The sequence below is a fragment of the Arachis hypogaea genome, chromosome 17 (assembly GCF_003086295.3).
Source record: "Arachis hypogaea cultivar Tifrunner chromosome 17, arahy.Tifrunner.gnm2.J5K5, whole genome shotgun sequence".
In the NCBI taxonomy this organism is placed as follows: Eukaryota; Viridiplantae; Streptophyta; class Magnoliopsida; order Fabales; family Fabaceae; genus Arachis; species Arachis hypogaea.
In genome coordinates this window covers 102670112-102742200 of record NC_092052.1, presented here as the reverse complement: position 1 = coordinate 102742200, position 72089 = coordinate 102670112, and the positions used below count along the sequence as shown (strand labels likewise).

Sequence of the window (72089 nt, the reverse complement as noted above, 5' to 3'; positions counted from 1 at the left end):
TTATTATTATTATTATTATTATTAATTACATAATAATATTGTACCATAATTTTTTGTATTTTCTAGATAAAAATAATGATAAATTTATTCATTAGATTCTTATATATGTATTTATATATATATAGTCACTCAATAATAATAATAATAATAATAATAATAATAATAATAATAATAATAATAATAATAATTTTAGACGGATGACTGTTATGTCTAACAGAGAGAAACGTTTGGGATTGATTTGTACATTAATTTTTTTGGAACTAAAATGTCTATTTTTAAAATCTTTGGGACTGATCTGGGTAATTACTTTGCCAGAAAATAAATTGAGGACTAATTTGTCTGTCGGAGTAAAACCTTGGAGATTGATTTGTGTATTAATTTTTCCTGGGGACTAAAATATTCGATTTTAAAATTATTGGGGACTAATTTGGATAATTACTCTATTGAATATATACTTAGGGTTAGGGTGTGTTTGGTTTAATGTTGGGAGGAGAAAAGTGCGTTTAAATTTCTTGACGCTGTTTTATTGTGTTTGGTATTTTTTTCTCTGAATACAAACATGATTTTACATCCTAAACGCAAGTTTACCTGAAGTAAGAAGTTGTAATTTCTGCGCTTACTTAACGTGCATTTATATTTAATTTTCTGGTCCTTATTGTTTCTAATAGTTTTTTCTATACGAATTTTTAGATTTATTTTAATCAATTTTAACGTAAATATTTCAAAAAAATTTTATCGTTTTTAATATTCTCTTTCATATTTTGATTTTTTATTTTTTTATTAAATTTTTTATTGTAATTTTATTATAATATAAATTATTGATCCATTAAAAAAAATAAATAAATAAAAAACTGAATATATATAACAAGAGAACCATAAATTTTTTGTTTAACATTGTAAACTTTATTATTTTAATTTTTGTATACTATTTATTATTTTAATTTTTATAATATATATTATTATTTTTATTAAAAATGATAAATTAAATAAAAAATTAATAATAAATAATAATAAAATTATAATTAGTAAAAAATTAGGAGTTAAAACAATAATAAAAATAAGATTATTAAAAATATTTAAAAAAATACTAAAAAAGTTATTGATCGTTATTTTTATTTTAATATAAAATATTTTTTATTAATTTTTATATATTATTTTTAATTTAATAAATAAATATTAATTTTTATTATAATAATAAAAAATTATAACATGCTAAAATAAAATATTAAAACAAATATTATATAAAAATATACTAAAAAATATAAAAAATTAAATATATTTAAAAAATATTATAATTTAATATCGTATTTTTTTAATAATTATTTATCAAAAAAATAATTTTAATTAATATTATCTAAATAATATTATTTTATTAAAATTAATTTTAATATAAAATTATCAAATATAAATAATATTGATATAACTTACTTCTATCTAAAATTAATTTTATAAAATTACTTTTATTAAAATTTTAATTTGACAAATACCAATATAAATACATACTTAAAAGTTCATTTTATTAAAAAAAATGCTAAGATCTATTTTATCAAAATCAGAATTGTTTCAATGCCAAAATAATTATTTACTTTTTCTTTTAAAATTTCTGCATTCCAAACAAATGTAATTAGGGCTTCCTATGTGTCTTCTCAAACGCTGGACCACCATCGAAGAGACCTTGCTGAAGCCTCTGCCATATCGCCGCCGCCAGGATCACCACCTCTTCTCCGTCGTCGTAGCCGCTGTGACCAAGGTTAGTCGTCGTCGTATCTTCATCTCTGTGGTCACTGTGTTCGTAGCTAGTCTGTTCGTGTTTCTTCGTGTTCTTCTCTTCCATGCTCTCTTTGCATGTCTTCTATTCTCTTCTCTTCTCTTCTCTGTTCTCGTTGCTATTGTCGTCAATGGGTCCTCTTCTCTTCGGGTTTATGAGTGCTCTTTCTTCTCATATTGTTGCAGAATTTGTTTTTGTTTTGTAGAATTTGTTTTACATGAAGCTTGTATTCTCTGGGTTCGATTATTTGTGATTAATTCTATATATCAGTGTGATTAATGATTTGTATGGAGCTTGTCTTCGCTGTATTCAATTTTTTTGTGATTAATTCTATACATCAGTGTGTTATTCATTCTGATTTTGTTATAACTTCAATTTGTTACTAAAGAGGGAGATGTAGTGATGAATTTGTTATTAAAATGAGAGTGCTCATGAAGAACAAGTTATTTTGATGAATTTCTGCCTATTATAGCTTGGTCAGTTTGGTGCATCTATCTTGTTTGCAATAGTTTTAATTGATTCCATTTATGCTTGATTTTAATGGAGGGGATTAATTTTTTGGAATGCTTTTGGTGCTTTCCACATGATCAGTTTGATGGTTTTTCTTTGGCCAATATGATATACAAAGGGATTGTCATACTTTGTTGCATGTTTTTATCCTTCACACTGGAATTACCGTTTGTGAATCATATCATCAAAAACAAAGACATCCTTTGCCCTCATCTGAAGACAGTGGTCCTGGTCCACATTCGACGACGGTTGGCGACATAGCTTCTACCGGAAATCCCCTTAACGCATGGATCAAGGTTGGTTCATGCCTTAAACTCGTTCTCTCTGTTTCTATTTTGTTTTTACCCCCACTTTGGCGTCGATCTATGTCGCTGCCTAAAAGGTATTTTCTGGCATTGAGTTGTTTCAAATGGCAACGTTGTGTATAACAGCTTCATGTTGTTTTATTCTCAAAATTAGACCGTAATGGCAGTATAACATTGGAATAGAGAGTTCAAAGTGGCTGATTTGATTAATTAAACTCTTAATATAGTTAATTTTTCTTGATCAATTCTTTTGAATGCACGTTGTGTTGCTAATGGCTATAATTTATGTTTATCAATGCATCATTGCTCAAGAATTGTGTTGTTGTTGTTTTGCTTCCTAGTCTTTGTTTTTTACGTTGTAGGATGTCATTACTTGTTTCTATAAGCATTGAAGATCCAGTTATTCTTATCTAATAAATTACAATAATCTTTTAAGCAAATTGTTTGTGCAGTAGAATTCTATTCACTTAGATCTTGAATTTGACTTATGCACCTAGTAAGCCCTCGAAGCACTTTGCAATATCATAATTATTATTGGCGTAGGAACTACATTTTGCCCAACTTATGCATGCATGTTCTATTTTGAGGAACTCAAGTACATTAGAAATTACCACGGTTCTGAAAATCGGAACGGATCGGCCGGTTGAACCGGTCCAATTGGGAACCGGCAATGCAAATGGTTCGGTTCTCTACTCAAAACCGCTCATCACAGAATCGGAAGCAAACCGATGAACCAGCCGGTTTTCCGGAAACAATGCCGTTTTGGTTAAATTAAAAAAAAGAATGCGTTGCTCTGTGCTATGCCCTCCCCCCCCCCCCCCCTTTCGTTCCTAACTTCCTTTCCTTCCTTTGTTCTCCTCAACTCAAAGAAAGAAAATCCTAGCTAGCCTCCACCACCGCCGAACAGAGTGAGTGAGCCATTGCCGCCGTCCGTGGTTGTCTGAGGCTTCTCTCTTCGTCCTGTCTTCAACCCCCTGTTCGCTTTCTTCTTCCTTGCTCGGTGTCCATCCTCCATCGTCTTCGGCCTGCGTGCCGTCGTCTTGTCGCCGTTTCGTTTATACACCCCCCCCCCGGCGGAAAAAACACAGCTTCGGTATCACTGAGAGCCCCTTGCCCCCTTCTCTCCTCCTCCACTCTCCAAAACTCAACTCAACCTCAAGTCCTCTCAACCAAAGAAAAAGTTAAAAACCCTAGCCTCGGCCTCCGTTCGTCTATCCATTGAGCCACTGCCACCGTCTGTCGCACGCAGGGCTTCTCTCTTTGTCCTGTTCTAGAGGTCTCCAACCCCTGCTCTCTTCTTCCGCGAGCTTGGCCCATCCATCGTCTTCATCTGCTCGCCGTCCTGCTCGCCGTCATGTGGTTGGCATCGTCCATCGCAGCAACGTACTCTTCCCAGAGCCCCAAACTTCGAAGGTCAGTTCATTGCTCACTTCTTCTGCATTTTTTTATGCCTTGTTCAATGATTATTTGATTACTGATTATTTGAATGTTCTGTTAAATTTTTTTGAATGATTATTTGATTGTTGACGAGCTTTGATTCTGCTGTGTTCCTGTTTTGTGTGTTGTGATTTCACTAATTATTGAAGGTCTTGTGATAATTGATTATTGATTATGATTAGTGATGTTCTGCTGGTTTTGCTGTGTTGTGTTTTACTATTTTGTGATTTAATTGTGCTTTGATTGTGAGGTTTTGTGCCTGTTGATAACTTGTATTGTGTTGTTTGTGCTGAGGTTTTATACTGCTGCCTATTTGTTTATTTCGCCGCTTCATGTTTTAGGAATGGTTTTTATTGGCCTCATTTTTTAAGTATTTGTTTTATTTTAATAATTTGTTCCTATTTCATGATATGTTTTCAGGTCTCTAGAGGTTATGCTAATGTTCCATGGGCAAAGGAAGATAAAGTTAAGGTAATTGGATATTGTTTGTGTCATAATTCCTTAATATATTTCAGACTGATGTAAAAGAAATTGTGCTTAGACTGTGATTGATAGAAGAAAAATATATGAACTTATAACTGATTGAACATGAATCTAAATTAAATTTTCACTTAGGTAGTTGTTATGTTTATCATCTAAATTCAATGAATTGTTGATTTGTATTTCATTTATGTCCAATTGAATTGTTCTAAAAATTTTTGTTTTGTCCTTGAGCCACTGTGCTTGTTATTCATGGGATTAGAATTTTTTAGTCTTATTATTTCTTGATTGCATCTATAGGTCCCACTAGTTATGTTTGGTGGCTCTAGAAAATATGCCTTTGCATGTATGTTGCAGCAGTAAAAGCTAATTCAGTCGAAAATGTTGAGTCTGAGATTCTTCAGTTTGTTGAGGCAATTAAAAATAGTACTATAATTTTCCAGGTTATAAGTGACTTGTCTGTGAAGAAAAATCATAAGATTTGGCTGATGACATTTCATATAATGCTTTAAATTTGAAAGATATTTTAAGGTTTATATTAAATTATAATTATGTTTTAGAGTGTTTATTATAATTTAATTTTATTTTTATTATATAACGGTTTTTCCGATTGAACTAAGGTTAGATCGGTTGGACCAGTGAATCAGTGAACTAGTAATTAGAGCGGTTTGATGATCGGTCCGGTTTTTAGAACCTTGGAAATTACAGATTCAATGGTACGGACTCTAGCTTATATTTTCCCCATTTCTAATATTTGCTTTCAATAGAATAATTTTATATTTGATTGGTTCCATCCTTGCAGATGAGCAAGTTTGATGACCATTGATCTTGGTGCTTCCTAGCATTCTGTGAGGTTAATTGTATAAATTGATGTATGGTTCGGTTGGAAGACCATATTCTAAGAACACGTTTTGCTTCAACTGTGTCCTACGATAAAAATCATTACATATATTTGTATTATGTTTATTTGGATTAATTGTGTTACCAGATAACACTATTTTATTGGTTAGGAGTTGTCCAATGTATTTGTGGATGTGTAAGTGTATAACTATTTTATTTACCAAACTATAGGAAAGGTAATTATCCTTTGCTCTCTATTCCATATCTTGGCATTTATGTTTATTCTGAAGCTAATTTTGTAGCTTCTTGAGGGATGTATATATGCAAGAGTTCAACCTATTAACTGAGTTTAAATTAATTTCACTTTAGTTACCTTGTTTCACAATAACCTATCTTCATCAGGACAAGGCATCAAACAACACCCTAAGTCATGAACATTTACAAACTCACCTGCCATGGTCCAGGTAATGCATTCTTCCAAAGAAGCAAAATTTTGAACTTTTTATTTTAATCAACAATTACTATTACTTGTACATAATAAAATTAATTCAAGCAAAATAAAACAGGTCATTAAATTTACAATATCCATAAAAAATATACAAAATTTACTAAACAAAAAAGCTTTACTAATTCCATTTGTTTGAGTATGATTATATCATAGTAACCTAAAAAGATACATAATTTTTGTACAAGTTGAAGGATATAAGAGCACCTACAATGGTGAGTTCCTCCTTCACTTTTTTCTAACACATAGGAACTTTAACCATTGGAGGAGAGAAGGAATGAGTTCCCGGGTCTCAAGGTGAGGGAGTCCTTCTAAACAGGGACTCAAGTTAACCAATAATAACTTGCCATTTGGTAAGTTATTTTAAAAAAATAATAATATAAAATCTGAAATAATTAAATAATTATATTAAATAATGAAATAATAATTAAATTAGTAATAATTATAATAAAAATTATATTAAATAATTATATTTTTATTTAATTAATAATTTATATTAATTATTTAAAAAATAATTAATTAGATTAAATAATTAAATTTTATTTAATTAATGATTTATATTAATTATTTATATCATAATTAATATTAAATATTATTTATATTATTATATTAAATTATAATTAATTAAATTTACTTATATTAAAAAATAAATTTAATTTTTACACCTTACAAAATAATTTAGTTGAGTTAGTTATTTTTATTTTTAAAATTTAAAATGCTAACGATATTATTAAAATTAGCAATTGTAAACACAAAACTATAAATTAGTGTAGTTCCGAATTATATATTGTGTATTATTATTATATATGAATTTATTTAATATTAATATCTTTTAATAGTGAATTATTTTTAAATTTATAAATTTAAATAATATTATTAAAAAAATCAATTACATTAATTTTAAGTATTTTAATTAATTAATTAATTAAGTGGGACCACAACAGGGACTAAAGTTAGTTCCTCCTAATGGAGAAGAGAGAGATGCTTTGAGTTCCTATTTACCGTTTATGACGCAAAAACTGATGTGGAGTTACTTTTTATGACAGGTGGGCCATAAATAGGGACTGAGATGAGTTCCCTATTGGAGATGGCCATAAGACACTTATTATATCTAGGTATTTGATATCTTTTGGTTTATTGAAAATTTAAAACATGAGAAAATAAAATATGACACACGCAAATCACTTGTTCCTAAAAAAAACAAAATTTTAGTATGCCACAGTACATAATTCTGATCCCTGAAACAAAAGAATTCACTATGGAAAATAAAAAGGACAAATCTATTCGCAAAATTCTACCTCTACTCAATCTCAATATTCAACAAAAGCATCAATAGATTCTCTTCATGATTTTGAAAATCGGATCGGACTGATCGGTCAAACTGGTTCAATCGAAAACCGAAAACAATCAGAGTTCGGTTCAACAAATAAAACCGCAAAAGTAAAAACCGTTTGAAAACTATTGAATCGATCGAGAATCGGCCAATTAAATCGAACCGAAACCCGGCTGGTTGTTCAAAAACGATGTCGTTCAATTGTTTTTTAAAAAAATGGAAACTTTGAAACCTAGTTGATCTTCACCCTTCTCTTTCATCATTCTCAATTTCTCAAAATATAAAGAACATCTCTCTCAAAGGAAACCCTATCCTCCTCCACCGCCACTGCTGCCGTCGTTCTTCTCATTGTCGCCGTCCGTTCCGCTCAAGATCTTCGTCTGTTCATCGTGCTCCAGCCCCTCTCCTCATTCGCCAGTCGCCAACTTCTTCGTCGTGCTCCAACCCCTCATCCTGCTCAGTCGTGCTTTGCCCATCATCCATCGTGATCGTCTGTCGAGTTGTTAGTCGTGCTTGTCTCTCGAAAGCTCAAACCCTCACTGTTCGTCTCATCATTCTCGAAGCCTCGAACCCCTTCCCAGATTCGCCAATTACCAGCGTTCACGTCCACGTGCCCTATTCTGCCACTCTTTACCCTTCGTCCGTTGTTGTGGTCATCGTCAGGTCGCCGTCGTTCGCCACATTCAACTGCTCTTTCTCAAATTCTGCTCACTGCCCTCACTCAGCAAAGGTAATGGTTGCGCTGCTTAGTGCTCAAACTCGTTCTTGGTTGATTAGGTTTGCTCAGTCACTACTTCAAAATTTCATTATGTATCACTCAATTAAATGGTCATTTGTAATTTATTGTATTTCCAGAAATTTACTGTTGCTGTTGTAGAACTCAATGGTGCACTTTATGCTACTGGCGAATATAGTGGAGTTTTTTTATTTGAATTAAGATTTTGGTTCATTTCTGCTTCTTTCTTCATATCAATAATAGATATTATATTTTCCTTCTTTATTACTTGTGAGCTCAACTCTTTTATTACCTTCTATTTTAATTTTTGCTGATCTGTTAAAGACAAGGTTCTGAACATCAGACCGGACCGGCCGGTCTAACTGTGAACTAATACCATTAACGGTCCGGTCAACCATGTAAAATCATTGATAAAAAAATCGGTAGTGAATTGTTGAACCGGCCAAGAACTTGGGGTTTAATAAATTCGAGACATTAAAATCCTAATAGGAGGGTTGGAAGGGGAATATCATAAAAAGAATGACACAAAAGGAAAGGATATTGGCACACCCCAAAGACACAGTAGAAACATAAAGGATAGATAAAAGTTTTCTTACTAGATCTTCAAGATACCTGTTCTTAGCAACCTAGGTCACTGGAAGGGATTTCCTACTAAACCTTCAAAGAATCTGTCCTTAACAACTTAGATTAGAGGGATGAAAACTGAAAGAGACCACTATACAGATTTACCTTAGTGTTGGATCCTTCAATCTTCTTCATACAACAAGCGAAGCAAATCACTCACCTCACTTGATCACATAATAAAAACGTGCATAAAGCAACGAAAAATTTTATTAATCAAAAGTTTTCTAAATGGTCTCTTCAAAGGTGTTTAAATAGGCCCCTAAAAAACTAACTAAAAGATAAGTGAGATTTTAAAATTTAAATCAGATTTAATCTTAATGGATTAGATCAGATTTTATTTAAATTTAAAACTCCTAAAAATACTACTAAGCAAATCAGACCTAAACCAAATCTTCTAACAAACTCTAACCATAAAACAAAATAAAACAAATGCCTAAAATGTCAAAAATTAATGATAAATTATGCCTCTCACTGAATATAGAAAACACTATTGGGCTTCTTGTTGTCCTGACTTAGCCCAATGGGCCTTATCCATTCTTCCTTGGTTAAAACTTGATGTAACTCCTCATGCATAAGTGCTGCCAAGTTCTAAAAGCTCTCCTTGAGCTTCTTTGCATGTGCTCTAGTATGGGCCCCCTGGCAGTGTGAAACTTTCATTCTACTCTTTTGCTTTAGAATGCTCCAGTTGTCTTTCCGAGCATGTATCATTCCCTCCTTGTAGGCATTATCATTGATCTTCTCAAGCACTTGGTACGACCCATCCCCTCTAACATCAAGTTTAGACTTCCTTTGAGTAGGAAATCTCTCATTCCTCAAATGTATCCAAACCCAATCTCCTGGTTTAAAGGCTACATGCTTTCGACTCTTGTTAATCCTTTCAGCCGTGGCTTTGTTCTTCCTCTCAATTAGGTCACAAGCCTTTGCATGTATTGCTTTAACCTTCTCAGCCTTGCTTGATCCATCTAAGCTAACAATATCACTCAAAGGTAATGGCATTAAATCCAAGACAGTTAAAGGATTAAAACCTTAGACAAGTTCAAAGGAAAAAAAACCAGTGGAAGAATGGATTGTCCTATTATAAGCAAACTCAATAAAAGGTAAACAATCTTCCCAAGTTTTCAAATTCTTACCAACAACACGTAATAAGGTGTCCAATGTCCTATTTACTATTTCAGTTTGACCATCAGTCTGAGGGTGACAAGTAGTTGAGTATAACAATTTTGTTCCCAACTTACTCCACAAAACTTTCCAAAAGTGACTTAAGAATTTGACATCACGATCAGAAATAATAGTTTGGGGAATACCATGTAAGCGCACAGCTTCTCTAAATAATAGGTCAGTAATATTTGTTGCATCATCAGCTTTATGACAAGCAATAAAATGAGTCATTTTACAAATCTATCTACCACAACAAAAATGTTATCTCGACCTCTCCTAGTTCTAGGCAAACCAAGAGCAAAGTCCATAGAGATATCAACCCATGGATGCACAGGAACAGGTAAAGGAGTATATAAGCCATGTGGTAATGACTTAGATTTAGCTTGTTTACATGCAATGTATTTAGCACAAAATTTTTCAACATCTTTATGCATGTGGGACCAATAAAACTGCTTAGATAAAATATCCAAAGTCTTATGCACACCAAAATAACTCATCAACCCCCCCCCCCCCACTATGTGATTCTAGAACAAGTAGCTCCCTAAGAGAACAAGTTGGCTCACAAATCCTATTACCTCTAAAAAGAAAACCATCATACTTATAGAATTTGTTATGTGCACTATGTTCACATGCAGCATAGATAGAGGCAAAATCAGAATCAGTTGCATATAATTCTTTCATACACTCAAAACCTAACAGTTTAGAAGTAAGGATAGTGAGTAAGAAATACCTCCTAGATAATGCATCAGCAACAACATTATCTTTACCTTGCTTATAGGCGATTACGTATGGAAAGGATTCAAGAAATTCAATCCATTTTGCATGTTTCTTTTTCAGCTTCCCTTGCCCCTTCAAGTGTTTGAGGGATTCATGGTCAATGTGCACAACAAATTCCTTAGGTAGCAAGTAATGCTGCCACACTTCCAAAGCTCACACCAAGGCATAAAACTCCTTATCATAAGTTGAATAGTTGAGACGAGCTTCATTCAACTTCTCATTGAAATAGGCGATTGCTCGCTTTTCCTGCATCAAAACAGCACCTATACCAATCCCAGAAGCATTACATTCGATTTCAAAAGTTATAGAAAATTTTGGTAAAATAAGAATGGGGGCAGAACACAATAAATCTTTCAAGGTGTTAAAAGCAAGTTCTTGTTCTGGATCCCATTTAAAGCCGTCATGTTTCTTGATGATTTCAGTTAAAGGTGCAGCAATAGTGGAAAAATCTTTAACAAACCTCCTATAAAAACCTGCAAGACCATGAAAACTTCTAACATCAGAGACATTCTGAGGTGTGGGCCATTCTCTAATAGCCTTTACCTTCTCGTCATCTACCTCAATCCCCTCAGAACTTATCACAAAACGTAGGAACACGACTTTACTCAGACAGAACAAGTACTTTTGGAGATTAGCATACAATTTTTTCTTTCTAAGTACCTCTAACACAGACTGAACGTGCAAAATATGATTATCAAGACATTTACTATAGATAAGGATATCATCAAAATAAACAACTACAAATTTTCTTAAAAATTCTCTCAAAACATGATTCATTAAGCTCTGATACCAGATGATAAGAAGTTACTTGGGGTTTAATAAATTCAAAACATTAAAATCCCAACGAGAGGGTTAGAAGGGGGATATCAAAAAAAGAATGACACAAAAGGAAAGAATATTGGCACACCCCAAAGACACAGCGAAAACATAAAGGATAGATAAAGATTTTTCTACTAGACCTCTAAGATACCTGTTCTTAGCAAATTAGGTCACTGGAAGGGATTCCCCACTAGACCATTAAAGAATCTGTCCTTGACAACCTAGATCAGAGGGATGAAAACTGAAAGAGACCACTACGCAGATTTACCTTAGTGTTGGATCCTTCAATCTTTTTCATGCAACAAGCGAAGCAAATCACTCACCTCACTTAATCACACAATAAAAATGTGCATAAAGCAACGAAAAATTTTATTCGCCAAAAGTTCTCTAAATGGTCTCACCAAAGGTGTTTGAATAGACCCCTAACAAACTAACTAAAAGATAAGATAAGATTTTAAAATTTAAATCAGATTTGATCTTAATGGATTATATCAGATTTGATTTAAATTTAAAATTTCTAAAAATACTACTAAGCAAATTAAAACTAAAACAAATCTTCTAACAAACTCTAACCTCAAAACAAACTAAAACAAAGGCCTAAAATTTCGAAAATTAATGATAAATTATACCTTCCACTAAATTTGGAAAGCATTATTGGGCTTCTTGCTATTCTGACTTAACCCAATGGGCTTTGTTCATTCTTCTTTGGTTAGAACTTGATGTAACTCCTCATGCATAAGTGCTACGAAGTTTCCAAAGCTCTCCTTGAGCTTCTTTGCACATGTTATAGTGATGGGGCTCTCTGGCAATGTGAAATTTTCACTCTGCCCTTTTACCTTAGAATGCCCTAGTTGTCTTTCTGAGCATGTATCACAGTCGGTCATACCAGATAAAAAACCGGTCGGTCGGACCAGATCGAGAACTAGCCGGTTTGGATGAAACTATGACTTTTTGAACCTTGCAAAAAAAGGGTTTTTGGTTCACGCATGCGTGACCTCCCTTCCTCTTCCCTTCAGTCTTCATTCCAAACACCTAGCAGCCTCTCCCTAAATCAAAAAAGGTAGTTAAAACAGGAAATCCTAGCTTTTCTACCACTGCCACAAGGACCCCCGCCGTTCGCCGTGCTCTGGCACAAACATTCTGGTTGTCCGTGCTTCTTCCTCCTTCGAGAATCGTAGCTTCTTCCTCGAGCTCGGCGTGTCAGTCCCTAGTCTTCATTTGCTTTGTTGCGCTCCTGCCACTGTCTGTCGTGCTCTTAATGCCGTCTGTCGTGCTCAGGCTACACCGTCTTTGTCTGGTCGTCGTGCTCGAAGTCCCGAATCCATCAATTGCAGCTTATTCCTCGAGCTCGGCGTCTTCTAGTTTGCTCTTCATTTTCTCAGACTCAGCTTCTTCCAACCTACCATCGTCTTCGAGTCGTTCTCATCGCCTGACCTCCGTCTCCGTTGCGTTTCTGCCCCTCTGCTCAGACTACTCAGAAGTCAAAACAAAGGTTTAGGCTTCTGCTAATGCTACTCAAATTGGTTTCTTTGTTTTTTTGTTTATTTTTCATTCTTTGTTCTTTGTTCTTCAGTTTAGAATTCTGCTAGTGCTACTCAAAATTGTTGAATGATTAGCTTTGCTCACTACTCTGTACTGTATTCTGTTTTGTTGGTATTTTTTATGCTGGGTTAAAAGTCTGAAACATTGATAACCTTGTTAATCTTTGTTAAATTGTGCTGTAATCTTGTTGAAATTGTGATATGTTGTTTGCTGAAAATCTTGTTAATTTTTATTAAAATTATGCTGAAACATGAGTTTGTAGTTGTTTATTATGATCGTCTTTCACTCTTTTATCAGGCTAGGAATTAATTGGTTAATTTGATAGCGACTATTTTGAGGAGTTCAATAATGAGTTCAATTGTGATATAATGAAAAATTGAAGGTTAATTTGTTAATAATTTATGAGATCAAAGATTATTAATACATTTTATGATTTGCAATTTGAGTTATAGATAATAATATTAATCATGAAGCATTTGCTGATAAAAATGTATTTTTATGTTGTTATTTTATAATTTGATATTTATTTTTGTTATTTAATTTTTGAGTTTGTATTTTGATAAGATCATATAATTTTGTTTGATGTAGTATTTTAAATTTAAATGATATTTTAAGGTTTACATTAGACTATAATTATGTTTTAGTATGTATATTTATATTTTATTTATTATTTATTATAAAACGATATTTTCGGTTGAACTACGATTAAATCGTCGGACCAATAAACTAGTGAACCAGTAACTAAAATAGTTCAATGTCCGATTTAAAGACTAGTGCTATTTTCTTTTCTGATAACAACTTATGAGAATGATTTTGCACTGTTATGAACTTATCCATTCACCTTGTAAAGGCATGCACTTGGTGACAGATTTCGATGCTCTTGTTGTTAAAAGTCTATACATGTAATTAAAGGAGTTAAAATTGGAGAGAACATTATAGAAATTGTACATTTGTCGTCAACGCTAGGGGTGTTCATGGATCGGATCCGATCCACGTATCCGCGGTGTTTATCCGAATCTGATCCGAAAATTGCGGCTATGGATCCGATCCGCAAGGCTATCGGATCGGATCGGAGATCCGCACACTAATCGAATCGGATTGCGGATTTTGTGTTAGTATCCGCATATCCCCGTATCTGCAAAAATAAAGAAATAAATAAGTAAATATTCTTTTTATATTTTATTTCAACTAATAATTATCATATATGTTGTATTATTTTAATTTATTATTTAATAAAAATATGTTTAATATTATATTAAGAGTAAATATATTTAAAAATAGAAAAAATGAATTTTATTGATATTTTTTAAATAAAAATAAACTTTTAAAAATATTTTTGAATTTTGCGGATATATCCGATATTCGATCCGATCCAAACTTAAAAACTGCGGATATTGAATCTGATCCGATTATTTTACTGCGGATCGGATCGAAATTTTGGCCATATCCGATCCGATCCGATCCGATCCGCGTTCACCCTTAGTCAACGCCCCTTTTTCAATTTTGTGGGTGAAATGAGCTAAATGCTCATCATTTAAGTCTATTTATATGTTGGGTTTGGACCAACTTGGGCCCGGTCCAATCCGTTAGCGTTTTTGGCCTGCTTGGTCCAATTTTGGGCCAAACTTTTAGAATTAGCGTCCGATTTTCAACTTTAATTATTTTCCTAAGTTTTTCAACGGTTTTTATTGCTTTCACGCAGTATCGGACAAACTTAAACCGGTACTGCCGGCTAATTTACCAGTATGCAATTTTACGCAATTTTTCGCAAAAAAAAAAATATATTTTCTCACTCAAAAAAATCTATTGAGTCCAAATATCATATTTAAAATTTCAAATTAACATTTCTAAGTTTCAAACCTATTTTGAGCAAATTAATTATTATTTTATTTTTAATTAACTTGTTAATTAAAATCCAGTTCTTACACGAGCCTGGTCAGAAGCTTTATTATCTGTATCTTAGAATTCTTCTTTTATGTATTTATGTTTTGCTTTACTCTTATCCTATTCAGTTTATGTTTATCGCTTACGTGAGTGATGCGCTTTTCTATTTAACGCTTTTGTTCAACTTTCCTTCAGAAGGCTCTTAGATATAAACCCTTTTCAACTATATCATGTGTATATTATTTTTAGAAGTCGTAGTGTCTCGCCACCTCTATTTTACATCCTATATGTAAAGTTCTGTGTGGTAGGGTGTTACAATATAAATCATATAAAAAAAGGCTCTAATGATGCTCACGCATCACTTATGCATAAAAAGAAATCAACGATTAAGAAGATAACTTTGGTTGCATGTATCAACTAAAGGAGAGATACATCAGAAGTGATAGGAGAAAATATATTTCATTAAAGTTGTTCTATATCCATGATCTTTAACAAAGTGCTGATATAGACATTCAACAAATCCGTTCCAATGACAAATTGGCCGACTTGTTCAGGAAAGCGCTATCTACTTAAACATTTGAAAAGTTAGTACATAAAATTGGATTATCAACTAAAAGATATTAAGTGACGTAATCATCACGAAGAGTATTATTTTCTTAACCATGATTTTTTTTCTTAATCTTGGTTTTTTTTAATAAGGTTTTTAATAAGGGCGTTTATCTATCATATTAGAAGATAGTATATTTTTTTTAATAAGATTTTTTTTTTAAAGATTTTTTGTTAGTAAGATTTTGGTGAGACACTAGTCTACCATTAGAGGACATACAAGTAAGAGTGCTATAAATATATTATTATGGATGTTCTAGATTGTAACCGTATTTTAATATTTGATTGGATAGAATCAATTACAAATGTAACCTAGTTAAATCCGTTAAGAATTATAAATATTTCTCTTTTATCTTTTTTGAATGACATTCATTAATAGAAATGATCTTTTATTCTCTTCATTCTCTTTCTTTTTTTTTTTTCTAAATTCTATTCCTTATTTTTATAACATATAATAAATTATCTTATATTTTATAATAAATCATTTGTATAAATTATACAAATAAAATTCGTGGAAATAAATTTAATTTCCAAGTGTTTTTAAATATACCTGATGAAGTTGCTTGAATGTATATTTAATTGACAGTAGTTAGAATTTGAAAAAGATTTGCATGTGATAAAAGTTATGGGGATTAAAATTAAGAATAGGAACTATGGACAAAACTATAAGAATAAATATAAGTAACTAACTCTATGTGTAGTCAATTTGAACAATTTTTTAAAAATTAAAAAAAAATGTGATTTCGAAATTTTCAAAAATTAAGATTAGGTTCAGAAACATTAGTCATCCAACTTCAATCCCTAGCACGATCTCGTCCTCCAATCCCTCTCTCCTGTGACACTGTGACCTTTCTCTGCAATTCCTTTTAAATGCCCTCAAGGTCCATCGCCTCTCGTGCACTGCCGCATCTTTCCCCAACTCTTGTTTCCGCAGCACCGCATCCCTCCCCCTCTAACTTTAATCGCCACGACGTCGCGTCTCTCCATCAACATCTTGTCTCACAATGGCGCGCCCTCTCCTTCTGAACCTCCTATTCTTCCTTCTTCTTCTCTTTAAGTTTTGGATGATTATTTTTACTAGTTTTGGATTATTTTTTCTCTTAGGTTTCGAATGAGTTTTTATTACATGTTTTGGATATTTTTTTCTTAGTTTTTGGATGTTTCGTTTTGTTAAGTTTTAAATTTTTTAAAATGATATTGGATATTTCTCTTTAGTTAGATTGTGGATGTTTTTATATCTGAAAGTGATACGTTCTTTATATAATTGAAAGAGTTTTGAATAAAATTTTATAATGATTTTAGACATTTTTTGTTGTTATATTTAAATTTTTTTTGTAGTTCCTTTTTTTACTGTAAATAAAATTGAAAGTAAAATTAGGATGATTTTTGAGTTAGGGTACTATTTTTTTCGTTAATAAACTCCTTTTTTCACTGGTTAATTACTTAACAAGGTTGAAAATTGTTAAGATACTTTTACATTAGTGTAAGTTAAGTTCAAAATTTTTACAGTACTTAGACTCAGTTTGGGTAAATAACTTAAATAAGTTCTTTTGGAAAAAGAGCTTAAAGCATAATAACTTTTATTAATAGTAGCTTATAAATAAGTTATTTTGTGTTTGGATTTTTAGTTATAAAAGTACTTATTTTGAAGTTATAGTGTTTGGATAAATAACTCAAAAAATAATTTTTTTTTTTACAAAAGAGGATGAATATTAAAATAACGATGATAACAAATATTTTCTAATATTGAATGTTGATTTTACCTAATCTAATCACTAATATTGTGCATGATATGGTAGGTGAAAATAAAAAATAACTATAAAATGTGTCAATGTATATTTTGTTGCTGTTTTTTATTTTACTCCTATTAGAACTCCCTTCTCCTTTATTGAGGTCAAGAACTTGCTATAATTAACTATGAAAATAATAGCAATCTATAAAATCACATGTGAAAAAAATAAAATTAAAACTAAAATTTCATACCACAGTTAAATACAAATTTAATAATAAAAAATAGAGTGATAAAATAGTAAAAAAAATACTTAGAAGGAATATATGCAGTAGGTTGTTCTTCAGATGCAATATTGTCTGAAAATGAAAATGGTGGTAGAGGATCAATACTTTCATCAGATGAATCATTACGTGAAAATGATGGTGAGGTTTGGAACATTGCATGAGAATGATGGTGGAAGGCCAATGCTTCTAGCAGACCTTGAGTGAAAATGGTGGTGAAGAGTCAATATTTTTCACAGAGTTGATTTTTTTTGTTTTGAAATTAATTTAAAAAAAAAGTGGTAGAATGACTTATCAAAAAGTCGAGAAGTCATATATTTCTACTTTTTCAAAAAGCTATAAATTAATTTTTTGGGAAGTTAAAAGCTTTTTTTAAGATGATGCCAAACACACAGATGATGACTTTTCATAATCCAAAAGTCAAAAAAAGTAACTTCTGCTACTTCCCAAACGGGCTCTTAATAAGTTTTTAATGAGATTTTGACCGACCGATGTATTAAAATTAGAGTAGGAAAAGTTCATGTATGGTATGGAGTAGGGGATTTGGATCCTCTAAAATTTGAGTTTTACTGTAGAGATAAAGTGTGATCTTTTATCCTGAAATAGTTTTTCTTTCATATTTATTATTGGTCCCACCTATGAAATTAATGGTAAGAGATCACACTTTATTCTTTAAAGTGAAATTCAAACTTTAGAAGATCCAATTCCTAGAGTAGGCTTTCTTTTTTTACTTAAATAAATTAAAAAAGAACTAAATTTACGTAAATTTTTTTTAAAAAAATTTAACACATGAATTTCCTCTTCCTACTTTTTCATATATAAATCGTCTTAAAACAGTGTATTTTAATAATAGTTTAGGATAATTTAAACTTTAAATTTTTTTTAAAAGATGAGCATAAGTTTCTATTTATACATATAAATTATAAGAATTTACGCTTGTTTATCTCTAAACACAGTAGAATGAGATTATTTATTCACAGAATAATAAACCTCACAATCCTAATACGATTTATGTATAAAAAGATAACTAGAAATTAAAGAAGGTACAACGATTCAAGTGGAGCGTGAAAACTAAATACTTTTTTGTAATTAATATTTCACCCAAAAATCACCATGTCATGATTTATGTTCTCTGATATATATTATTTTTTGATGAAATTTTTAGTCGTTGTTGTTCATATAAAAATTTTTTAATCATTTTTATTTATACATTTTTTATAGAATTTTTTATATATTTTTTATTTAGCTTTGTATATTTTTTATTGTATATTCTTGAATTAATATATACTTTATTTATTATTATTATTATTTTATAATATAACTTATTGATTCTATTAAAAAAATACTAAGAAATTATAACCAAAGAGTATTAAATTTTAATATACAATTTAATTTTTTTTTAAATTAAGAGCCAAAAGAATGTTAAAAAATGTAGTTTTGCGCAAAAATTATAAGCAGAGAGTACTGAATTTTAATATACAATTAAATTTTTTTTTTAAATTAAGAGCCAAAAGAATGTTAAAAAATGTAGTTTTGCGCTTTGCCTAATATAAATTCATGCCTTGTTGAGTAATATAAATTTAAATAAAAAGCGTATGAATTTAAATTATTAAAAAAGACATAAATTTATATTACTCAAAAGTCAAAATTTAAATTTACGTTAATTTATGTAATTTTTACTTAAATTTATATTACTAAAAAAACATGAATTTATATTAGGCAAAACTGTATTTTTTTAGCATTCTTTTAGCTCTCAGTTTAAAAAAAAAAAATTAAATTATGTGTTAAAATTTAGTAATTTTTTTATAATTTTTTAGTACTCTTCTTTTTTTATTTAATTTGATCTTTTTAATAGAATAAGTAATTTATATTATAAAAAAAATCATAATAAACAAAGTACATACTGATTTAAAAATATACAGTAAAAATTATACAAAGTTAAATAAAAAATAATAATTTTTTTATAAAAAATATATATAAATAAAAATAATTAAAAAATTTATATAAATAATAAATACTAAAAATTCGATAAAACATTAATATACATCCGAGAACATAAATAATGACAATAGTAACTTTTGGCCGAAATGTTAATTATAAGAAGGTTCCACATAAATAGTTCCACCCTTTGTAATTATCTTTTGAGAAAAGGACCTTTTGTCTTGTGGACATTTTCGTTCCTGACTATTAAAAAATATTTTTAAGTTCCTGATCTTCATAAAATTTGGACGGATCAGTCCCTCCGTCTAAATGCCTCCGTCAGGGACTGATCCGTCCAAATGTCTCCGTCAGGGATTGATCTGTCTAAGTTTTGTAAAGGTCAGGGACTTAAAAGTATTTTTCAATGGTCAAGGACAAAAATATTTGCAGGACAAAAGGTCAAGGACCTATTTGTCATTGGGAGTGGATCCTCTCCAGTAAAGAAAAAACTGGATGATGTCAATTGTGATCTCTTACCCTTCATTACACTCTCTCTCATATTTAATTTTGGCCTCACTTATAAAGTTAATGGTAAAAGATCACACTGTATTTCCTCAAGTGTTGAAAAAACTGGAGAGAATCCATTTCCTTTGTCATTTTCTCTTATCTTTTTATACATATATGTCTAAGGTTGGGAGGTTTATTACAGATGAATAAATATAAATTCTTCTGTCTTGGGACGACTTATATATATAATTAAAAATTCACTATCTTAAAACTATTTATGTTTATCTTTTAAAAAACATTCTAAACACAAATCGCACTAAATTACTATAATTAATGAATTAACATAAAAAATAATAGTTTAAGACGTTTATATAAATATAAAAAAGTATTTGTGTGTTAAAAATTTATTTAGGAGATTGACGTAAATTTTGACTTTTTTTATTTATTTAAATAAAAAATCTTACGAATTATATCATAATATTTCGTATTAATCTAATAATTTTATGTGCATTTAAATCAACATAATTCAAATTTCTTAAATATTTGTAAAACTAGAACTATTTGTTAAATTTTTACTGTTGTCATTTTTTTTTACCAAAATCCTTAGAGGTGAATTATCAAAAGATTTTATGCTAAGTAAATTTCTTTTGCCAATGATCAAGAATTTTTAAAAAATAAAAAATTTTAGAGATATTTTTTTTATTTTTATATGTATCTTTAAATAATTATTCAGATATTTTTACAAAATTTTAAATTAACTAAATAAACAATTTGCTAAATACAAACATTATCTATCACATATAAAAAAAATATTTTTATTGTTTTTATTATATTTTAAAATATTTTTAAAATATATTTATCACATTTTATAATATTTTGCCTACATAATATATAGTTATAATATACTGGTTGAATTGATAAAAATATCCGAAGATTGCACAGTTTAATTTCAAGTGTTTAATTTCCAGTTTTTCACTATCATTCATCTCTTCTTCTATATATAACACAAATTTGAATTTTGGTAAGATCAAAATTTATATCAAATGGATTGCACAGTTGCACAACGCACTAATAAAACCGGTTGTTATTGTTGACTATTTTTGTTTTACAAATAAAATTACATCTTTTTCTATCTTTCACCTCTAAATCAGCAATATTAGTTGTTTTGAATTTTAAAAATAGGATTGCTATCAAGATAAGTTTTCATTCATGATTGAAGGAGGAAATAATTTAGATTGATAGATGGATTATTAAAAAAAAAAAGTAGATTAATAAATAGATAGATAGATGGAGCTGAAATAGCATGGTTTCCTTGTGTTGGAAGTGGAAATAAAAAAGAAAGGGACTGACTTGAAGGAATAATAAAACAATAAAAAATTGTTAAGCATAAGCGTTAAGCGGCCGAGCAATGAGGCAATGACACAGAGGCAAGAGTAGTCACGTGAGTGGCACGCATACATCCCCGTATAGTATCCGAATAGAAGTAGACACATACAACATACATACTAATACACTATTTTATTTTTATTTTAAAATATTAAAGGAAGAGAGAGAGAGAGAGAGAGAGAGGGAGTAAAAAAAGAAAATAAAGAGAAATTAGTAGGTGTTTGTTTAGGGAGCGAGAAAAGAGGAGGAAACAATGGGCGAGGTATCTGAAACGATGACGAAGAAGAAGAAGAAGGGACGCCCATCCCTTTTGGATCTTCAAAAGCGATCCCTCAAGAAGCAACAACAGCAACAGCAACAGCAGCAACAACAGAATCAACGACACGCCGTTTCGAGAAACGCCAAAAACGGCACCATCGTCGACGACGACGACGACGAGCGCAAGCAGAAGAAGCACAAACTCCTCGTCGGACTCAATCCCCACCTCCAACACCACAGCCACCACGCCACCGCCGCATTATCCCCTTCCAATTCTCTCCCCAGCGTCGATCCCGATGACGCCGCCACGCGCAAGAGGCGCAGAATTGACGCTTCCTTCCACGGATCAGACGAAGCCGTGAGTGCCTCACATTATTCATCTCTTCAATTATTGATTTTCCCCTCTCATATATACAATTAGATTTTGTTTGTTGTTGTTGTGGGGTCTTACAATTGGGGCAAAAAAAAAAAAAAAACCGAAATTTATTCCCTTTTGGGATTTCGCGCGTATTATTTCCTTTTTTATTTTTTAATTTTTTTATGAGTTGAACTCGTTGAATTGTGAACCAGTAGATGCGTGTGCTTGAGTTTGACCGTTTAGGTTTTGATATTAATTTTATTCCTAATTTTTTTTGGGCGGGGGGAGGGGGGTGGGGTAGTCGCACTGGTGCTGCCGCTTCTTCTTTCTTTTTCCCTCTTAATTTAAATCCCTTCATTATTTATCCGCACAAAGTGCACGGATATGCCTAAAAGCTTCAATTTGTCTTATCTCTCAGTATTCTCTGTTTCTTTTTTTGTTTTTTCAATTTTTTAAATCCTGTCTCTGATCTGTTCAACTTTTTTTTTTTCTTCTCGTTTTTGTATTTTTCTTGCTTCCACCCAACCAACCACTCACTACCTTGGTTACTGCATGTGGGTTTGTGACACTTTCCTTAAATTTGATGTGCTTTCTTAGTTTTCGATCCTGTTAAGGATAAACTAGAGTGTGTTAAAAAAAGGGGGTTAGTATAAAATGAGTAGCACATGGCTTTTTGGGATTTGATGATGGGATGATTTTTGCAGGATGGAAAGCTTCCGAAAGCGACTGACAGTAAACATGGTATGAAGCTATAAGGAAATGATTTTTTTTGCTCTCGAAAAATCTCATTCCCTTGGTGCAAGGTGCGTAGTGGGGGAATATTAATGGCGATTTTTTATAAATATATTATGTGTTTGACAGGTTCGCAGGGTGAATCCGGTCCCACTACACCTTTGCCAGACAAAAAGCTCTTGCTGTTTATCCTTGATAGGCTTCAAAAGTATGACTATTGTTTCTTTCTCCCTTTTCTTTTTTTCCCCTCCTTTTTTCATCCCGGGTTTTGTTCTTTTACTTGAGAATTTGACAGATTGTGTTTTCTACTGTTCATCCATTTTGCAGAAAGGACACTCATGGGGTATTCTCTGAGCCTGTGGATCCAGAAGAGGTGCTTGTTTTTCTGATGCTTGCATATATATGATATTTCGGTTCTGGAAATCTGAATTCCCGTAACTTGAGTTGACATTAAGAAACACTGTTGATGCAGCTTCCTGATTATCATGATATCATTAGACACCCTATGGATTTTGGAACTGTGAGGAAGAAGTTGGATGGTGGACTTTACACCAACTTGGATCAATTTGAGGTTGGTGCTGTAGTTTTTACCCGCTTTTGTAGAAAATATATGGGACTTGCTTCTGAGATCAAAGTCCCGTGAATTTTAGCTCGTTTAAGGAGGTTGTGTGGTCCACTTCATGATGGATGAACCCTCCCCGTCTCTGTTTCCTCCTCCCTCTTTTCACCAAATTTGTATCAGTTTTTCAGTGACCTCCAAGGCTTTGTCCAGCACTACTTTCTCTTTTCTTCTCATCCTTTTATGAATTCCAATCCATTCACTCAGCCAGCTGTTGTTGTTTTCGTTTTGGGTGCTGGTTGTTATGTAGGAAATTGGAAGTTGTTTTAGTCCAAAGACTGAAAAAAATTGGCAAACCAAAAGAACTGTTATTTTTGGTGTTGGATAATATTTCCACTTGGATTTCATGATTTTTTTTTACTAGTTTTGAATACTACTCCCATCATTTATCTAGAAACTTCAGCCTTTTGTATTAAAGGTTTATTGTCAAATAGTGCTGAACTAAGTCCTGATGTGTTATCATTATTGATCTGTAATTCTTTTTCTATTGTTTGGCTTGACATCATTATAAACCCAAGCCTTGACTGTCATTTGCCTTCTTACCTATTTAGACACACTGATTGCTAAATTTTGGTAAATTACCTTGCTCATCATAGCAGATTTTGCATTTTTTTAATACTTATATACCTTTCTGGTAGCTTAGGCCATTCGGATGGTTTGGATTTTTCGTACTACAATTGATCTTTGAGTTAGTATTTCTTAATAGTCTGATAAAATTTTGTGACACTGCTTCATTCTTGCAGAGTGATGTGCTTCTGATATGCTCAAATGCAATGCAATATAATTCACCAGATACTATTTACTATCGACAGGTTTGGTGAAGTCTTGAAACTATATTAATTTTGATTTTTTATTAATTGTTTGTTATATTCTGAAGACCGAAGCTTTTTCTTAGGCTCGCGCCATGCAAGAAATTGCAAGGAAGGACTTTGAGAATCTCAGACAAGATAGTGATGATAGTGAACCACAACCCAAAATTGTGCAGAGAGGAAGGCCACCAGGCAAGCACAATAGGAAGTCACTGGCCATGTCTCCCGCAGAGCGCATTGCTCCTGAATCTTCATCCGATGCAACCCTTGCTTCTGTTGGGGATATTGCCAGTGGCTCCAATGGTTATAATCTAAGAAAAGTGCTTAGTAAATTTCAGCCTGCGGATTCATCAACTAGGGCCTCCCACAACAATTTTAACAGTGGAGGTACAAGCTGGACATCTGAATGGGAGAATGAATTTCCAGGTTAGCATGTGGATCAACATCTTCCTGGTGCTTTTTCAGTTCCAACTTTTTGACCCTGGTTAAACAAATTCCCACTATTATATTTTTCTTGCAGCTTCTGTTCTAAAAGCTGTGTTAAGGTACGGAAAGAAGCAGTTTGCGGTTGATGAGACCAGGCGTGATACTTACAATTGTCCAGTGCCTTCACGCAATGAACCACCAGTATTGACTACAGTTGAAGATGAATTCAAGCAACTACTTGCAGTATGAACTTTTCTTATTGCTTTTTCTCTTTTTCTTGTTTTCCTGAACTAGATAAAACAAAATTGGAAGCATATATCAAGTATAAAGTCATCTTTTGCTTCTTACTTAGTTTTTTTTTCAACATCAGGTTGGTTTACATGCAAAGCATAGCTATGCAAGGAGCCTAGCCCATTTTGCTGCAGATCTTGGTCCTGTTGTTTGGAAGATTGCTTCCCAGAAAATCAGCAGTGTTTTGCCAAAAGGACATGAGTTTGGTCCTGGATGGGTAAGTGAAGATGAAGTGTCAGAGAGGCAAAATCTCCCAGTTTGTGATGAAGAGAGAACTTCAGACCCTTGTTTACCAGAGGATCATAGAAGTAATTTTTCTTCTTCATCTGGATCATTCCTTGTTTCAAATAGATCATGCTTACAAGGTGGTGAAATGGTAATTAACAGAGAATTGAATTACCAAAGTGAGTTGAATCCACTCAGCAGGGCTAGTGGTGGTATGGAATCCATGGTTCCTATGAGGATTCAGCAGGAACTGATGGCGCACTCTGATGATTTTGGTTCAGCTGGCCGGTTAGGTTCAAATGTATCATCTCAAATGAAGATGGTAAGACTTGCTGACTTAACTGGTTCGTCCTCCAGTGTTGGAAATGTTCCCCAGATGTTAGACACGGATCACATAAACAGCCTTCCTAGCCACACGGCACCGACCATTATTAATCAGCCTCTTAAGGCTCAGGTTTTAAACAAGTTTAGTCAATTAGATTCCAGTAATTTGATGGCTCGGGAATCTGGATTCGAGCCACAAAGTTCGTCGCAAGGATATGCTGGAAAAGTTTCATGGCCGGGCATGGAAGTTCCCATTCGACACAATTCTATTTCCCTCGGAACATCAAATTCATCTAGTTCCAATATGGAGACCGGTTCTCAGCTGCATCCAAATTTGGCATTGCAGCTCTGATTATATACTATTTTCTCCCATATGATGGCTCCATTTTTTTTTTCACCCTTAATCATTTTAGTTTTTTGACTTGATATTTCAGCTTTCTATGCAAACAAGCTTAGAGTTATAGTGCGATTAACACCGGCCTAGGTCTTAGTCTCTTAGACTTGGGTGATGTTAAATGATTAATGATTAATTCTTCAACCGAGTTACTGCCGTCCTTTCATATTCAATGTAGCTAAAGGAAATAATGGAGACTTGCTACAGCCAGTGACTCAAAAACTTGCTCTTGTATTTCAATATTAGTCCCCTACACATTTGTACAGTTCTTTTTTCTTTTTTCGACAATCTGCACACTTGACTCTGATTATTTTGTTTCTAACGCAAATTCATTATAATCAAAATGGTAATTGTAATTTGTAAGAGGCTGAGTGATTGAGACAATGACTTATTAGGATAATTTTTTCCTTTCCGTTTTTTAGTGGATGATGGTTTCTTTTCTGTTGAAATTTGTTTGAACCTTTTTCATGTTTTACACGACTCTAGCTATAACATATAAATCTAGTAAACTTTTAATGTCACAATCAAGAAGGCATAAATCCTTGTCTAGCTTATCATAAGAGACCGTATAATATGACTTTAGGTGTGTATCCTTATCATGTTGTCACTTACATGTGCTATGTGTTTTTTCTTTGCGAATTTTTTTTTTTTTGGTCATGATGCGAAATTATTTGAAGGCATGTCATAAGGTTCCTGATTGAAAACGCAGAAGCAAAATATATGTTCTCACTCTCACTAAGCAAAAGAGGGAGCCTAGCTTCATTCTGGTAACGAAAACGAACATGCAACATCGAATGCCTATTTAGCACGATAAAAAGGAGAGGACTTAAAGAGATGCAGAGGATAAAAAGCCGTGTAATATTTGTCACATTTTGAGTGTGGTCACTTGAGGTTATCTCTTAAAATTGTTAAAAGATAAAATTTATTGATTTGATTTGCTTTGCGTTTAAAATAATCTCTGTGGAGGTGTATAAATAATTCACTCAAACAGTATTCATTAGCATTGTAGTTAGTGATAATAGAATTCTATATAGAAACATTTTCACAAGTATAATAACTACCAATTAACTTAAGATGTTTGTTTACCCATCAAAACTAATATGGAAACTTGAAGCTGGTTCTTAAAAGGATTAGGGAAGGACATTTTAATGTAGTGGCCTATATTAGTGTCCTATAAAAAGTGTGTAAATTTGCAAAATTCTACTTTAAAGTTGTACTAATTACAAAAGGGCCTGTCAGATTAAGTAAAAAATTGATGAAGTATCAGTTGAAGACTAATTATATCCTTTTGATTAATTTTTTGAAAATATTAAACAATTTTTTTAATATTATGAAGAAATCATATTTTGGTATCAGTATTAAAAGATAAAAAAACCTCTTTATTTTTAAAGTTTTTTAATTGTATTACAACTTAAAATTTAATTTCTATTTTAAAATATTAAAATATCTATAGAATTCATATTAAAAAAACTAAAATATTTGTTAATTACCATTAAATTTAAAATACCAAAATATTCTTTATGTAATAATTTTAAAATTACTATAACACATTTTATATGAATAATTAATATTATTTGATTTATTAGCAATTATAAATTTTAATTTAATTTTAAAAAGGTTAAAACATTTTATAGTTAATTTTAAAATACCAAAACAACTTTTTTAACCATTAACCTTAAAAAACTAAAATACCATTTTAGAATAAAAATTGTATTAAAAATTGTAAATTTAAATTCGAAACAGTTAAAATATCATATAATTAATTTTTAAAATGACAAAATAATATTTTAAGGTTAATCTAAAAAAATTAAAATACCATCATAGATTAAATTCATATTGTTTAATCGTATTAGAAATGAAAAATCTAAATTTGGTTTTAACAAGACTAAAATATATACTCATTTTAAATTACCAATGTACTGTTTTTAAAATTCAAATAAAAATAAATTTTTAGTATTAACTTTAAAAAATACTAAAATATCCTTTTTGATTTAAAGATATTTGATTGTCTTAAAAATTAATATTTAAATTTTATTATAAAAAGACTAAAATTTATATAAAATTCATTTGAAGAGAACAGAAAATTTTTTTAACATTAATTTTAAAGAGATAAAAAAATTGTTATAATTATAATAAATTTATTATTATTATTGTTGTTGTTATTTTTTATGACCAACACATTTTTAACAAAAATGTTTTAAATCTTTTAATGAAACTGTTTTTAAAAATGAACAAGTGATTTAAATTTGCAGTGTTTCTCTTATTAATGATGTTTCTCTTATTAATGATGTTAACACGTATGGAGGGTGGTATAAAGTTCAAAAATATGAATTTTAAAATCTTTTTAAATACACGTGATGATCATATGAGTGTAGTAATCATGTAGAAGTTAATTATTTTTTTAATCATATTTTAAAATGATCTCATATTTTTCATATATTCTGAATTTATCCTAATTCATTAAGAACCTTAAAAGTTAAAACATTTTCTCCACGCTAAAAACTTCCTCAAAACTTATATCATTAAATAAGATATTCGAAAAGAAAGAAAGAGAGAGATGCTCTGTATGAGTTACTTTGGCAAAGGTCCTGTAAACTCTGCTTCTTGGGGCTTTAAGAGTGTGAAAATTAAAAGGTGTGACAAATATAAGTAGGAGAAGTCAAGAACACAATAAGAATAAGTATGAACGTATATTTTTTTTTTGCTGACTAAGTACGAACGTATTTAAAAGAAAATAGTATTTACGTGTATTTAAAAAAAATTATTTTTTATTAAAATACAGTTGAACACAATAAATTTGTCTCAGACGAAAGTTAATGGATATTGTATCTAAAATTTATCTTAACCACACTAATTCATCAAGTGTATGTGTTTCATAGGATGGAAATAAAAAAAAATCTCATTCAACCCACAAGAATAGATGGAACATCAGCTCTACTTAGCTCGTCAAAAACAAAAAGTAAATCTACAACAAAACACCACGTCACCACCACAATGAACCAATTCCAACCCACATTCTTTCGTAATTTTCCTAACAAATGTTGGAAAAAGAATAAAAGAATCAAGAACTGGTCTGGTCAGCTATGCGTGGGTATGGTTGGGACTAAAGGAGCCGAACCACTTTTGGGTAAATGATTTAAGCCTCTCATCCCTAACCTCACAGAACTTGGTGGCCCAGTCCTCAGGCTCAATGGCCTCATGGCCCAGCCCAGGAGTCCTATCCTTAGAATTTAGATTCACATTTTGCCTCCAATCTACAACATAAGCAGAGACCCTTCTCCGAAACTTGTTCTTAAACTCATCCCACGCTTGGTACTTGTAGTGGTTCACCACCCATTTGTCCAACCCTAATTGAATCGACACGAACCCAGCCTTGTCGTTCACCATAAAGTGATGAATCACGTTCCACAAGCTGGGATTCACTGCATCCACCAACACCATAGACTTGTGCCTCTGCTCCACCTTTCGACGACACGTGTACCCTTGCGTCACACCTTCCAAGGGGTGTACCTTCTGACTCGATGGCCCAAACTCCAAACAATTCACCGAAACCTGCCCTACATGTTTTTCTCGTGGCACCATCGATTTCAACGAAGGAAACTTTTCATGGCCCTTTCCAACATTACCCCAAGAAGGAGAGAAAACAAATTCGTCAACGTCCACGTACATGATCCATTTGCACATTCCCTGGGACTTGGAGTATAGAACACTGTGAGAAAACCCAGCTTCTTGAGTCTTGGGCCAGATCCAAAGCAACACTGAGATGTTGTAACCCTCTCCACGAAGCTCGTTGATCACCTTTTTCAAGTCATCATCGCTTCCGTTGTCGTACAATAAAAAATTGTCAATGCCAACCTTGGAATGGTACATCACCCACTCTCGTAAGAATTTCGCTACGTTGTAAACCATGGTGCATGCGCATATCTGATATTTGGGCCGGGCGTGAAGCGAATTGGGCTTCTTATTGGGCCTACGAGTGTAATAAGCCACAGAAGGGACAAGGAGGTTTCCGGCAATGATCTCGAGTGAAACGGTGATTCTCTCGGGTCCTTGTCCAAGGCCCAATTCCAATGGATCCGGGTGCGGGCAACGGAACACCTCCTGGACGGAGCTAGTGACGGTCGTTTTGACGGTGTTACGAATTCCGTCTCCGAAACTGAAGACGCAACGTAGCTCGTTTGGGGAACGGTCGTTGCCCTGGCGACTGTTGACGCCTTTTGCGAACAAAACGACGTCGTCGTCAGTGGAGAATGACTCGTAAACGAAGAAGTTCCATCTCAGGAGTTCCGGCGCCGGCGAAGACGACAAGTCCGGTGATTCGTTGTATGAGGATGACGCCACCAAGTTCGGCTGAGAGAATATACGACGGCGACGAACTGATTCCGGCATGACGCACCTGAAGGTGGTGCGGTTGGTGAAGGGCAAAACGGCGAAGAACTTGGCCGGAGACCTTTGGTTGTTGCGGAAAAGGCAATGGTAGTTGTCATCGCGATCAAGAGGAAGAGGAGGTAAGGGCGTGTTTGGGGAGACGATGAGAAGGATCTCCCAATCGGGGAGGAGAACGGAGTCGGAGACGGAGACGGAGAAGGAGAGGGAGGAGACGTTGACGGAGGAGACACGATGTGCTATTGGATGAGGGAGGAGGCCATCGTTGTCGAAGTTGTTAAGGAGGGCGCGCTTGTTGGAGTGGTGGAGGAGGTGGTGGCGGTTGTCGAGGTTGAGATTGAGATGGAGGGAGGAGGAAGAGATGGCATTGCGGGAAAGGTGAAGGGAGAATATGGAGAAGAGGAGAATGAAGAGGAGGCAGAGAAGAAATGTGCCGGTGGCGCGTGTTGATCTTCTCCGCATGGTTTGAATGGAGAAGAGACACACGCGCGAGCGGGCGGTTGTTATTGGATTAATGAATGGAAGGTGGTGAAGGCGGAGAAGGAGGATGAAATAAAGGAAAAATGAATGAAGATTATGGAAGAATGATTAATAGGTTGGCGGACATCTTATAATTAGAAAGCTAGCTAGGCATTGAAAGGTGATACATGACTACTATAGCATTAGGTGAGTGTTGTCATTGTTTTATTTTCTGTGAGAGGGGTGAAATGAAAATGTCAAACAGAACACACACGTAAGTAGAGGGATGAGAGAAGACACAAGAAATTTGTATTCAACACAGTTCAAAAGTGATTCGAGGAGTGATGAGTGGGTAAGCTTAAGTTGCGGCCTTGCACCCAAGGCAACATCGTTGTTTCTTCTTCCGTGGGCATGCATATGCTGCCTTCTGGCAAAGTATCTTTCTTTTCAAATGCTTTGTCACGTTGTTTCTAATCACAAATTCAAATTTATTCTAATGCTAAGTGGGATTATTTGGATGTGACAAATAAATCTTTATGAGCATTATATGACATACTAATAAAATATTTAAAATAATATTAAATTATATAATTCGAACATTAATTTTAGATAGATATTTTAACGAGGATGTCTTCATATGAATTTTAATATGGGTGTGAGAAAACAATTTTTTTTTCGAAAATGGCTCAATATCGTAACAAGCTTTTCTGAAATTGTTGGGGGCATTTTGGTCTTTCAATTGTAAATACTAAACGGAGCATAGTTGTTAGAATTGAATCAAACGGATCAGATTACTAGATCATTGGTTCAAGTTCAACCGGTGAATCACTAGTTGAATGGTTGATCCAATCCTATTTAAATAAAAAAAAAAAGTCAAAAATTTAAAATTAAAATTTAAAATACATATTTTCACTAATAGGAAAAGCTACCAAAAGTACCTATGAAGTTTACGAACGCTGACAAAAGTACCCATAAACTAAGAAAATTAACGCTGTACCCATGAAAGATGGATTCCGTATGACAAAAATATCCAAATCTTAATTTTTTGTTGCTTTTTTAATAAAATTCCTAAACTACCCTACACTCAACCTCAACTCACTTTTTCAACCTTTCATAACTCAATTTGCACCAACTTTTGCCATGGAGTGCAAAACTATTCCTACAACAAACCAGACCGAAATCAATGGTAGTGGTGGTGGTGGTAGAGGATCGGACCTCAACCGATTCACTCATAAGTTTATAATCCATACCCAAACCAAATTAATCAAATACCAAAAAATACTCAAAATATAAATTTTCAAATCCATTCATCCAATTTCAATTCACTTTAGCAAAATTAGAAATAGAAAAAGTCATCAACCATAAAAAATCAACAAATCCATTCATCCAATTTGAAATTTATTTCAGCAAAAATCAGAAGTAGAAGTAGTCATCAACTGGATCTTCTGTAAATCAATCTTAGCCTTCATAAAAAATAGAAGCAAATTTAAAAAAAAAAAGAACAGTATCATTTTAGTAGTAACTAAATCAATTTCTGAAAAGAAGAAAAATAAAATAAAAATGTTTTAAAAAAGAAATCTCTTTTTCTTCGCCGGCCGACTGTAACATCGTCAATGGCAGAACTTCCATCCACAGGTGTGTGACAATGGTGTTCTCCTCGGTTGGGTCAGACGCGCCACGACGACATTCTCCTCGGCTGCAACAGGCGCGCCACGGCAGCATTCTCCTCAGGTTGGGTCACAAGTGTGCGATGAAGGTGTTGTAGTCACCTTAATAGTGAGAGGGAGAAGCAGTGAGAGGGGAAGAGATTGGCGGTAATGGAGTAGGTGGGTGGTGGACAGCAATGAGGAGGTAGGAGGAGAGTTTCTGTGACTTTGTGAGGATTTTTGAGGGATAAAGTGAGGAAAGAGGAAGAAGAGAAGAGAAAGAGTGACGGTAGAATAGGGTTAGGGTGGGGTAGTTTAGGAATTTTATTAAAAAATCAACAAAATATTAGGATTTGGATACTTTTGTCATACGGAACCCATCTTTCATGGGTACAGCGTTAATTTTCTTAGTTTATGGGTACTTTTGTCCGCGTTCGTAAACTTCATGGGTACTTTTGGTAGTTTTTCCTCACTAATATTTCAAGAATATCTAGTTATTCTAAAACAATATAGAATAAGAACAATAAGTATTTTGTTAATTTTATTCTATCATAAATATTTTATTTTATTTTTATATTAAAATAACTATTATTTTTAAATTTCAATAATTTATTAATTAATTTATATCTATTATATTATTATATACTACAAATATTTATTAAAAAATAATATTAATAGATATTATATAATTATAAAAAGAAAAAACAAGTGAGTTAATAATTATTGTTAAATAAAAATATAATTAATTTATGAATGAGGGAATTTATAACTAAAATTAAAATAATTAAATAGAAGTAAACTATTTGATAAAAGATATCTATCTATTTTATAATTTGTAAATATATTAATAAGAAGCATGACAGCCTAGCCTGGTGGCTATGAATGACATCTTTTTCATTGAGGAGAGGGATTTAAACCCCACCTTAAGTATTCTGAGAAAATTTTAAATTCTAAACAGTTCAGTCGGACCAATTTTTATCGAGTTTGATTGTTTTTTTTATCGGTTCATTGGTTTTTGGTTATTCAGTTCATCGGTATAGTATTAGGCAAGACTGAAATTATTGATTCTACTATTTTTATTTAGAATTTATGATTTTTTTTAGTGAAAATTAAAGAATTGTGATGGAAAGAGATAGTGATGAAAAAGAAGATAAAAGTAGATATTTTGCAATTTTTTATAGTGTATCTAATATTACAACTAAATGGATACAAAATAATTTATGTCTTTGCCTCAATATTTTTAACTCTTTCTCTCTATTTTTGTATTTATATTCCAAGAGAATATTCAAATTGACTCCAAAAATATCAAAACAAAAACATTAAAAGGAATTCATTGGATTGGCATGTTACTTTATCGATGGGGATGTCACGCTGGCACTATAATACTCTAAGTTAGTACTATTGAATTAGAGTCGAATATGGATTTAGGATTTGTAAATTCAAGGACCAAATTCATCATTTCCAAAAGTCAATAACTATTTTGATGATGGCCGAAAATTTCAAGAACCAAAATGAACATTACTTCAATTATAAGATTTAATTATTGTGTTAGTCCCTAACTCGTTATAGTTCTATCAAAAATTCTATCAAGTCCTTATATTTTTTTATCTTTTCAATTGAGTTTCTATGTCATATCAGATTTTATAATTAAGTCTCTGTTGCGACAAAAACGTTGAAATTAATAAAATATTATGTTTTTAACAGAATATTACAAAATTTGATATAATATAAAAACTCAATTGAAAAAAAAATTATAAAAACTTAATTACAATTGTAATAAAACTATAAAAACTAAAGAAATAATTAAACTCGATTATAATGTGCTGGTATATGCGAAAATTCCATTTTTTTGGGCCATCGAAAATTTCCTTTTCAAGTACTCGTACATCTTGGCCCATTATGGTATGGACTTTTATATGCTCATAATTTTCGAAGGAAAAACCTTATTTGGTTTTGCCTTCAGTTTGAGTAAAAGGTGTGTCTTGGTGGTGAAAAGCAGAAGCCCGACTATTTAAAAGACTTTTTCTTGAATCAATTAAAAGATGAAAAATTCATAAACCAAAAAGTGGCGAGGTGTGGTGATAATCTATAATTCATATTCACTTTATTAAAATAAAACAGTAACCAACTTGGGTCGATTAAACAACTCATTGAGGAAGAGATTAAGAAGATTGATGATATGGTTAGTGCTGGTAGGTATGACGGAACAATAGAGGCTAGACGGAAGGCTCTTGTGACTTGTTGTGCGACGTGGTATGCCAGAAAGGAGATTCATTGGAAGCAGATGTCTCGATCCCAACATGTTAGAGATATGGACAAAAACATAGATACTTCCATAACCTAGCGTCGTCTAGAAGGAGGAACAACAGGATTGATTCTCTGGTAATCAATGGCAGATTAGTGAGGAACCAGTATAGAATAAAGGGTGCAATTACGGGATTTTATAAAGATTTGTATCGACAGAAATTGGCTCCTACGATTGGGATTCGTGATGGGTTGGTTAAGCAAATTGAGGACGTGGAAGCAACAGTGCTAGAGACGATGCCATCGCCTGAGGAAATACGAGAGGCAGTTTGGGATTGCGAGTCCAGTAAAGCGCCAGGTAGTGACGGGTACAATATGAATTTCATAAATAAATATTGGGGTGAGATTGGCCATGAGTTTACTACAGCTGTATTGAATTTCTTTCAAAGTACGAAGCTACCAACGGATGCTAATGTAACATGGGTGACACTAGCTCCAAAATTTGTGGGAGCTAAGGAAATTGATAAACCACTATTTTATGGTTTATCTTGTGCTCAATTGAGTGGTTTTTATCAAGTCTTTGCGCACTTATTCATACTAATCATATGTTTTACATTTTCCTTCCTGATTTTGTGCTATGATTGAAAACATGCTTCGTGCTCTTAAATTTGCTATGTTTAAATCCTCTCTTATTCCCATTCGATGCCTTGATATGTGTGTTAAGTAATTTCAAGGATTACAGGGCAGGAATGGCTTAGAGGATGGAAAGGAAGCATGCAAAATTGGAAGGAATACAAGAAGTTGAAGAAATTGCTAAGCTGTCTAGCCTGACCTCTTCACACTCAAACGGTCATAACTTGAGCTACAGAGATCCAAACGATGTGGTTCTAGTTGCGTTGGAAAGCTAACGTCCGGGGTTTCAAAATGATATATAATTTGCTATAGTGGCCATACAGCTAAGGGACTCGAACGCGTACTTCATGTGGATGCGTCGCAGTAACGAAAATCAGCGTGTTTGAATTCGCAACCAGCGAATTCTGGGCTGTTTCTGGCCCAGTTCTCGGTCCAGAAAACACAAATTAGAGGCTATAAAGTGAGGAAATACATCCATTTATCAGAGAACAATTGATACAACATACATTCATACATAATTTTAGGATTAGATGTAGCTTTTAGAGAGAGAGGCTCTCTCCTCTCTCTTAGGATTAGGATTTAGGATTTCTATTATGTTTAGGCTATTTCTCTTAATTATAGGTTCAATGTTCCTTTTATTTATCTCTCCAAATTGGCTTATGAACTTTTTCATGTTAAGATTTGAATGTTCTATTTAATATATTTTGAGGTATTTCAGAATTATGATTGCTTTCTTTAATTTATGTATCCAAATTATTTTCATTCGAGTAGATTTTCTTCCTTTTTGGCTTTGGTTGAGTAATTGGTGACACTTGAGTTATCAAACTCAGCTGTTGATTGAAAATTGGGATTGTTGATTGATTTGGATCTCTCTAAAGCTAGTCTTTCTACAGGAGTTGACTAGGACTTGAGGACGAAATTAATTAATTCACTTGACTTTTCTTTATTTAGTAAGGGTCACTACAAGATTTAAGTCTATTTGTGGCAGTTTTTTTTTCTGGTTTGTGGGGGTTTGAAATCCCCACCAAAAGGTTAGTGGGAGTTTTCAAAACCTCCAAAATTTGAGGTGCCACGAGCTTATTTGTGGCGGTTTTGCAGAACCCCCATAACATAATTTAGTGGCAGTTCTTTGTCTGCTTTGTGGGGGTTTTAAATTGGATTTTTCGGCAATTTTTGACACTTTTGTGGAGGTTTAAAACCCCCACAAAAACTAAATTTTTTAAAAAAAAATTGCATCGAACTGAACTATTGCAAACCATTTAAAATTGAAACTGAACCTATTTGAAAGCTATAAATCACTATTATTCATTGAACAAATTACATCAATCAAACTAAAAATTATTTAACTTTAAAGAAATTAGTAATTAGTATAGAATGAATACAAATTTAAACAAATTACATCAATCAAATTGGTATGAAATAGAAAAATAGACACAAAAACTTAAAATTTTACTCCACTCGGTTTAGGCACTACTAAACCGTTAATTACCATTGAGAATCATGGTTTAGCATATGCAATAACCTTCCCTTCACTATTCAGAACCTTAACTATCTACCTTGTGCCCCGTGTTTCACCGCTGAGAATCATCTGCAGAAAGTACACCATGCAATGAACTGTTAAGCAATATTAATATTGTGGTACACACATTGAACCTATCAATGATATTTGATAGAAAGTAGTAAACCTAAGTCTGAAACATGTTTTACTTTTCGGGTCACGGGCCCAATTGGATTAGACATAATCATCATCATGTCAACAATAAAACTGAACAACAATTACCAAGCAATACCTGAGATTTTCAAATCTAAGTCATCACACCAAATTGAGTATAAACTACAAAACAATGTCCTTTCTCATTAGAAAAAGTTAGATGGTTAACATTTGGCAAAGAGTTTGTATCATCAAAAAATGGGAAAATTAATCATTATCACTCAAGTCCTAGTATCTGTTAATATTCAAAATTTTTCAGTAATTGATCAAATGAGAATAAGTAATATGACAAAATTCAGGGGAACTAAAATCTGAGATTACTTACTTCAAGATAATTGTCACTATCGATCTTCTGTAATCGCATAATGAGTTCTCGGGCAGTCTTGTTAAAGTTCTTAAGAATTAAAAACTCAGCTAGTACAAATAACTCAGGTATATCTGCTTATTCAGGCATAATTACTGGTATATCCATAGCTTAACAAGCAATTAAAAATGGGAGTTATTACCCTCCAGATATAGTATTCAATTAAAAAAAAGTCTATTATATAAAAATTAACATCATTCTCTTTTAAACGAGTAGGTTACTAGGTTTGAGTCATAACCTTTGAGATGAGCGAAATGCTCCATCAAGAGTTGTCTGTTTCATCATGCTAGAACCTCTGCCTCTGCCTCTGCCCCTCCCTCTCGTTGGATTTTGAGATGCACCAGAGGACCTAGCTTTTCCATCACTATTGCAATAGTACCATATGATATGTTGGGTTTAGCTCCATTGACTGATCAGCATAAGTGAACTGTGTGGGTTCCTTAGATTGTGTGGATCTTTGTTTGACACGTTCCTAGAAGATGAGAACCGACAAAATAATTAATAACACGAGAAAATGTATGTTTAATCAATCAAAGATCACAGTGATCCATACCAACACATACTAAGGTCACAATAATTGCAATACTGCAAAGAAAATTGTGATGGACGGAGCCTGAAAGGACACAAGCAAATACATTCCTACATAATATGCTAGAATTCTATGTCATGAAAGCCTCGATAACATCAAGGCGTTCACCCCAAGGCCATGTTCATTAAACATTAAAACAAATGGATCTTCTAACCTCTAAGCACTTTCCAACTTTAACAATTAAATCTTCGTCATCAAACTTCATGGTATTTGAATCCTTAGCAATTTTGTTCTGTAGAAGCACAATAAATCATCAATGAGAAGAGGAAGGAGTATCACATGAACACAAATTGATGAGAAGAAGAGACAAGGTGGCCTACAATGTGAACCGGATCTACAACATAGCAAATATCAAAGACAAAGCCAAATGGCATTTAAAAGCAAAATAGAATCCTCACTTTTGTTTCGTTAATATTGCTTTGTACACACACGTAAAATGCATTTTTGTCATCCTTGTTCACAAAATTGTGTAAAGCAATATCCAAATCATTGACAGGAAGTATCTCTATTTTCTGCAAAACCATTAAACGTAACATGTATTAAAAAAATAAAAATAATAAAACAAAAAAAAATCGAACTTGCTGCATGCTCATATTTATATTCCTTATCTTCAATTAAAACTCAAGAGAATCCAGATACAACCAAAGTTGGTTGGTACTATACAACTAGCAAATCAAGCTTAAACTAAATAATAAGAACTTAAGTCAGGCTCCCAATCAAATTAATATAATTGTAGGATACAACCAAGCATTGCAATAATATACAACCAATTTCATCAGACTAGAAAAAGACACTTTGCTTGGTACTAAATTCTTTATATCAGAACACCAGTTCACTTTCAATATTTGGATATTATCAAGGATGGGGTGTATCCAAGAGTGATCGAAAGCAATAAATTTGAGTCTATAAAGAGAAGAGATACTTAACCCTTTGAGAGCAAGATGCAATAGGAGTTGAACATAATCAGCCTTAGGTTTTTCCTCAAATAGCACCTCTTCAACCCTTTCCTCTGACTCTTTAAATTTAAGTTTTCGAGACTTTAGTTCCCACGCCTCTCATATCAAGTGATAATTTCTCCAAGCTCTGAAATAGGAGATTAACCTAACAAGCAACACAATCAAAATGGACTCTTTTTAAGAGCAAAATAAATTAGTTTCGAGATCTAATAGTGAATAAATCATGTAATTAATATAGAAAGTTGATTATCAAAACATTATCACTACTTCATCTTTATTCATATATAATTGTTGGCACCTTTCTATCAAATTCTGCATCTGTAAACAAATTTGTTTCAAGATTTTATTTTATTTTTTTAAATTAGCTTCCTGACAAGCTAGTAGAATTTGCTTACAAGCTCAATGTCTTGGCGTGAAACTTTCTTGCTATCATTAATTGTAGCAGATGCTGATCCTAAATCCGCAATGAGAACATCAGTTGTGTGATTGTTCGGTTATTGTTCACTTTAGAAGTCGTGAGAAGCTTGAGTTGAGGCAATTCTTGCTTTCTCTGCAATTCAGTTCACGAAATCCACAGAAAAGGTGCAGAAATAGCAATCTGGAATCATTGAAATGATAGAAGCAAGTGAGAAAGCATCCGTATGAAGCTGAACTAGGCACAAATTAGAGTTAATAGAGATCTCAAATTCAATTCATCTCTCTAAAAAATACGGTAATTTTCTGAACAAATTCTGAACGGAAGTGAGTGAGAAAATTTAAGTCTCGAACTAAACAAGAACAAATTAGGAAGAAATTCTCACCGCAATGACTTGGAATGACATGAAAATCAGTTCCACGAGATCTGATAGCTTCGAAAGCAGCTTCAATCGAAGCTTCCAGAGACTCCCGCTCACTCGCCTTCCAGATCTCCTCAGCCAATGCCACCGCGTCCGCGCCGAAACCACGCTCTGACTACTTCAAGCCACCGGAGCAAAAGCAGAACCAGCGGAAGAACCCTGGAAGACGACGCAGAAGCAGAAGAGAGGCTCCACGATCACCTCGTCCTCCATTTATAACTCCACCGGTGATGTGCTGACGAAGGAGACAAGGACGGCAACAATGGTAGTGGCGGTGGCGGTGGCGGTGGCGATGGCGATGGCGACGACATTGAGATTCTAGGGTTTCAGAGAGAATGAGAGATCTCACTCTCCCTCGTCCTTTCTCTCTTTCTCAAAGCCCTGTTTGATTTTTTTTTATTGGGCTGAGTTAATAATTATTTGAGTTAGATTATTTTAGAATAATTAATTGAATTGGGAGTATTATATCAGTGGAAGTTTTATAATTTGTCACAAATAAAATATATTATGGAGGTTTTAATAACTCCCATTAAAAAACTATCATAAATAAATATAAATTTTGTAGTGGGTTAACTAAGTGGGAGCAGAATCCAATTCTCATCACACCTGATAAGGATAACTAGGATAGGAATTCCAATTCTTATACCTTGCCAAGAATTTTATTATTTATTTAAATTAATTCCTTATAATTTACTTTCTTGCCATTTACTATTCTTGCTTTTTATCTTATACATTAAAAAAAATCCAAAAATATACTTTTTTCATAACCAATAATAAATCACACTTCCCTGCAATTTCTTGAGAAGATGACCCGAGGTTTGAATACTTCGGTTATTTATTTTTATTGGGTTTGCTTAAGTGACAACCAAAACTTTTGTACGAAAGGGTTCTCTATTGGTTTAGAAACTATACTTATAACGCGATTATATTTATAAAAAATTCTTTACTGACAGGAATTCAGTTCGTCAGAAATCAAAGACCTGAGGCCTATTAGCATGGTTGGTTGTGTCTACAAGGTGATATCTAAAATTTTGGTGAGAAGAATAGGATCAGTGATGCCAGGTTTAGTGGAGGAAACTCAATCTACGTTTGTAAAGGGCCGTAAAATACACGATGGGGGCACTCATTGCATGTGAGACGGTCCAATGGCTAAAGGTACGAAAGAAGCAGGCGGCAATTATCAAATTGGACTTTCAGAAAGCGTACGACAGGGTGAGATGGAGTTTTGTGGATATTGTGCTGCAGAAGATGGGCTTTGGTCTTAGATGGAGGACATGGGTGAAGGAATGTGTGACTACAGCGTCTATGTCGATGTTGATCAATGGATCACCATCTAAGCCGTTCAAGATGGAAAGAGGTCTTAGACAAGGAGACCCTCTCTCTCCCTTTCTGTTTGTTCTTGTCGTAGATGTACTGCACAGGATGGTGGGTGAGGCAGTCAGGAATGGACGTATTTCTCTACTGTTGGTAGGAAGAGATAATATAGGGTTGTCGCATCTCCAATTTGCAGATGACACAATCTTATTTTGCCCCCAGAAAACAGAGACAATAGTGAATTATAAGAGACTACTGCATTGTTTTGAGCTGATGTCTGGCTTGAGCATTAACTTTGATAAGTCCAGTTTGATCTCGATTAACTGTGAACAGGAATGGGTGATGAATATATGTGATTTGTTAGGATATGCGGAAGCCACTCTACCTGTCAGGTACTTAGGTATTTCCCTAGGTGCAAACCCTCGGCTGGTGAAGACCTGGAAACCGATCATAGACAAGGTGGAAGACAAGCTTAGCTTATGAAAAGCGAAGTCCCTCAACAAAGCTGGTAAGTTGGTCCTCATAAAATCTGTTATTAATAGCCTGTCGGTGTATTATTTGAGCTTGTACAAGATGCCAAAGGTAGTTGCAAAAAAGATAATTGAGCTACAGAGAAGGTTTTTTTGGAGTAAAGAGGATGGAAACAAATGTATACCACTGGTTAAATGAGAGATGGTGCAGACTCCGAAAAATCTAGGTGGTTTAGGGGTGGGAGATGCTTTAATCAGAAATGCATTGCTTTTGTTCAAGTGGTGGTGGCACTTTTCGAAGAAAGATTGCCCGTTGTGGAAGAAGGTGGTATGTTCATATAATCATTTGAACCTAACTCTAATGCTGTCAAAACAGACATTACCGTCAAGAGGTGGCCCGTGGAAGGACATTTGCCAACTTAATATTAAAGAGCAACAGGTAAGAGATATGATGATCAATGGTTTGTCTATGGAGGTAGGGAATGGCAGACGTATTCATTTTTGGGAGGATGATTGGCTACAAAGTGGCTCCTAAAAAGATAGTTTTCCGAGACTCTTCTCTATTTCAAATCAACCAGGATCTGTCATAGGGGACTGTGATTCTGGGATGGGTTAGAGTGGGTATGGAATTTTCAGTGGAGGAGAGAATTATTCCAATGGGAGCTAGAGTTGCTCAATCAACTTCATGAACGGCAACGGTTAACTAGACTATCATCTGATAGAGAGGATACAGTTGTATGGAAATTTGACAGAACATGTGTTTTTTCTACTAACTCTTTTGTGCAGGTGCTACAGCAAGAGACTATCTCGGAGGACATCACAAGCTATAGTTTCACCAGTACCATATGGAGAGGATTGGTTCCCCCAAGAGTTGAACTATTTGCATGGTTTGTCTTAGTAGGCAGAGTCAACATTAAAGAGAGGCTCAGTAGACTAGGAATTATACATGATGGTGATAATATTTGTGTTCTATGCAAAAAAGAAATAGAATTTGTGAATCATTTGTTTCTTGGCTGTGAGTTTACATGGCAGGTGTGATGCGCTTGGTTGACGACTACCGATAGAGCTTGGGCTATTTCGAAGACTGTCAAAGAGCTCTTTGAGAGCTGGATTGAAGTGACTGGTCATAAATCTGAGCAAAAGAAGTGGCTGATAGGGTTCTTTGCGGTTATCTAGAACATTTGCTTGGAACGGAATAGCAGAGTATTCCGGAGCTGCGAGAGAGGTGTTGATGGAGTCAAGAATAGGTCGTTTGTGAGCTACAAGAAATGGTGTGGTGTTGATCCGTTCAGTTGTTGATGGCAATGTCGGAGATGACAACGGATTATACCGTATTGTATGGTGTTTATTTTCTTGCTTCATTTTTGTGTTTTACATTCTTATATGCTCCACTTCAATGTGTTGAGCTCCATTTGTTCAAAAAAAAAAAAAACTCACTCGTCTACTTAAATAAGTGTCGGGAGTTCGAATCTCGCTTGCTGCATGGCTCTAACTACTGATTCACTGATTTACTGGTTCAATCATAGTTCAAATAGAATAATTGTTTTATAATAGAAAAATAAATAAATATACTAAAATATAATTATAGTCTAATATAACTCTTAAAATATCCAAATTTAAATGATGAATCAAAACAATGTTGAAAACCCAATAATAAGAACAAACAGACATAAAAGGATTAAAAAATGCCTCCAAAACCAAAATGAAGTTAAACAAGTCAATAAAACAGAAGATCAACCTTGTTTTATATGTAATGCTGTAGTATGGAGATGTAGAACCCACATTGGAACGTGTCCAATTCCTTTTTTCTTCCGTTAAACAGACGAAACGATGTCGTTTACTATAAATCCAATGGAGTTCCGGTCTGGTTCGACCAGCCGATTCTCGGTCAATTCAGCGGTTCGCTTCTAGTTTTTGGAACAGCGATTTCTGTTATTGAATCGAACAAAATAATTTGATTAAAATAATGCAAACAAAGCAATCAAATGATGCCACGTAAGCATGAACATAAAAAATCTCGTAGACTTCAAAGTACCTTACGCTTTCATTAAAGCTTTGTTTAATGTCTACCTAAAATAAATAAAGAAAAAAAAAACAAAAACTTTATCACTTACAGCATAGAACACACCACTTGAATCTATAGTGTTCTGGGTGTCAAGCCTTCAAGCTTCTTCCTCAGTTTCAGAGTTACAAGCTCCTATCTTCCTAAAAAAATGGCTTCACTTTCTCTCAACATGGTTTCAGTTTCACCAAGAACAACAACAATCTCATGCACAAGAACAAGGGTGCCTTCACTTCCTTTCTCATTCACTAGTAGGTTGACTCACCACACACTTTCTGGTTTTCTTGGTTGTTGAAAGAGCAAAACATTGGGTTTTCAAATTTCAAAGTACTCTTTTTAGTGTTCTTATGTAAAATGTGGTAATTTGCTTAGGCTTAGTTTTTTATGAATAAAATGATGTTTAATTTTGTTTTTTTTTTTTATGTTTTCATTTTGTGCTTGTAGCTTCATGGTTTCAGGCACCGGATAAGGCTCCATTAAAAGATGGTTCAAGCATCAATCAACTTCTTGGTATTAAAGGAGCTGCTCAAGATTCAGTGAGTTAACCAATTTTGTGTCTTCTTTGTAGAGTTGTGATGGTTGAAAAATTTGGTTAAATTTTTATTATGGATGCACACAATTATCTCAATTTGATTTAAATAATAAAGGATGATTAGCACCACAATTTCATTCACTTACTGAAATTTGAGAACAAGGAGTTCAAGAATGAATGAAAGGCAAGTATAGTTGTTCTAGACAAAATTTCTGATTCTTGATGTTGTTGTTGACAAAATCTTCCAAATCTGACCACAATACCACATGTATTTCACCAAGTATTTAATTTTCATGCACCTACAACTTAAAATAGTTTTATATAATATCGAATTTTGTATTTCTCTACTGCCACACCATCAAAAGTAACTATTTTCAAACACACTACTTAAAAAGTCATCTAAAACACATGAATTGGATGACAGTGAAAAACTCTTTACCCAAAGGTGTATATGATTTTTAACAATCTTAAAAGCTATTTGAAACTTTTTCTACTTTTGTGGCTCGATCCTCATGTGAATGGTGAACTATGATGCAACAATAAGGTTGTTGCCTCCGTGCGGTCTTGTAATCTTGAGGTCACAGTCTGATGGGAGTCTCGTGTATTAGGTTGCCATTCATACATCCTTGAAAATGTAGTTGAACATGTTGAAAACGAATTAAGTTTTGAATGTGGTTATAAAGTTCTAACTTGAAAGTTTTTGGCTGCTGAAAATTTATTGCTTTATTTAGGTGTACTTGGTAGTTAACATTATGAAACTGCTTTTGTACTTATCCTTTCTATTTATGTTGTGTAGAATAAATGGAATATTCAACTTCAATTTACAAAACGTGTCACTTGGCCTCCGTTGATTTGGGGAGTAGTTTGTGGTGTCGCTGCTTCTTGTATTACATTTCAGTTTAATAATATTCTGTTGAAATGTTGCTAGTATTGTTCTCAACATTTTTTTTATTGTTGAGTTTCTTCATTCCTAGGTATGATGGCAATAATGAGTATGTTTACATTGTTATTTCTAAATTAATCTGAACATGTTAAGTGACAACAATAGGGAATGCTTCCATTATTGATCATTTCCGTATACCAATAGAAAAGGAAAAACATCAGTAGAATTATAATTTGTTGGTAGTATTCTAGAGGTGATATATAAACTAAAACAATCAAGAATATCCATGAGTTTGTTTCTCACTTTTTCTTTTCTTTCTCTTTTTCTTTCTTTCTTTGTATATCAATTGTTGAATTGTATGTATTAATAATTAAAATGTGTTCCAACTTAACATTTAACATGTAACAACACATCGCTGATTAACATAATTGCTAAAAGTAGGATATAGCTATTAAAGACAAGGTTCAATGAAATTTAAGTGTGCATGCCAAGCATAATTTAGGTGGTTGGAAGACTGTATCCAACTTAGGTAAAAGTTACTGGCTTAGTAAAACAAGCTAGAACTACACTGTGGCACACGAATGTTCAAACATTAAACATGTTCAAAGGGCACAGATACCATTAATGTTTCTGATCTAATAAGGTTTCTGCATCAATCTTGTGTCTGAGCAGAAAATTTCCATTGGACTATTGAGGATGTTGCTAAATCAATTGTGGGCATGTTGATGTCTGGCCTATTTCTAATAGGATATATTTAGGTAATAACTTTTGTTATATGAGTTTTACACTTTACTAGCCTGCTCGGAGCAAATAACCTTGATTTTGCTGTTGTTTTCCTATTTAGACTATAAGTGATTGGTATGACCGAGAAATCCGAATTCCTTCTGGGGCTATATCTGAGAACGAGGTGAGATTGATGTTTTATATTTTGTGTTTTTCACTTGCCATTTGGTAAGTGAAGAACTGAAGATTGATGATTTAGAGGTTATGGAAACTCTCGTTGTAAGTATAGTTACTAAACCAAGCAATCAACCTTTCTTACAAAAATTGTGGTTGTCACAAGTAACAAACCCCTTTTAAAATTGATAACCGAGTATTTAAACCTCGGGTCGTCTTCTCAAGGAATTGCAGGGAGATGTTCTTATTATTGGTTATGAGTCTTGTAAACTGGGGTTTTGAAAGTAAGGAAGAAGTATGTTAAATGATAAGAAAAATAAAATAGTAATAATAAAATAAACTCTTGGCAAGGTATTAGAACTGGAAATTCTGTCCTTGTTATCCTTATCAGATGTGATGAGAATTGGATTTTAATCCCACTTAGTTAAGTCAAGTGGACTAATTAGCTTGATCCTCAAGTCCTAGTCAATCCCTGTGGGAGGACTAGCTTTAGAGAGATCTAGATCAAGTAGAATCTGCCAATTTCAACCACTCCTGAGTTTGACAACTCAAGTGTTACCAATTACCTAACCAAAGCTAAAAGGAAGAAAATATCTAAATTAAATTAAAAGCATTAATATAAATAAAGCAAAGCAATCTTAAATCTGAAATACCTCAAATAATATTAAATAAAATATGCAGATCTTAACATGAAAAGTTCATAAGCCAATTGGGCAACATATCTAATACAAGCATTGAAGCATCTGAAAGTAAAAAGAGGAATATAAAGTAAAAAGAATATTAAACCTGGGATTGAGAGTCACTCCTAAAATTAAGAGAAATCCTAAATCCTAATCCTAAGAGAGATGAGAGAACCTCTCTCTCTAAAAACTACATCTACTCCTAAAATTATGAATTATGAGAGCCTCCTCATGAATGGATGTATTCCCCCACTTTATAGCCTCTAACCTGTGTTTTCTGGGCCGCAAACTGGGTCAGAAACAGCCCAGAAATCGCTGGAGAAGAATTCAAACACGCTGATTTCCGTCACTGCGACGCGGCCGCATGGATCACGCGGTCGCGTCGCCTAGCATCAGAGAAACTATAGCATATTATATATCAAATCGAAGCCCTGGACGTTAGCTTTCCAACGCAACTGGAACCGCGTCATTTGAACCTCTGTAGCTAAAGTTATAGCCGTTTGAGTGCGAAGAGGTCAGGCTGGACAGCTTAGCAATTTCTCCAACTTCTTGTATTTCTTCCACTTTTGCATGCTTCCTTTCCATCCTCCAAGCCATTCCTGCCTTATAATATCTGAAAACACTTTAACATACATATCAAGGCATCTAATGGTAATAAGAGAGGATTAATAATAAGAAAATATAAGATCAAAGAAGCATGTTTTCAATCAAAACACATAATTAGGAAGGAAATATAAAACCATGCAAATAGTATGAATAAGTGGGTAAAGAGTTAATAAAAACCACTCAATTGAGCACAAGATAAACCATAAAATAGCGGTTTATCAACCTCCCCACACTTAAATACTAGCATGTCCTCATGCTAAGCTCAAGAGAAACTATAAAGGAATGAAGAGGAATGGTAGAATGCATGAAATGCAACCTATGAATGCAACTACATGCTAGATGCTTTTACTTACTTGGTTAAGAGTAAATAAGTTCTCCAAGACAAATACAAACCAATTTTCACTAATTCAAATTAGACAATAAAAAGCAAGTGAACTTCTAAGAAGACAGCTCATGAAAGCAGGGAATATAGAATTTAAGCGTTGAACCCTCACTAGAAGTGTATATCACTCTAATCTCTCAAGTGTATAGGGTTATTCACTCTACTCTTCTCTAGTCATGCTTTCTAAACCTTGTTCTTCATCTAACCAATCAACAAAAATTTAATGTACCAATACAAACATCATGAGGTCTTTTCAAGGTTGTAATGGGGCTGAGGTAAAGGTAAGGATATATGTATGGCCAAGTGAGCTATAATATGAATCTTCAATTAACCTAAGCTCTCACCTAATATACATATACTCTATATACTTTTAAATTCATGCCTAGCTACCCATAATTCCCACTTTTGTATAATTCCCATACTCATGTACCAAATTTTCTTTAATTTTTATCACATGTGCATTGATCTTTTATTAACTTAACATTGGGGTAATTTTGTCTCCTTTTTTATTTATTTATATTATATATTTTTTTTCTCTTTTTTTTTGTAGAGAAATAAACATAACTTATCAATGCACATGGATTTTCTATTATTTTTCTATTTTGGTTTTTTTCATGAGTAGGTTCCAAATTCCTAATATTCAAATAAATTAGAAACATGTTACATTCCCTTATCAACCCATGTTCCCACAATTTCCCCACACTTATTTGATACACAATCTCTATCTTAAGCTAACCAAAGATTCAATTGGGATAATTAATTTGTTTTCTGCTTAAGGCTAGTGATGTGGTAAAATATAGAACAAATGGGGATTAAAAGGCTCAAAGTGGCTGACAAGGGTGATTTAAAGGGTAGGCTTATTTGGGATAAGTGAGCTAAAATCAAACAATGGCCTCAATCCTATGCAAGCATGTAAATATACTAAATAATGGACATATAGAATGGAACAAAGCTAAGATTGCAATCATAGAGAAGTAAACACACAAGAATAAAAATTTATGGTTAAATAATGTAACCATATAAATAAGCTCAAAATCTCACAGGTTGTGTGTTCTTTAGCTCAAAAACCATGTTCCAAATACAACTTCCAAACAAGTTTAACATAAAAAATTTTTTCAATTTAAATTAGTGAAATATTATAAAAATTTCTTGAAAAAGAAAATATTACTTCAACTAAGTAGTAACTAAATGCATAAAATCAAATAAACATGCAATTAAATATGCAAATATAACAATTAACAAAGAAAATAAAATATTGGTGTTTGAGACAGGAAAGTACTAACCCATGGAGATCGGTATCGACCTCCCCACACTTAAAGATTGCACCGTCCTCGGTGCATACTGAGATGTGCAGGTGAACGGGTTGTTTCAACTGTTGCTTTTCTCTAAGGATTGTGCAGATGGACTTGTCTGTCTTCCCATGTAAACGTCTTCCGGTTCTCTTCCTGGTGGCCATCCTGAAAGAAAAAGGGAAGAAAGGTAACCCAATAATAGAGATAAGAAAATAAAAGAAGTATAGGTTAATGCCAAATGATAAGGGTCTCATTTACATGGAAGCTTCAACATGTAAGGGAGAAAACAATAGAAGCCATGGCATACCAGTGGTGCAAGATTTGCAACCATGGGAAAAAGGGTGGGTAATGAAAGACAATGTAAATTCATGTCAATGCAAAAGGAATATCAGTAATATAAAAATTAGCATTGATTTAAATAATATTATCCAATCAGAATAAAACAAGTCATGAAGCACCAAGAAAATACCAGAAAAGATGTAACAGTTGAATAAGAACATTTGAACACCAATAATAAATTTAGAAAAAATAAAAATATGCAATGAATGAGAGTATGCAATTAAATAAAATAAAATGAAAGTGAAAAAGAATGAGAAGTAGAAAAAGAAAGTGATAAAGGAGAGAGAAGGGAGAATTTAGGATTAGAAAAGAAAAGATAAGAAAATTGGCACTAATCTGAATAGGTTGTGCGACGCTGGCGACGCGGTCGCGTGGGTGACGCAGTCGCGTGGTGCGCAATAAGGTCAGGTGACGTGGACGCGTGGGGCACGCAATCACGTGACTTGATTTGTGCTAGTGGCGCGAGTGCAGCCTCGCGGTCGCACAACTCTCTGTTCGAAACTCTTTTTGCCAAAATTCTGGGTGACGCGATCGCGTGGTCGACGCGATCGCGTGAGTGGCCATCATGGGGATATGACGCGGACGCGTGGGGCACGCGTTCGCGTGGTGAGGCTTGGGCTTCCAGCACGAGTCCAGCCCAACTCCAGCTCAACTTTCGGCCATGCACCCGGTTGACGTCGATTTTCAGGTCACGCGACCGCGTGGGTGACGCGGTCGCGTGGGAGGCCATTATTCCCAGGTGACGCGGACGCGTCAGCGATGCGATCGCATGGGGTGATTTGTGCCATTGGCACGCCTCCAGCGCTGCTCCTGCGAAACTCTCTGTTCATATTAATATTGTCTCCCATCTCCTTGCGACGCGGACGCGTCGCTGATGCGGTCGCGTGGTCGCTTTTTTTTTTTAATCTAAAAAGATGCAGAATGTAGTGTTAATATGAATGTGATGCAAAACTCCAGGTTCAATATAATAAAATAAAACTCAAAAATAAATAAAACTTAAATAAAAATGAAAAATAAACGATCATACCATGGTGGGTTGTCTCCCACCTAGCACTTTTAGTTAAAGTCCTTAAGTTAGACGTTTGGTGAGCTCTTCTGTTATGGTGGCTTGTGCTTGAACTCATCCAGAAATCTCCACTAATGTTTGTATCTCCAGTCACCTCCGGGGTCCCAAACTAGGCATGTAAAGCCCTTAAGAAGCTTCAAACGGATTCTTAGGCTCCCGGGGTGACAAATGTCAGAGCAGATTCCAGGATCCCAAATCTTGCTTTTACACCCATCTTTATCGGGATCTGTATTTTTTCAATTGGGTGATAAGTAATTTGAATTCTCACTGCAGCTACCAAACAGCTTCCTGGACCCATTCAGTTGAGCTTTACACCAACCTTTGCGTTTAAACTTAAAGCTTCCAACCATAATGAACCTTGCAGGACAATTCTTACCACTGGCCATCTTCCTTTTACTCTTAATGCCACAAAGAGCTCTAAGTTGACCATCTGTCTCCAGTAGCCCATATTCAAGTGGGATTAGAAAGCTAAGGGATATGAATTTTACCCACTTGAATGTTGTGAAGGATGATGGCAACTTAGGGGGAGGGGTTTCCAACAACTTTGGCAAGGTAATTTCAAGCTCCACTCCCTTGTGCTCTTCTTTGACATCTTCTACCTCTTGATCAACCTCTACAAAATCTTCAACCATGATCTGCCTTGGAGGTTGTACGCTCTTCTCAACATCAACATCAAACACCGTGGAAGGAGGCTCTGTGACTGGACTTTCCAATGGAGGTACAGCATCTCTTAAGTCTGCAACCACTTCTTCCTTTTTAATAATTGCTGCTTTGTCTAGTTGTTTAAGTATAAAATCGTACTCATCCTCGATGTTTTTCTTTCCATGACAACTCCTTTCAACTATTCTTTCATCTTCAAGGGTCTCTCCTATCCTTACCCGTAGGGCCTCCTTTAGCTCTTTATGAAGTATGGATTCGCGAAGATAATTCCTTCTTTCCTGTTCCATATCAACAGCATAATTGGGATCATCTTGCTTTTGGATTGATGGATGTGGGTGTTCTTCCATGGAGGGTGGTGATGGGATGAAAAGATCATTATGTGGTTGAAAAGGAAGTGCACTAGAGCTTGAGGGTTGATTGTTGAAGGTATTTGGTAGTCTGATTTGGGCGACGAGAGCTTGTATAGTATAGTTTAGATTGGCAAGTGCTTTCTCCATGGAGGTTTGGGGTGGATCTATGTATGGTTCATTTGGTTCATAAGGTGGTTGGTATGGTGGATGTGGGTTAGGGTCATATGGAGGTGAATGGTGGAAAGGGACTTGTGAGTATGGTGGTCCAAAGTCATGTTGAGGAAATGGTTCATAGGCATATGGTGGTGGTTGTTGATAGTCCACTGGAGGTGGTTGTTGCCATGAGGGTTGATCAAATCCTTATGGCTCCTCCCATCTTTGATTGTTCCAACCTTGATGCCTGTTCTCATTGTAATTTCTTCTTCCTGCAACATAATTGTAACCAGACTCAAAGCCAAAGGGGTGAGAGTTCATAGTAGCAAAATAAAAATTAAAAATGAAAATAAAAACAAATTTAAATTAAAAGGTTATTTAAAATTTGAATTTGAAAATTAAATTTTGAAATTTGAAATTTGAAATTTGATTTTTGAAATAAGATAAGATAAGATAAAAATTTTAAAAATAAAAATCTGAAATTTTTTTTTCGAAAAAATTAATTAAAAATATTTTTGAATTTAATGAGGAAAGAGAAAAACAAAAAAATGACACCAAATTTCAAATTTTTAGATCAAAACGAAGAAAACAACTAAGAACAGCTTGAAGGTCAAGATGAACGTGAAGAACAACTTGAAGATCAAGATGAACACTAAGAACAAATTTTTGAAAAAAAAAATTTAATAACTAAATAAAAACAAATAACCTCTTAATTTATGGAAAAGCAAAAATAAAAACAAAAATAAAAACAAATAAACAAGCAAAAATAAAAAAATATTTACAATAACCAATAATAAGGCACACGTTTGCAATTCCCTGGCAACGGCGCCATTTTGAAGAACTGAAGATTGATGGTTTAGAGGTTATGGAAACTCTCGTTGTAAGTATAGTTACTAAACCAAGCAATCAACCTTTCTTACAAAAATTGTGGTTGTCACAAGTAACAAACCCCTTTTAAAATTGATAACCGAGTATTTAAACCTCAGGTCGTCTTCTCAAGGAATTGCAGGGAGATGTTCTTATTATTGGTTATGAGTCTTGTAAACTGGGGTTTTGAAAGTAAGGAAGAAGTATGTTAAATGATAAGAAAAATAAAATAATAATAATAAAATAAACTCTTGGCAAGGTATTAGAACTGGAAATCCTGTCCTTGTTATCCTTATCAGATGTGATGAGAATTGGATTTTAATCCCACTTAGTTAAGTCAAGTGGACTAATTAGCTTGATCCTCAAGTCCTAGTCAATCCCTGTGGGAGGACTAGCTTTAGAGAGATCTAGATCAAGTAGAATCTGCCAATTTCAACCACTCCTGAGTTTGACAACTCAAGTGTTACCAATTACCTAACCAAAGCCAAAAGGAAGAAAATATCTAAATTAAATTAAAAGCATTAATATAAATAAAGCAAATCAATCTTAAATCTGAAATACCTCAAATAATATTAAATAAAATATGCAGATCTTAACATGAAAAGTTCATAAGCCAATTGGGCAACATATCTAATACAAGTATTGAAGCATCTGAAAGTAAAAAGAGGAATATAAAGTAAAAGGAATATTAAACATGGGATTGAGAGTCACTCCTAAAACTAAGAGAAATCCTAAATCCTAATCCTAAGAGAGAGGAGAGAATCTCTCTCTCTAAAAACTACATCTACTCCTAAAATTATGAATTATGAGAGCCTCCTCATGAATGGATATATTCCCCCACTTTATAGCCTCTAATATGTGTTTTCTGGGCCGCAAATTGGGTCAGAAACAGCCCAGAAATCGCTGGAGAAGAATTCAAACACGCTGATTTCTGTCACTGCGACACGGCCGCATGGATCACGCGGTCGCATTACCTAGCGTCAGGGAAACTATAGCATATTATATATCAAATCGAAGCCTGGACGTTAGCTTTCCAACACAACTGGAACCGCATCATTTGGACCTCTGTAGCTAAAGTTATAGCCGTTTGAGTGCGAAGAGGTCAGGCTGGACAGCTTAGCAATTTCTCCAACTTCTTGTATTCCTTCCACTTTTGCATGCTTCCTTTCCATCCTCCAAGCCATTCCTGCCTTATAATATCTGAAAACACTTAACATACATATCAAGGCATCTAATGGTAATAAGAGAGGATTAATAATAAGCAAATATAAGATCAAAGAAGCATGTTTTCAATCAAAACACATAATTAGGAAGGAAATATAAAACCATACAAATAGTATGAATAAGTGGGTAAAGAGTTAATAAAAATCACTCAATTGAGCACAAGATAAACCATAAAATAGCGGTTTATCAGTAAGCACATATTTCTTTTCTCACTCGAAATTCCGTAGATTATCACTTAAATATGGATGCTGCTACTAAGAGGTCTTGGCTTGGCAGGTCTATTAGACGTATGGGTAGGTACTGCTTGATCTTTTGAAATGTTTATTGTTCTCAACCCAAATATTTTTTTAATTAAAAAAAGAGTCTTGGATTGAGGTTGGTGTGTTAAGAAATAACAATATAGCCCCTTGGGTTTGTTAACATGAGCTTGAATTTTCTTGTTCTTTTCCTTCTGCAGGTTGTAAAGTGGCGATGTCCAAAGCAAAGCCTATCTCCCAACCCTGATCCCGGATTTGGTTGTCCAAAGAAAAGCCTAGCTCCCAATGCTGATGCCGGTTTTGGATTTCCAAAGAAAACCATACCTCTCAAGAAAAGTCTTCCTCCTAACCCTGATACTAGTTTCAAGAAAATGGTCTTCTATTTAGAATCCATAGGTCTAGACTATTTCTCAGTTATCGAAAATCATCCGAAGTTGATCACTGCCTCCCTCAATAACATTAAATCTACAGTGGAATACATTATGTCCATGGACTTCACCACGATCGAGTTTCGACGCATAGTTGGCATGTGCCCGGATGTTTTGACCACCCACGTCTCGGACATCATACCCGTCTTTACCTTCCTTCTCCGCGAGGCTCATGTAAAAGGCTCGGATATTAAAAGGGTCATACATCACCGCCCGAGGTTGCTCGTTTGCAGTGTCAATAACCAACTCCGTCCTACATTTTACTACCTCCAAAGTATTGGCATAGAAGAGGTAAGTAGGCACACTGATTTGCTATCATGTAGTATCCAAGAAAAGCTTATACCCCGAATAGATTACTTTGAGAATATCGGTTTTTCTCGACGCGATGCAACTACTATGTTCCGAAGATTTCCTTAACTGTTTTGTTACAGTATTAAAAATAATCTGGAGCTAAAATACAATTACTTTGTGGTGGAGATGAGGAGAGATTTGAAGGAGCTGGAGGAGTTTTCACAGTATTTCTCATTTAGCTTAGAGAGCAGAATTAAGCTGAGGCATAAACGCTGCATAGAAATGGGGGTGTGTTTCCCTATCCCTGTGTTGTTAAAGATGACCGAAATGAGCTTTCAAAATAGGTTAGATGTAACGACCCAACTCCCAGTATGCCATGGTCATACAAGAAGCTAAGTGTTACTAACTTATCCCTCTTAATTATTAACTATTATTTACTATATGAGCCTGTTCCTTGTTAGAGCGATACCAATTTTACGGGTAACTTTTTTTTTTATATCGTATCGTTGCGGATAACAAGGTAAAATAAACAAGCATACATTGAGAGTAATAGAAAAGCGGCATAAAGAAACATAGAAACACAACTGATAATATACATCATGTACACTATAACAAAACATGCAGCGTTTACACAAGATCAAGTCAATTTACATCCTCGTCATCCTACGTAGCTAATATTTACACGACACTCCCAGGGCCTGGCCCATACAAAAAGCCACTAAGCTGGCGCCCAGGCTAGCCTAACCACTATATAGCTCCTAGCTCTCGGGTGTACTAACACAAGTGAGAGACTAACTATCTGATAATGTTAGACTAGAGTGTCATTAAAAGAATGCCCCTTTCCGCAGTCAAACTATATTTACACGTGGCCGTTTGGAGAATCATCATGAGGCTCATCCATCTCCTCATCCTGCTCTATCTCTATCTCAGGATCCTCCTTCTCCTCATCGTCCACAGCTACAACTATGTCCTCAGATCCACCAGAAACACTGCTCTCACTATGTACAAAACCATTCGCGAGCACAGGTCCGTTCGCGTATATAGGAGCTACCCCACCGTCTGGTAGTGCCGGCTCATCAGGCTGTGGAAAGTCGGGGATCGGCTCAGGGGGAAACTCCCACTCTGGTGGTATCACAGGTACGTAGTCATCAGCTAACTCAGGCTCATCAGGAATGATAGGCTCAGGTACCGCCTCATTCAAAGGTTGAGCTGGTATAGGGTGCTCAGGATCATCAGGAAAAGGATGTCCAGGTGCGTCAGGGTGTAACCAGGATAAGGGAAAGTCGTAAGGAGCATCAGGGTCAAAATGCGGGCTAGACAGAGGATGTTGAAAAGCTCGATTAGGTAACGCATATCGTCTAATACGAGTCTCCAAACCCATAATGAAGTAACTGTGATGTACCGGATCCTCGTAGACATAAGGGTCCTCGAACTCATAGAAGATCACGCCCGTCTCCATCTGAGGGGGGAGGAAGGGAGAGAAGGGGTAAGAACTGGGGAGTTCTTAGTAGGGTCGGGGTTATTAGTTACGTTCATTTATTTGATTCCGATTAGCAGATAGATATTAGAATACAGTAAAGTAGTAAACAGTAGTTAAAATAGATAGGGAAAACAGAAAACAGAACACAAACAGAAGAGTGCAAGAAAATAAAGCATAGACATAGCACTCAAGCAAACAAACATAAAGAAATTGATCAAACACAAGTAGGAATGCAACAGAGAATAATGCACAGACAAGAATGATGCATGTCTAGTCCTAGTGCAGGTAATGAGCTCATTTGTCGGTTTCTACCCGCTCCCGACGTAACCCAGCATTACTAGCCGGATATGGCTTTCCTGTTGGCTATACCCCTGTGTACAGGAAATAACCCCTCTGCCACCACAGGGTCCACTGCACGCAGGAAATAACACATCTGCCACTGCAGGGTTGTATGCCGACACACCTTCTGTATACAGGAAATAACCCCTCTGCCACTACAGAAATGGAACAGGTGGTCACGGTACTTCTGTAGCAGGAAATAACCCCTCTGCCTTACAGAAATAAAATATGGATCTGTACCGCAGGAAAGCGTTTCTCAGTGGTTGCACCATTATCTATCTGACTGCTACAATGCAGTAGATGAACATATAGATATCTCTGAGGTTGCCTTAATGCAACAGATGACCTCTCAATAGGTCCTCTACTCTTTATCATATTACTCTCTTCGCTTTGTCTCTTTATTCTGCTCTCTCTATTTAACGTATGTATTTAAAGCTTATGTAAATTTCGGTATGATTAGTTAGCCTGCCCCAAGTATAGGTTCATTAAGTCTATACTGAAACAGTTTAACTTTTCATATAATACCTAACCCTATTCGCAAATCAAGAACTAACTATGTTGCCCTAATTCGTTCACTAGTCTCTGTCTGTTTCTCTGTTGTTAAAATTTTACAGACTTTTTCTTCGATTTTTATCTTTTCTTCAACTTTTTATCTTTTCTTTATCTTTGTCTCACTAATATGTTTTTACCACTCCCTAAGTGTTTTATGAAGGTAATTATGAGATTCTGCGCTTAAAGTTGTCTTTCTAAAGTTTTTACAGAAAACTGCCTTTTTCGCATTATTTTATTATTTTTATTAAAATATTATTTTTAATTAAATATTATTATTTAATATTTTATTATTATTTATTATTTTATTAATATATTTTCGAAAATTAACTTTACTTTAACCTTTAACCTTTAAAATTCACTTTTTACCACCCGTAACTTTTAATATTTCTACTTTTACCACCCTAACTTCCAGAAATTACCATATAACCCCTTAAACACCAAAAATTTTACTTCCTTGCCCTTTTATGAATCAAAAAGGTGTTCTTCATTGTTCTTCACCACACTCAAAGTGTTCTTCATGTTCTTCATAAATTTTTCAGATTCTTTCTCTGTTTTTACCCGTTTTTCAGTCTTTTCAGCAACCGATTTTTACCATAATTCATAATAAATTAGCAGCCACTAAAACCCCATCTTTTCTACATGATTTCAACACAAATTGAACCTCAATTTAAGCTTAGGGTTTCGTTTTTCCAGCTGCCCAAGAACATGAACTTTAAAGCTTGAATTTCATCAAATTTCATCAAAATTTCACCAAATTTTCACCAAGAATCAATCATATATGCAACCAATTTTTAGCACAGCCAAATAATACAACATTCACACAACTCAAACACAAATAATCAAGATTAATTTCGTGACACCCTACCTGGTCTTGCTGCTCCTAATTCAATCAAACTTTCAGGTGGTCCTTAAACACTTTTTCCTCCTAAATCACATCAAGAAAACACATATTTAAGCATGTTTCCTTGAAATTGAATCAAAAGAGAGATGGTACAGCCAACTCACCTTGATCCCAGCCTTGAGAAGTCATATGATCATGTAGAGAAAGAAGAGAGGATCATTTTGGTCGGATTGGAATTTTGATTTGAGTTTTAGTTCAGCAGAAATCAAGCTTTGAAGATTTGGAACTAAGAACTTTTCTCTCTTTTTCTCTCTACCTAATTTCGGCCACAAAGTAATGAGCCAGCCTTGGGGGTTTTGGGGGTGTAGGGTGAGTTGTGATTGGTTGGCTTGGAGGTGGATTAAAATAATATTAAAATATCTCAGGTGTATAACTACTAAAACTAGATGTATCGGAACACTTGCAAAAACATCTCTAAAAATTATTTTCTGAGTTACTAGCATAAATGACACTAGTAACATATTTATTATGAGAATAAAACATGTATAATGAGGCCTTAGCATTGCTAAAGTCATCAGAGAGTGCTGGTGCTAAGCTGCACCAGTAAATTGTGAACCCGGTTAAACCGGTTTTCTGTTTTTAACTAAAACTGATCAGGTAACCTTATAATATCATTCAAGAGGCTTCTAATACTCATATAATGATAATATCATCCTATTATCTCTCTCCTCTCATAAATCGAGTCCGGTTTGTCAAACTGAGATTATTTACGAAAAATCGAATTAAAACTCCTAACCGATACGGTTCAAAAACTAGGTTCTTCGTGATTGTGTTATCGAGCTTGTCTCGGAAAAGGTTCTAACTTAAAGATGACATAATGACAATGAGGATTGAGATTCTTGATGATATATCAAAGGTTTTCCCCTTACTGATCTTCCGGAGAAATTCGTACTTTCAAAAAAGATCTCGCATACTCGAAAATCGGGGTTGTTACATTAGATCTATGTGTAAATTCCTCAATATCCTTGAAAAAACATTCTCTCTGGTGTAATGCTTGTGATATTCAAGTATAGAGAAAAAAAATTAACAATAATTGCATTGTGTATTTACATTGCTTTTGATGAATCTCTTAGTTTATATTATAGCCTTTAGGTTCTCTTGCCCTTGTTGGGCATGAAAAAGTTGAAGTTGATCAGTTCAACTTAAAATGTGGTTTAGTTAGAAGTTTGACATATTGCTGCAATTCCTCAAAAACCAGCAATAGCATATGAATTTTTAATATTTGTATAGATTAATTTGTAGGTAGTCTCTTTTTTATTTATCATGATTAATTTGATAAATCTATATACACTTGCTAAAATTTAAAAGAAACACGAGGATCATATTCAACTAAATAAATAAGTAAAGGAAAATAATGTCAGAAGCATTTTGTCAATAGGCTAAAATTAAAATAGACAAATTTAATAAGTATTAAAGTAAAAAACGTGATTAAATAGACTTACATTATACTAAAAGTCTAAAACAGACAACATAATATTCAAAAAAACTAATATAATATCCAAATATCATATTTATAAAGCATTGTCATCTTTATCATTATTTTCATCAATATAAGTGTCGAAATCACATGATTCACTTTCTATCATTTTCGTTAATTTTTATATGCCACTAACTTCTAAAATCTTTACTAAGTCCGTGTATACTATGTCTTTCATCCAGATAAATTTAGTACCACTCTTTCAAACTTTTTATAAAAATTATGATAATTTTTATACTTCTATCTTCTTGAAATTATTTTTGACGGCTATATTATGTATGAGTAACTATGTGAAACATCTCTATATAATATTCAAAGTTAATAATGATTAATGAGTAAGTTACTATTTTCTTATACGAATATTCATAACGCTGATAAATTTACTTAAAAAATGTACTCATAAAAGATCAATTTTAATTTACAAAACTACAATCCTAAAATTTTTTTAAATTTTTAAATTAATCCTCTTAATCTAACCTAACCTATCCTAACAATACAATGACATCATGTGCGTCACTCAAACTGGCACCCCTAATGAAACATTATGTAATTTAATTAAAATAAAGGGATAAGTACTTTTTTCGTTCCTAAGATCTGAGGTTAAAATTAATTTCGTCATTAATCTTTTTTTGTTATTAAAATCATCCTCTGTAAATCATGTTGCTTGTATGCGAAGTTTGTATTCGTAGGTTTTGATGAATGACAAACCAACAAACGACATGAAAGACAAACCAACAAACAACTTGAATGAACAAGCATGTTGAAAGATCAACCAACATTAAACGTTGAGGAATGAAGAGTTGAAAGCAACACAACAACAACAAGAAACTCAAGTCCACAACATTTGAAGACAAGTATAGTGTCTTACGACTTAGGTAACTTCTTGTTAAGAACCAATTGCTAAATCTCTCAACACACACTCACAAAATGTTTTGATGCACATCTTGCAATTCGATGCTAGCCAAATGGTTTAAAAACTTGTTTTCAAAGGTACAAAAGTATAGGAATTGACTCCAACAAGTTTGAGATCAATCCTAAGTATTTTGAAGTGATTTTAAGCCATTCTTTAAGGTTTGCATCGATGCACACTCATCTTGCATCGATGCAAAGCATGCAACGACTTGTTGCATCGATGCAAAGATGTTTGCATCGATGCAACCTAGCTGAAAATTCAAATTTCAGCTTCAAAGACACATTTGCATCGATGCAAAGTGTTATGCATCGATGCAAATGATTCAAAAACATAAAAAACGGCTAGTTTTAACAAAACGGCTCCATCCCATTAACTCCCCAACGTTTCTAAGGTTTGGGGAGTCTATAAATAGATGGATTGAAGCCTTATTTCATAAATGTGAGTATTTGCAAACTATCTTGTTCATATTCTTTCATTCTACACATTTTTAAGGTGTTATAATACACAATTTGAGAGAGCAATATCAATTGGTTCAATAGTGCTAAACTTGTAATCATACACTCTTCTAGAGAGTACTCATTTCATCTCAACAATTCTTTGAGAATTGTTTTCTTGTAACACTTTGTAAATTGGAGTGTGATCTCCAAGGTTGAGTCAAGAGTTATAAACACTATAGTCGGTGAGGATACCAAAGAAGTATACTAAGTACTCAAGGCAAATCTTAGAGAAGGAATCTCTAAGTCGAGTGGGTTAGTATACGAGTGGTGATCATATACCGTGAGGTGTTAGAAACTAAGGACTCGGATTGTAAAAGGTTTTGCGCGAGCACCTTGAAGCTTGGCAATAGTGGAACTTCTCAATAGCGATTGAGAAAGAAAGTGGACGTAGGACAAGGATTGTGCCGAACCACTCTAAATAGCGTTTGCATCTCTCCAAACTCATCTCTTCTATATTATTGTCTTTTACCTTTGAGCAAATAAATTGTGATCGAAAAGTAGCTTCGTAAGTACTTAAGGAATAGCTTAAGTCCGATTGGTGAAAAGCTTGATCAATTTATTTGAGTTGGTGTCTATTGGAAAGTAAAAGCTCCTTATAAATGCTTAGCAATTGAGTTAAGCTCTTGGAAAAATACTAGTACAATAACACTTTTGTATATTGTCTTTAACTTTCGCAAAAAGATTCATTGTTGTTGCAATACTCAATTCACCCCCCCCTCTTGAGTAATTGTGCATAGGTTCTACATCCTCAACGTTACAAAACGTTATAAAATCGTCCTTTTCTATTTTTTGGACCAAATTACCCTTAGCTATTAATAAAAATTAAAAATAATATTAAAAAAAAATAAAACCCCACCCCACCCACACCCAACATCTCTTCGTCTTTCCCCCCACCCCCAATTTCCCTTCCTCCTACACCCACCCCCAAACCCCACCCCCAAATCCCATCCCATCCCATCATCATCAGTTTCCACTCCCTCACCCCCTCACCCCACTCCATCACCCCCTCCCCCTCACCGTAACCCCCCACCCCCTCATGCTGTCGTTTGGGCTGCCTCAGAGGTGCACCCGCTGTCGCCCCTGCGTCCAACCCGCCGCGCCACCTGTGTCCAACCCGCTGCCACCGGCCGTCGCAAGCTTGCATGGAGGCACTGCCGCTGCCGTCCAGCTCCCGACCCTCCGGACCCTCCGCCGCTGCCTCTGCTTTTCTGCTTTTGCTTTTTGCTTTCTGCCTTTTGCTTCTATTTTTGTTTTTGTTGTTGTTTCACCATTGTTGATTCACCCTTCAGAATTATTGTTGTTAATTTATTATTGGTGATACTGATTCTGATTATAGTAATTGCATGATGATGATTTGGCTATGGTGGCAGTGGTGATGGTGGTGAGGAAAGGGAGAGTGAGGAGATGCTTCTGATTCTGTTCTTCGTTCTTCCTACAAAATCTTTATGCTGATTCAAATTCATCAAATCTTGAACCAATTTTGTTCAAGTTGTTTGGGGAACAGCACTAATACTGATAATCTTGCTTGGTGTGCAGCTTCATCATAATTGATTTTGGTCGTTTCAGAGATGCCTTCAAGATGAAGATTTTGGTTTTAATGTAGTTTAGACAATTTTAATATATTAATTACAGGAACAATTAGACTATTTCTAATTATTTTTTGGTTACATTATTATCAATGGCACTGGCTCTGTTAGTTAATTTTGTTCAACTGTATATACTTTATTTTCTCTCTTTCTTTTTCTTTTTTTCTTCTTTTTTTTTTCCTCTCTTTTTTTGTTGACTGATTTTTGAAGAAGGGGGTAAGAGGTTTGATGATGAAGAAGGGAATTGGGGGTTACTGGGTTGGTGGTGATGAAGAAAGGGGTGAGGGGTGGGGGGTTTACGGTGAGGGGTGAGGGAGTGGGGTGAGGGGTGGAGGTTACGGTGAGGGAGTTGGGGGTGGGTGGGTTAGGTTTTATTTTAATTTTTTAATTATTTTTATTATTTAATAAGGGTAATTTGGTAAAAAAATAAAATTGAAGTAGAAAAGGACGATTTTATAACGTTTTGTAACGTTGAGGATGATTTTAATAAGAAAAAAAGGTCGGGGATAATTTTGATTTTGACCCAGACCTTGGGACGAAAAAAGTACTTATCCCTTAAAATAAATCTTTGACGATAACCTTGCTAGCAAGCGTGCAAGTTTTGGCTATTATTATCTATAAAATTTCATCGGTAAATTAATTAGGTAACTTTGTAAATATTTGTGTTTAACAAATCCTAGAATTGTGAACCGAGGTGAATTCGATTTAAGAAGTGTAGACACTATGGGCAACGACGACATCATCATCGACTGCCAGTTCAAAGCCAATGGCTCTATCAAGCTCGGGATTTTAAAGAAAAAAAAATTATTTACAAATATAGATAATATGTGATGTTTTACGAATTTATACTCTATTACTTATCTCGGTACGTGTAAATAAAATAATAATATGTATATCTCGTTTATACGGTAAACGAGATAAGATACGATATGTGAAATATGGATATTTCGTTTACACTGTAAACAATATATACATAGTATTATTTCGTTTATACTCTAAACGAGATAAACGAGAAATTATGATGTTTGCACTCTAAATTAGATATGGTACAACAAATTTTCAACAGCTATAAAAGATCTGCAATCATTTGTATTCTCTACAAATATTTTACTTATTCTTCTCCTACGATTTTCTTCCAAAAATTAAGAGAAAATATCTAGTTGATATGTGGTTGTAAATGTGTATCCCAATTGTCATATGAAAAATAATGACATTGGAGTGATATTTGATTGTGATAATCCCATTTTGTTGCGCACTCGGATAAGTTCTTTATGCCAGCTAAAGCGTTTGATATTGAGGAGCATTGGTGCTAGGAGGAGAAAAGAGGTTGGAAGATCAGAGTTGGGTATAAGTTGTTAGAATCAATGAAAAATGAATTTTTTTTATTTCATCTATTTTGCCTCTATGGTAATAAATATGTGCACCTCATGTTTGACATCTATAAAAAAAATTATGACACAACAAATGATAGAACTTTTTGTAAAAGTTAGTAATATCGATAAAAGTAAATTTGACCATTTGAATTTTATGCAGAATGACCCACTTCTTATATCACCATCGCTATACTTTGTTAATCTAGTGAAAGACATAGACATGGACAATAAAGAGTTCGATGTTCTTATACGAACAACTACATTGGCCCAACTTTGATATACGAACCAATCTTATATCACGTTACCTATATGGCGAGTTCTACTAGGTAGAAGTTGCTGTATATTCTACACTTCTACATGTATAGAAATAGTGTGGATATGTCCAATGTGTGACAAATGTCTAGTTAGGAGATCAGAAGTAACATTCTACTTTATTTTTTTCTCTTCTGTTTACATTACTTTAAAATTTTATTTGCTTATATAATTAGGTTTATTTAAATTAATTAATGAGAGATGGAATTGGGCTACAGTTTTTTGAACTTTTGATATTATTTGTATTAAAAAGCTAAATAAGTAGACTTCATTGAATTGGGTTATTTGGTACTGAAGCATGCATTTAATCTCAAAATCTCTTCCACCAAAAGAAAAACAAATTGCATTCCAGGGGAAAAAAACAATTTGACTTATATATCTTTATTCTTTTTGTAACAAATATGTCCTTAAATTGTTTTTGTTAGCCTAATAATTACTTATTTCATATTACTTTTAAATTCTTTAAGATTGAGTTATAATTAATTGTTTATTATTATTTTACATATACTTACAAATATCTTTTAAAAGTCTAAAGTCTATATTTAATCTATATTTAAATTAGCTATAATTTCATGATTCTCACATTTTATAATATGTAATCAATTAATTATTTATTTATTTAATTAATTTTTAATATGAGTTATTTATATTACATTGTCAAAACTTCTTTCTACTAATTATAAATACTCAACTACCAAAAATAAAATAAATATGAAAATAAAAACATTGAAAATATACCAAAAATAATAGCTTGAATCAAAACATTTTAATCCTTCATAAAAAATCCAGTAATTTAACCAAACAATAAAAAAGGTAATTTGCATCAATAAATTAATTAAAAATCAATTTTACATAGATGCCTTGAATAAAAATTGGTTACACGTCTGTCTTAAATAGATCTATAGAAATCAAATAAAGCAAGCTCAATTTGAGAATTTACATAAAAATTGAATTAGTCTGATTTGATTTATTACTTGTACAACATATACTTAATAAATTGAATTAACCTAATTCAATTTACTACTTGTATAAATTATTGACATTTTTTATTTTTAAGTTAATTACTAACTTTAAAACATAAATATCAATAAGAAAGTACCTCCCATTTAAATTCAAATAAAATATCAAAAAAATTAAAAAGAATAAGAATAGAAATTCATATTTTGTGTTTTAATTCAAATTTCAAAAATTTTATATTTTTAAAATTATAAATTTAAAACGAAATAATAAATAATTTTTTAAATTTTATTAAAAATTATGCTTTGACTCATTAGCATCCAAAAAATCATTACTGAAATTTTTGTTGTTCAAAAGGTTATTATAAAGTATGATCCTCTAAAGTGACATAGGAGTTAAAACTTTAATTTTTTCAGAATTAGAATAAATATTTTATTTAAATTTAAATAAAAAATGTCAATAATCTGTACAAATAGTAAATTAAATCAAGCTAATTTAATTTATATATAAATACTTAAATTAAATTTATGCTTGATTCGATTTATATAATTTTATTTAATAATTAATTTCTATTCAAGATATCTTCGTAAAAATTAATCTCTAATAAATTAATTGATGTAAATTATCCCAAAAAAGCTTACCTATCAATCCCATAATTAGACTTGCTAACTTAATAGTATTGAACCAAAATAATATACCACTTTAGAAAATTCATTACGTGATATAAATAAAATTGTCTTGTATATAATTATCTATGTATGTATATTTATATATTTATTTTATTTTTGGTAGTTAAATATTTATAATTAGTAGAAAGAAATTTTGACAGTTAATATAAATAAATCTAGTAAATTAAATGAATAATTGATTAATTGATATATTATTAAATGAATAATTGATTAATTTATAACTAATTTAGATACAAGCTAAAATTTTACTCTAGACTTTTAAAGGGCATTTTTAAGTAGATGTGAAATAATATTAAATAACTAATTATAACTCTAACTTAAAAATTTTAAAAGTTATATAAATTAAATAATTATTAGGCTAATGAAAATAATTTAAGGACATATTCAATTATGAGAAGAATAAAGATGTATAGGTCAAATTGATTTTTTTTTCCTGGGTTTTGAAAAAAAAATTTTGTTGAAGAGACTCTCGAAGTTAAATTCATATTTTAGTACCAAATAATTTAATACAAAAAAATTTATTAATTTTGTCTTTTAATCCAATAATATCAAAAGCCAAATAGACTAAAGCCTAACTCCATCTCTCATTAATTGAATCTTGCTAGGGAGTCAATGGAGTATCTATATAATGTGTACTGTTTATTTGGCTTAAAAGTTAAAAAATGAACATCTTAAATAAAATACTACTAATTTTTTAAACACAAATACACATATACTATCCAGAATAACTATCTGAATACCAAGGATAATAAATATCTGATATCCTACTGAATCGAACATTCCTAAACTCCTATTATACATATTGTACATATACTCCATTAGTTCCTATACTTTCTCTTTAACTAAACCTAATTATACAAACAAACAAAATTTTAAAGTCACGTTATGTAAACAATGAGAAATAAAACAAACACTATAAAATATCATTTTTGATCCCCTAACTAGGCACTTATATCATATAATGAACATATCCACACAATTTCTACACATGTAGAAAGTACAACAACTTCTACATGGTAGAACTCCCCTATATGTATATACTAACATTATGTGCTTTATTTGTTTGAAAATCCCACTTTGCTGTAATCTAATTTTGATAGCCGTTGTAATAAAGACGGTGATTTTGTATACTCGTATACTATTATAGAGCCAACTCAAACTGACTCATACAATAACAATTTAAAATGTAAATAAAAACGTGCAATTATAAAAGTTTGTTCATTTGGATTTTTTCAACAAGCTAATTAAGTATATTAAAAGTTTAAATATATTTAAAAAAATCAAAATAAAAAAGGATTTATTTTTTAAAACTTTCTTTTTTTCAGAAATTAAAATAATTAATGAAGAGATTGTTAATATAAATAATTTTTTTCAGTTTAATTATTCTGCTGGTTCCTATAGTTTTGCAAAATTTTTAATTAAATTTTTATACTTTTTTTTTTAATTAAATTCTTGTACTAATTTTTTTTTAATTGAGTCTCTACATTTTTTTTTTTTTATTTGAGTCTCTATATCAATTTTTTCTTTTTTAATTTGGTCTCTATATAATTAAATTAATTACTATTAAAACTCAAGAGAACCTAATAAAAAAAAATTAGTGTATGACTCAATTAAAAAAATATATATAAAAATCTAATTAAAAATTTTACAAAACTATAGAATCAAACTTTCTTTTTCAGTAAGAATAGATAGACTAGGGTAGGACTGACAACGCGGTTCACACTCATAAATATCCAATTTACGCCAATTTGATTACAGCAAATAAAATTGGTAGAAAATGTGTGAAGTTACGGATAAAACAAAATTTGAGGCAAGGTCAATCCTACCTGGTCAATCCATCCCAAATGAGGGGTATGAAGTGTGAACTCAGGTTTTTGTTTGTTTGTTTAGGTTTTGAATCCCAAATTAAATATATAAAAATAATATTTTATTACTATTGTAGTTGTTAAGCATTAAAAGATTAGATGGTCTGTTTGTTTTAATTTTTTTTATTGGTTGAATAAGTCAAATTGGATGGAGTTATTTTTAGAATTAAATTTTAGATGGAAGAACTTTAAATTCAGGATAGGATACGATCCTTTTTAAAAAAAATTTAAACTCAAGAAAAGAATTAGATAATTTTAAATTCTAATTTACTCAGCTTATTATATATTGTAACCTTTTCTATATATATATATATATATATATATATGAGTGATATTAAGTGTACAATTTTTTTTTAATTAAAATCAACTAAATTGGTATAAAATCTAGTAAAAAACAATGCGTGGATATCTCTTTTTTTTTGTGTTTTTTGTAGCATATAAATTTTTGTTAGAGAGCATAAAAATTTATTGATAGAGTGCACAAATTTTCGAAATATAACACAAAAAATTTTGCAAATAACATAAATTTATCGATATAGCACATAAATTTATATACATAGCACATATATTTTTGCACATGTAAAGAAACAACTAACTTTTTTAATAGAGAACTATTAACAGAGAAGAAGAAACTTGAATATCTATTTAACTTAACAATGGTATACCCGTGGCTTCTTATTCTAGGTGACATTTTCTTAGTTTTTTGAGTTTTTTTCCCTTAAAAAATGTCATTTTAAGAGTCTCCTAACTAAGGTTCTGAAAATTGGATTGGACCGGTCGATCGAATCGGTTCAACCAAGAACCGGTGATGCAAACGGTTCGATCTTTCCTTTATAATCGCTCGTAGTAAAATCGTCAGAAAATTGTCGAACCGGCCGAGAATTGATCGATTGGATCGGACCGATAACCAGCCGGTTCGGATAAAACGGCGTCGTTTTTTAATTTGAAAAAAAAAAGGGAAACGGATCCAGTGATCCACTCGTGAGTCGTGACCCAACCCCCCCCTCTTCCCCAATCATTCATTCATTCCTAACCCAGGTCTTCAGAGAACAGAGATGAGAGAACTCTGAATCAAGGTTCTGAAAACCGGACCGGACCGGCCGGTCGAACCGGTTTAACCGGGAACCGGCAATGCAAGCGGTCCGGTCCTCCACCCATAACCGCTCCTAAAAAACCGCGGAGAACCGCTGAACCGGCTAAAAACCGGTCGGTTGGACCGGACCGGACCGGTAGCCGGCCGGTTCGGATAAAATGACGTCGTTTGAAATTCGTAAAAAAAAAAAAAAAAAAAGAAAGGGAACCACGCGTGAACGAACCCCTTCCCCCAATCATTCATTCATTTCATCATTTGTCACTATACTCCCTGTACTGGAGATTGGAGAACTCTGAATTCTGAAAGCGAAGGAACCTTAGCCCTCCATCGGAAGCCGCCGTTCCCAGGTCGTCAGCGCCGCCGCCGTCCCCAGGTCGTCAGCACTGCCGTTCCCAGGTCGTCGAACCCTAACCCAGTAACTCGGCAGGTACTCTTCATCGTCGCTGGCTTCTCGGCACGGAACCAGGTTAGTGGCTCGTCTTCATCTTCAGTCTTCTTCTTTGCGTAGATCTGTTCCTCCGTTGCGTAGCTCTGCTCCTCCGTCGTAAGCTCTGTTCCTGCCTCCATCGCCAGTTCTGTTCATGCCTCCGTCGCCAGCTCTGTTCTTCTAGGTATTTTACTATTTTTTTTAACAATAATTATTGAATAATCTCTAAACTTGTTATGGCCTTATTGGTTGAATAATTGTTAATTAATCTATGAATTCCTAGGTTGAATAATAGGTTGAATAATGGTTGAGTATTGTTAATTAATAATTTTGAATTTGTGATTTACTGATTTTTCATTTTTCTTCTTCAATTATTGTTGTCTGTGGTTTAGGATTGATAATTTATAGTTCTATTGTCTTTAATTTCTATTTTGAATTTTAGTTTTTACAGTGATTGACTGATTTTGTTTGATTCTGTTATGGTTCTGCTTCTGTCTTTCGTTGTTAATTTTTTTTGTTGTATACCTGTTGCTGTCCTTGAGAGTTGAGAACTTGAGATTATTGAGTTGTTGTATTTGGATATTTGGATACTGTAAAGTGCATTTGCGCATATTCCAGATGAATTAGAAGAGAAGCTGGTGAATAAGGTTTTAAACTGTGAAATCATGTGTTGTTGCTTGAATTTTAGAAGAAAGAGCAATGTAATGTATTCCTATTTATGATTCCATGAGACCAAGGTTAAATTAACAATTCAGGTGGAGTTGAGTTTTGTTTATGAGTAATTTAGGTTAAGAAAACTTACTCTGTTTTGCTGAAAACTTACTCTGTGTTGCTGTTTTGTTAATGCTAAAAACTTATTCTGTTTTGCTGTTTTGTTAATGCTGAAAACTTACTCTTCTTGGATCTTGGCTCCTGTTTTTAATTGCTGATGGCTCCTAACTTGTTATTTTTCATTGTGTTGTGTAGCTGTTTTTAATTTCATATGTTTTTCATTGTGTTTTGTAATTGCTGGCTTTGTTTAGTGTTTTGTAATTGCTGGCTTTATTTTCTAATTGCTGGTTTTGCTGATGGCTCCTAATTTTTTTGTTCAAATTTGCTAATGGCTTTGAATTGTAGTTGCTGGTTGTGCTGGTTTTACTGGCTTTGTTTGTAATTGCTGGGTGAAGGTTTAGTGTTTTGAATGTCTAATACTCTAATTTGTGATTTCTAAATCTGAAATTAATTAAATCATTGATTTTGTGTTGTTGAAATTGTTCATTAAAATGGATTTGTTGTGCTGCTGTTGCCGTTTTTTAATTTTTAAGTATGATGTTTTTGAATTTTTGTTGAAATAGTTATTGATTTCAGGGTTTAGAGTGATTATTTGTTGCTGGTATTTAACTTTTGTTGCTGTTAAGTTCTGTTAAGTTGCTACATTTAAACTTGTGCATTGGCCTATTCATCTTCACTTGCAATAACAAAAAGCTTCTCATTTGATTATCCATTAACTACCTCATTTTCTAGTACCATTCCTTTTGTTATGGCTTTAGCTAAAGAAATTGGAGGGGCGGGATAAGGAGACATTGATGCCTCAGAAGACACCACCACCATCAACATATCCTTGTTACTTGAAGGTTTCTTTAGCACAATAGTTGAAATCACAATCATAATTACATAATATGTTTAAATAATTATCCCAAAAAAATAGAAACTCACAAGAACATCTTGAGGTTTTGATGATTGATAAATCTTTATGTTGACATTTAATATTTGAAATTTCTTTGTACTATTTAACTTGAGTTTGTATATTAATAAGATTATATGAATTTGGTTGATGACATTTAATGTAGTTTTTTAAATTTGAAAACTATTTTAATATTTATATTATACTATAATTATATTTTAGAATGTTTATTTATAATTTATTTATTATTTTATTTTAAAACGGTTTTTTCGGTTGAACCACTGGTTAGACCGGTTAGACCAGTAAACCAGTGAACCAGTAGCTAGAGCGGTTTGATGACCGGTCCGGTTTTCCGAACCTTGCTCTGAATCGAAGAAACCCTAGCCGCCTAGCCCTCCATCGTCGCCGCCTAACCCAGGTCATGAGCGCCGCCGCCGTCCCAGGTCCTTAGCACCGCCGCCGTCCTAGGTCCTCAGCACCGCCGCTTCCTCCTCTTCCCCGTGTTCGGAACCCAGTAACTCGGCAGGTCCTCTTCGGCTCTTCATCTTCGCTAGCTTCTCAACACGGACCCAGGTTAGTGGTTGCTCCCTTCATCTTCACTGAATGTTTGGTCATCTTCTTCAATTTTTTGGTTCTTCTTCTTCTTCACTGAACCCTAGTCTGCTTCGGTCTTGGTTTCAACCGTTTCAAGTTTGGTTCTGAAGGTTGGTTCTTCAATTCTTCTTTTAGTTCTGTCTTGTATTTGCTGGTTGCTAATGGTGGAAATTTTACAAATTTGTAAATTTGTATGTGTGGTTCTGATTGTATGGTTCTGTATGTATGGTTCTGATGGCAGTTGCTGATAGTGTTTTACCAGTTGCTGTTCGTGGCATGGAGTAGCTTGCCGTTGGGTCGCTGGTTGCCATCGTCTCGCCTATCGGCTCGTCTCGCCAGTTGCCGTCTGTCGAAGGTTAGTGGCCTCCGTTTCTTCCTTTTAATTTCTGAATGTTCGGTCTTCTTCTTCGTTTGAAGTTCTGAAATTACGGGTGGCTGGCTCTGTTAGTCTGATTTAGTGTTTCCTATTTTGTAATTGCTGGATTTAGTCTGAAATTTTTGTCAAAAACTTTCATAAGACCATTAACTTGTTTTACTGTTACCACATTCAAGAACTTTAATAAGAGCATTAAGTTCATCAGGTTGAAACTTTATTAGGGAGCAGCTCAAAGTTAGGAGTGGAGTAGCTTACAACATTGAAAATCATCAGCACAATGAACTGGACAACACTGAGTGCTTCAGGAAGTATGGTGATAAAACAGAGGTTTCTTAACAAGTATCCTGGATTTTATGTTTTAGAAGCCAAATGATTGATCCTATTTTAGGAATCTTTCTAAAGATGGTTTACACAGACTCAATTTATGAATTTTCACCATCATCTGAAAAAATATTTGATTGGAAGTTTGAAAAACATTTAATACTATCAATGTATTAACTATTAAACAAACATGTTCTGTAATTTTATATTATAGTAATAAACATGTTCTATAATTTTTATTGTGTTGATGATTTATCGATTATTTTTTATTGTGTTGATGAGAGTTGTTTTATAATTTATTTATTATTTTATTTTAAAACAGTTTTTCGGTTGGACCACGGTTGGACTGGTTAGACCAATGAACTAGTGAACCAATGAATAGAGCGGTTCGATGATCGGTCCGGTTCTCAGAACCTTGCTCCTAACATAACTCATCTTCTTCCTTTTCTTCTCTTTCTTCATTTATGGTGTCCCTTCCTTCTCTTCTTTCTCTCTTTGAAACCCTATTCAT

At 33.5% G+C, this 72089-nt stretch overlaps 2 protein-coding genes, 3 long non-coding RNA genes and 1 pseudogene across 17 annotated transcripts; 3 read left to right on the top strand and 3 right to left on the bottom strand.

The window, feature by feature from the left end:
* Window positions 1-1545: 1545 nt before the first annotated feature.
* On the top strand, window positions 1546-5597 carry LOC112765017 (uncharacterized). 8 transcript variants are annotated; one of them, XR_003815160.2, is made up of 6 exons: window positions 1546-1750; window positions 2360-2574; window positions 3180-3996; window positions 4441-4491; window positions 5126-5216; window positions 5303-5597. It is a non-coding gene; the product is annotated as an uncharacterized lncRNA (long non-coding RNA). The 8 variants fall into 8 exon arrangements; XR_003815155.2 differs by having other exon boundaries at window positions 3127-3996; XR_003815158.2 differs by having other exon boundaries at window positions 3039-3996.
* Window positions 5598-21190: 15593 nt separating this feature from the next.
* LOC112764771 (uncharacterized) lies at window positions 21191-25949 on the top strand. The gene is made up of 9 exons (XM_025810542.3): window positions 21191-21766; window positions 22471-22507; window positions 22628-22706; window positions 22826-22871; window positions 22971-23069; window positions 23861-23929; window positions 24013-24352; window positions 24447-24595; window positions 24723-25949. Exons 1-9 carry the CDS (start codon window positions 21404-21406, stop codon window positions 25542-25544), a joined length of 2004 nt encoding a protein of 667 aa, XP_025666327.1. The 5' UTR covers window positions 21191-21403; the 3' UTR covers window positions 25545-25949.
* A 2518-nt stretch (window positions 25950-28467) lies between these two features.
* Window positions 28468-30712, bottom strand: LOC112767133 (glycosyltransferase family 92 protein Os08g0121900-like). The gene has a single exon (XM_025813012.3). The coding sequence runs from the start codon at window positions 30432-30434 to the stop codon at window positions 28668-28670; it is 1767 nt and encodes a 588-aa protein (XP_025668797.1). The 5' UTR covers window positions 30435-30712; the 3' UTR covers window positions 28468-28667.
* Window positions 30713-36276: 5564 nt separating this feature from the next.
* On the bottom strand, window positions 36277-39848 carry LOC112764517 (uncharacterized). Of its 5 annotated transcripts, XR_011875416.1 has the most exons (8): window positions 39375-39848; window positions 38970-39172; window positions 38546-38719; window positions 38017-38130; window positions 37773-37850; window positions 36991-37501; window positions 36745-36788; window positions 36277-36542 (listed from the first exon to the last, which is right to left on the bottom strand). It is a non-coding gene; the product is annotated as an uncharacterized lncRNA (long non-coding RNA). The 5 variants fall into 5 exon arrangements; XR_011875417.1 differs by lacking the exon at window positions 36745-36788; XR_011875415.1 differs by lacking the exon at window positions 36745-36788 and having other exon boundaries at window positions 37268-37501.
* A 6364-nt stretch (window positions 39849-46212) lies between these two features.
* On the bottom strand, window positions 46213-57704 carry LOC140180989 (uncharacterized). Of its 2 annotated transcripts, none has more exons than XR_011875414.1 (3): window positions 57540-57704; window positions 57400-57459; window positions 46213-48693 (listed from the first exon to the last, which is right to left on the bottom strand). It is a non-coding gene; the product is annotated as an uncharacterized lncRNA (long non-coding RNA). The 2 variants fall into 2 exon arrangements; XR_011875413.1 differs by lacking the exon at window positions 46213-48693 and adding an exon at window positions 52541-53163.
* LOC112766340 (protein SEEDLING LETHAL 1, chloroplastic-like) lies at window positions 53385-54559 on the top strand (annotated as a pseudogene).
* Window positions 57705-72089: the final 14385 nt, after the last annotated feature.

Excerpts from the sequence above, each read along its gene's own strand:
- LOC112764771 (XM_025810542.3), top strand. The coding sequence starts at position 21,404 with ATGGGCGAGGTATCTGAAACGATGACGAAGAAGAAGAAGAAGGGACGC. Across the intron at positions 23,070-23,860 it reads CCAACTTGGATCAATTTGAG|AGTGATGTGCTTCTGATATG; the intron begins GTTGGTGCTGTA and ends TCATTCTTGCAG. Across the intron at positions 24,596-24,722 it reads AATTCAAGCAACTACTTGCA|GTTGGTTTACATGCAAAGCA; the intron begins GTATGAACTTTT and ends TTTCAACATCAG.
- LOC112767133 (XM_025813012.3), bottom strand. The coding sequence starts at position 30,434 with ATGCGGAGAAGATCAACACGCGCCACCGGCACATTTCTTCTCTGCCTC.